We start from the raw sequence: 71,421 nt of genomic DNA on the forward strand, positions 1-71,421 counted from the left end.
CAACAAGCTTCAAATTCCAACAATATTTGATCTTGTGGGTGTGAAATGTCATGCCAGTCATGGGTTTAGCTTTAAAACCTTGTCAGAATGGATAGAACCATCAGTTCTCTCATGGATTGGTGAATTTACTCTGTATCAGCAGGCAGATTACAACTGTTCTACTCTAGTTGGCTGAGGGAGGATTTCAGGCTCCAGTACATGCTGCCCAAATCTCATACAGATAACAAATACCTGATAACAGGTAAATTTAAAAAATAAAGTGAAGAAACAGATCACAAAAAGCTCATTCTGTGCTGACTGTTTGGGGTGATTCTTTGTGAGCTCCTCTGGAAACGGAGTTGTGTTTTGCAAAGACCTAGCATCTCTTTAAAGCTATCTTCCCCTGCTGGCCCAGTCTGTGAACCTTCACTCTTGTACATGCATGACGCGAATAAATCTGAATGACAGTTGCATGGCCACCCCAGGAAACAGCAAAGAGATAATCAATAGGGCATCCCTAATAGAGAAGTCTTGGCATTTCCCACCCGTATGCCGGCAGCAGCACCTTCACAGCCCACAGGCAGTTAACTCTAGGCTTTGTTACTCTTGGTTTTAATGGACTTTCCCTGCATCTAAGTTGAGTTTTTTAGCTTTGGTGCAGCATCATCTGGGGGTTTGAGTCTAGTGTTAAAATGTAATTTGGAGGTCATTAGGCTGGGTTGAACTCCATGTCTCTAAATTCCTACCAACACAAGCCAAAACCAACACAGAGTACAAGGCAAACTGAAGCCTACAGCTAATCACAAACCGCCCACACCCTGGAGCATAGCTCAGTGATAGAACGCTTGCCCAGCCAGCACGTGCAAGGCCCTGGGAAGACTGAAGCCCTGCGAAAACAAACAAAACTTGCAGAAACTTTGCCTTCTATCTAGAGACTGTCCACCTTAACCCATCAAATACTTTCTCTGTCTTGCTTCTGAAAACAACTTACAAAGCGTTCTCCCTTTTCTCTCTCAACAGAGCCTAAACTCCCTGTGGGTTGACCCAGCCTGGTCCATGAACCAGGGTTGGGGTGGGAGGTGGGGGATTTTTCAATAAAGTATTTAAACTGTTGATATGTCTGTGCTTGCCTTTTAATGGCTGCAATGCCTGGATCTCAGCCAGCGCCCACAGCAAGAGAAAATAAATAAATTAAAGATTCCATGTATAATTTTTTTTGAGATTTCTTTTTATGTATACATATGACTCTATGTGAATTTATTCAATGCTGTTCAGGTGCTACAGTTATTATAGTCAGTTTGGAGCTGCCTGAGGTGTGTGCTAGAAACTGAACTCGACTCCTCTGGAAGAGCAGCCTCTAAGGCGTCCCTGCAGCACCCTGATGGATATAATCCTAGTTCTCAGATGTTTAGCTTTCTGGTGACTCTGTTGTGCAACCATGTTCAGAGACATGCTGCATGGATTAGGAGTCAGCCTAAGCAATAAGAAATAATTATAGACTAAATCTCTAATCAGGATTAGAAGGAGTATAGCAACCAATATTAAACTACAGCTCTTCCAGGAAAACCTAGGAGGTTGGAAATCAGTTCAATAACTAAGAGCAGCGTCTATATGGCTGGTCACAACCACCCATAATTCCTCTTTCAGGGGACCCAACTCCCTCACATGACCACGGAGGGCACCAGCGATTCATGTGGTACAAATACTTACATGCAGAAAACACGCTCACACACATAACAAACCTCCAATCCTTTCTAAAAACTGGCTTGCCAATTTCCTGAAATCAGTAATCAGTTTTTGAAAAACTGTGTTTTGTAGATAGCATGTCATGATGTCTCAAATGGCCTGGCCTCACATTTACCATGCCCCTGCCTTCTCCTCCTAAATGCTGGGTTATAGACATGTTCCCTGAAACCTGTCTCTAGCCGTCAGCCCTTCAGGCCAGTTTGGGCCAGTTCCTAGAAACAGTAATGTCTTAAAAACATAGACCAAGTGTGTCACTCACTATACAACTGACAACAGATAATTTATTCTTTAGGAATATGCATTTATTTAGGTCATATTTAAGTTGGAGTAGCTAATCACTAAGTCCCATTTTAAATATCCCAATTTAAGTGTTCATTTGTTTATATCAATTAACTTGAATATGATTCTTAATTTTTATTTTTGTCTGAATAGTATTCTTGACTTTTTCACTTGGAGTACAAGTTACTTAAAACATAGATCTGTGCTTCTGTTTATTTTAAACAGAATGTTCTATTTGAACATCATATACCTCATTAGATAAATAATAGCAGAACAGCCAAGAATCGTGTCTGTGGTAATCTCAGCACGCTAGAGGAAAGACACAAAGATCATGAGTTGAGACCAGACTGAACTATCATATGGAAGCTCGTCTCAAGACAAAAAAATCAATAAATAAATAATAAAATAAACAGCAATAATAGAAGATACTTCTGTAATGTCTTTGGTCTAAACACCTGGCAAGCATTAGCTTATTTATTTATTTAGTTATTTTTCACAGCTCTTCAAAGTGTGTTCTCTACTATTCTTATTCTCTCTCTCTCTCTCTCTCTCTCTCTCTCTCTCTCTCTCTCTCTCTCTCTCTCTCCGTGTGTGTGTGTGTGTGTGTGTGTGTGTGTGTTGAGGAATGTGTCCAGGATCAGAGCTGATAAGGAGGGATCTGAAGCTTCAACTAATCAGTCTGACTGCTCTTCATGACAATGTCACAATGTCAAATGAAAAACACTAGGCAATCAAAACTGTATGTTGAGCCAATTCTTAAATATTATGGACCCTAATTGCTAGTCTGATGATGTTTGTATCAGGGCTCAATCTCTAAATCAAATACCTAAAGCTAACTTCAAAGAAGAAAGTGCTCATTTTCCTGTATAGTTTGGATATCTGGGTCCATTGATGTCTGTCCCACTGGCCAGGCAGAACACTGTGACAAGTGGAGTATGGCAGACCAAAGAGGCTTAACTCATGGAGGCTGGGTAGCAAAGAAATTGAGGAAGGCCCAGGATCCCAATATACTCTTCAGTGAGACACTTCAATGACCTTGTTGTTTCCCAGCAGACCCTACCTACCCCCTAAAGGTTTTATCACCTCCGAATGGCATCATGTGCTGAGAACCCAGACTTCAGGGTGTGGGCCTTTGGAGGACAGTTGACAACCCAAACCTACTCCCCATATTCATGCGTTGAAATCCTAATTCCCAGGTTCAGTAGTTTTAGGAAGTAATTAGCTCCCATGAAAAGTAGAACCCCTGTGGAATCTGACTATACCTTATAAAAGAGGCCCTTGGGAAGTCATTCTGCAGTCTCACCTGTCAGTGGGGAAGCATCCCTACACAGAGAGCAGAAGTGCCAGCATCTAGACTGTGAGCTATCCAGCCTCCGCAAGAGTGAGGGTTCTATTGTTATGATGTGTGACATAGGGTGTTTTGCTACAATACCTGAAATAGGTTCGGATACTAGGTTTTTCTCATGGTCTCCTTTATGGCTGCTAAGAAATCGTTATTTAAATTTAGCAACATTACCACCTGCTGAAATGATTATCTTCTCTTCCTCATTAGTAACGTAATACTTTTCCTGTTATGAGAGTGAAAAGTACCCACAGCTTTTGTATAAAAGAGTACTTACGTTTATTGACGGATACATTTTATGACTAGTCATATTACCATCAACCTCTAAGACTAGGAGGGCAGTTTTAATGTTCCTTTTTTTTAATGGGTTGGCCTGGGAGAAGAAAAAGGCAAAACCAAAAGCAAGGCTAACAATGCCCAGCAGAAACATGTCAACTGAAGCCCTTGGGGCAGAGGAAGCCTGGCACAGTGCACCTTCTTTGCAAAGAATTTCAAAATACAAGGAAGTTAGAAGTATATTAATTTATAGAAAACAAACATAAGAAGCAAAGTAATTCATAGACAACAAACACATCTTTCACAGATAATGCTGTTGTTCAATTTTACACCATGTGCTTTGCCATTCTTTCTGTGGGTGTGTATGTATGCACACGCAAACACACTCACACGTTGTTCTGAACATGTGAGGCTGAATCACATTCACATGCCCAATACCCAAAATATCATATATTTTCCAAGACTAGAGAGAGTCTTTCCTACAATGACAGTTCACTCTAATGTAACCCCTGTGTGTACTCTAATCCACAGGCTGACCTCATGTTCTTTGAACCATATGCAAGACACAACCAGGATCCTTCCCTGCGTGTGGCTGCCGTGTATTTTCAGTATAATATAATCTGGAAAATTTCCACGACATTTTTTCTTTTTTTATTTATATTTTATGACATTGACATTTTTGTTCTTTATTTTCTTCTTATTTATTGATTTTTATTGAGCTCTATCTATATTTTTCTCTGCTCCCCTCCTCCCTTCAACCCTCCCACAAAGTCCCCATGCTCCCAATTTACTCAGGAGATCTTGTCTTTTTCTACTTTCTACTTCCCATGGTGATTAGATCTATGTAAGTCTCTCTTAATGTCCTCATTGTTGTCTAAGTTCTCTGGGATTGTGGTTTGTAGGCTGGCTTTCTTTGCTTTGTATTTAAAAAATACCTATGAGTGAGTGCATGTGATAACTGTCTTTCTGTGTCTGGGTTACCTCACTCAATATGATGTTTTCTAGCTCCATCCATTTTCCTGCAAAATTTAAGATGTCAGTGTTTTTTTTTCTGCTGTGTAGTACTCCATTGTGTAAATGTACCACATTTTCATTAGCCATTCTTCGGTCGAGGGGCATTTAGGTTGTTTCCAGGTTCTGGCTATGACAAACAATGCTGCTATGAACATAGCTGAGCACATGTCCTTGTGATATGATTCAGCATCCTTTGGATATATACCCAAAAGTGGTATTGCTGGGTCTTGAGGAAGGTTGTTTTCTAATTTTCTGAGAAATCGCCACACTGACATTCAGAGGGGCTGTACCAGTTTGCATTCCCACCAGCCATGCAGAAGTGTTCCCTTTTCCCCACAACCTCTCCAGCATAAGTTGTCATCAGCGTTTTTGATCTTGGCCATTCTTACAGGTATAAGATGGAATCTCGGAGTTGTTTTGATTTGCATTTCTCTGATGACTAAGGATGTTGGACATTTCCTTAAGTGTCTTTCAGCCATTTTAGATTCCTCTGTTGAGAGTTCTCTGTTTAGGTCTGTACTCCATTTTTTCTATTGGATTATGTGTTCTTTTGATAACCAATTTCTTGAGTTCTTTGTACATTTTGGAGATCAACCCTCTGTCTAATGTGGGGTTAGTGAAGATCTTTTCCCATTCTGTAGGCTGTCATTTTGTTTTGTTGACTGTGTCCTTTGCTTTACAGAAGCTTTTCAGTTTCAGGAAGTCCCATTTATTAATTGTTTTTCTCAGTGTACATGCAGTCTGCGGTACATGCACTCTGCAGTTCATGCATTCTGTGGTTCTTTCCCATCTTCTATCTACCATCTATCATCTAGCCACAATATCAGCACAGAGTCTTGAATTATTCTTTTTCCCAGTGGTTTAAAATTCATGATGATAATTTATAAATTTATGATTTCTTAATAATTCTTAAACTTGTGATTTTATCAAGTATTTTGCACCCAAATTGTCCCAAGTTTGGGGAAGTTTCTTTGGGTTCAGGTAATACACCTCTCTCATTTCTTTGATTATTTTTGATTTTAGTGTATAAAAATGTTTAAATCTTAGCTGGGTGGTGGTGGCCCAGCACTCGGGAGGCAGAGAAACCCTGTCTCGAAAAACAAAACACAAATAGTTAAAATCTCACTGAGTACTACTCTGTCTTTATGTGGAATCAGCCATTCCTTTTAGTGAGAAATGACATCAAACAAGCTCGGAGTGCTAAGCGTACTTATGTGTCTGGGGTATCTGTGCTTCTCGCTCTTTGGGGAAACAAAACCAGAAGACCCAAGCATGCAAACATACATCAGGTATATGCTTATATCATACACATACAAGTGTAGTTGTGTTTGTACAATTGTACCTATTTATAAACACACACACAGCTTGGAGATTGTATTAGTCCCTGTGACAAAACACCCAGTCTAAACAACAGGAGGGAGGGTTGCTGTGGCTGGTAGCTTCGGAGATCAGAATTCCAAAGGCTCGGTTAGTTACCTGCATTGGTTCTGGGCCTGTGGTCCACGAAGCATGATCACACCCAATCTATATAGCAGAGGAAAACTTGTTGAAGGTAGGGGGCATAAAAAGAGGGAGGGTCCTGGGGCAACCTTCAAAAGCATGCCCGTAGTGATCTACTTCCTCCATGTAGACCCCACCTGCTAACGTTTTTAACAGCACCAAAATAGTCCCACCAGTTAGGGGGTCAAGACTTTAACATGTGTGACTGTAAGGGACATCTCTATTCACAGCATGATGGAAACCATGGGTTTACACTGATCGCTTTGCATTTATTCATGGATTTTCCTGCCTTTCCTCATTTGTGTGTGTGTGTGTGTGGATAGATGGATGGATGGATAGATAGATAGATAGATAGATAGATAGATAGATAGATAGATAGATAGATAGATAGATAGAAGATAGATAGATGATAGATAGATATATGATAGATAGATAGATAGATGATAGATAGATAGATGATAGATAGATATATGATAGATAGATAGATAGATAGATGATAGATAGGTAGATAGATAGATGATTGATAGATAGATCTTCCACCTTGAACATTTGATTGCCATGAACATTCGCATAATTCTCATTTACTCAATTATACATTAATTTCATTCTTATATAAGCACAGTGGCTTCTCATTCTTGAATATCAAGAATTACTGAATTCATTAATTTTACGACTACCAAACACAAAAGAGGCCATATGCTCATCAAATCTTGTATGAGAATGTAGCAGCTTTTATTTACCATATACAAACATGGGTTAAAACCCAATTGTCTCAATAGAAGGATGGATTACCAAAATGATACAGTTATACAATGAAATAATACTCATCAATAAAAAGGAACAAATTACTACTACATATAACAATCTGGATGAACATGAAAAACATCGTGCTAGGTTTTAAAATGGAAACAGAATGAATGCATGAGGTCTGGTTCTATTTTAGGCAAAGCTAATCCAGCACCACATCAGCACCATCGTGCTTCTGGTGGGTGAGACAAAACAAGATTTGGAGGAGGACGAGGATGCTTTTTAAGATTAAGGACATGTGTTTATCTTGGTCAGGATGTGAGTTATGTAGGTGCCTACACTTGTCATCGTACGTTCGATTGCTGTGGTAGCCGTGCATCCCATTGCCTGTACATTGTAAAACTTTGGCCGAAATGGAATGGAGGTGGCTCCTATTGGCTGAAAGTAGAGCCCCCCAGTTTAAAACAGCTCATCCCCTTGTTTTGTTTTCTTTGTGGTTCCCCTGCCTCATACCTTTCCAGGCCCCTGGAGACATTTATCACTGCCCAGATCAATATTCTTACTTTGCTTTAGTATTGATTACTTCTTTTCAAACAGTATGAACGCAGCCTAGGCTGTCACTTAGCAGGCAGTGATTTTCATGGGCTATTTGTGCCTGGTCAATACAGAAGGATTAACATAGTAAGACACGGATGAAACGGAAAATGTCTAAATTAACAAAGTTAGGTTAATTCTCAACTGAAACATTTACCTATAGAACATATCAGGACAAATGCAAAACCAGACAAGTCAGCTGCAGGGTCCTCGGGTATCACTGAATGATTCCCAGTCTTAGGTGGGGAAGCACCAGTTGAATGATGCAGCAATTTTCTCAGACCTTCTCATAAATTCTGGTGCAGACCACGCCCTTCATCATGCATTCCTTAAGAGAGGGAGATTGACTGTGTAAAATACAAGTTAGAGAACAGGACATCTGGAATAAAACAGCAGTCTAAATGAACTCATACTATCACATTTAGACAGGTTAAAACATTCACACGCCTGTTCTCTAGCAGTTCACAATTATGGCCACTGGCATTTGAGGACAACTTTTAAGGTTGATCTGTGTTACTATCCATGATATATCCAGTAATAATGCTTAATGTTGGTAGCCAGCTTTGTGGGAGCTGGAGTCCTCACAAAGATAAAATAAAACTTTATGTGTGAAGGAGTGTCTGTGTTGGGTAACTGAGGTGAGAAGACCTGAAGACTGGGCACAGGCCACATTAGCGAAGTGCTGTTCCATGGACCATGGCCTAGACTAAGGCAGAAGAGGTGAGCTGGATTCTAGTGTTCGTCTGTCCTTGCTTCCTGATATCCAGGATAAACTTCCTCAAGTGCCTGGTCTCCTGTCTCCCGGACATGATAGACGGTATCTCCTCTCACCACAGGTCAAAATCCTGCTGGTCTTTGGCATCTGGCTTCAGTGTGGACAGGACTTACCTTGGGTATTGCAAACCCCTTAGCAGAGAAAGACTAAGAGCTGGGCGAGAAGGAGGACATATACTGGAGTCATGTGTCGTAAAGAGTTTGGAGAAAGAAGACTTTTATTGACATTGTGTAGTGCTCGTAAGAAAAAAGGAATTAAGGTTGCTTCTTCTGGACTAACAGCTTTCTTACAATTTGTACAATGATGTAGTCCTTGGCTCCTTAGACTTGGGGACACGGGATAAGGTGAGTAGAGACAGTCAACACTGCACCACGTTTAAAGAGTCTGAGAGCATGCCAGTGGAAACTTGTTCTCTCTGCAATGTCACACCAGGCCCTTGACGCTAAATTGTAAACTGCACCCGGCGATGACCCACCTCTGCCTCTGGCTCCTCCACCGTGTGAAGAGATGGATGCTTTCGTTAAAATGTTATGGGTCAAAGCAAAATATCTTTTATGTTTCCCAGGCTCATGTTGTCTCTATAGTTTAAAGCTTAAAAAAGTGATACGAAAGTGATTTAAGGTATATTTTTTTAAAAAAACCTGCAATGTTGCTTATGGTTTAAAATGTATATAATTTGCAACAAAATTTGGCTTTAACATATAACAAAAAAACTTATAATTAAAATTCCAAACATGGGTGTATATATACATGTGTGTATGTACACGTGTGTATATGTGCGTTTGTGTGTGTGAGTTTGTGTGCGTGTGTGATATTCAGTTCTTTTTTAGGGTGTGTGTGTGTGTGTGTGTGTATAACTTAGATTATCATAGTCTGGTTCTGTTTTGTGAGACCCCTATCTGGGACATGGGGGGGTATTCAACAGTACCCCAATAGTCTCCGTCTAGGGCAAATAGTGAGACATTGCCCACCACTTGCTTCTAGTTTGTTGTTGGAAGTTTTCGTCTGTATTTTGTGTATGTGGATTGGTCTATGTTTTCTGGCATGTCTGTAAGTTTTGTTGTAAGCATGGAGCTGAGACAGAAGTATCTCTGCTGCCACAATCTCTGAGATCAATGGTCACTGGATTCAGCTTGGCAGGGGTTCAGACATCTTTTTCGTGTGGATAACATTACTTAAAGTTTCCTCTGTGACCTGTGTCAGATTGATCCACCTGACATTGATGGGGAAAAGGAAGCAAAGTAGAACAGCCAAAAAATTAGACTTGGTTTATGTAAACATTCTGTTCCTCAAGACTTATAAGTTTATTGAATATGGTTTAAAAATTGTAAAATCTAGTTTTTTTAAAGATTAAAACTAGTAACACTGAGGGGTTGATAGTCTAAAATCTATGTATAGGAATCTTAAAAGAACCGTGTGGCCTGATCCCATCTTTAGGCAGCCATTTGACTGGTCACCATCACTGCTAGGGTTAGAGAAGATGGATGTCATGTGACTTCACTGCCATCGTAATGAAAGGTGTCCCTGTGGAGTGCGACTACCAAAAAGACACCAGCAGGTCTCCGAGATATTTTCGATTAGGATAGATTTTTGTGTGATAATTCCTTTCCTGCAAACAAGGTTTACAAAAGGTGGGATTTAAAAAACAAGGTTTAATAAGGCATCATACTACACCTCCATGCATTTATATGCAAGACTGTACAAAGCCAGAGTTGGTAACACTAAGTGTCCCCCAGGTAAAGTTGGTTTTAAGACATGAGGGGTCATAGGGAAGCAGCTGCAAGCGTGAACCTTACCAGTTTCAGAGATGCTGGATCCATGATTGGCACCAGAAGCCCCAGCCACAGTTAAATAGAGCGGGCTGGGACCTGGAAGGTAGGCTATGAAATGTGGCCCAGGTTGAGTCCAGAGAGGAGACCCAAACCCCTGGAAAAGATTGTTCCCTCTGTTGGAGCTCGGTTCTGCCTTGGGTGGGTTACCTCTTGGAATAAAAATAGAGTACTTTATTTCTGAGAGATTGTACACTTTTTAAAGAAAAAAGTGGAGTTTTACAGACATTTAAATTATAAAAACACACTGGGAAACATTTAGATTTTGAACAGTTTTAGTTTAGAAAACCTTTTATCACAATGTCTTTATGCAATCTTGGGAGATAGTTTGCTTTTTGAAGCAGCAAGCGCTCCGCTCCTTTCTCCCAAGGTGTCAGCTGCCTTCCCATTTCCCTGCACTCAAAGACCTCCCTTTCCTAGAGCTACTCCTAGGTCTAAACAGTTTACCTGGCTACCATACTCAAAAAAGAGATAAACTCACAAAACAGATTTCAACAAAACTTTTTACTATTCCTTTATTTACAGAAACTCACTTTACCATGAATGCTCTGTGTCTTGAAGTGAGTGATTGAAAGAGTAAGGTGTGAAGTGTATGTAAGGTCTCAGGACAGGAAAGCTTAAGTTATGAGGCTCTAAAATAATTGTTCTAGGGTTCTAATATGGTGTTTTACAGTGTGTATAAAGGTTTGAGGACATAAAAAAAATAAAGATGTGTTTTCAGGTACGTGGATACAATTTGTGAAGGTATGAGAAAGACGATGGCTTTAAGGTTTATGGAAAACGGCTCAGAATTCTTTCACTCTCTATGCTGTTGTTACATTAAGACTTAAAATCCAGAGTTTTAGCATTAACCAACGGCATTCTGATAAAATCCAGAGTTTTAGCATTAACCAACGGAATTCTGATAAGCTGTTACTCTAGCTCCAGTAAAGCATAGCTCCTATTCAGTCACAAGCTCAAGATTTCACATTTCTTTTGGTGGTTTTCTAAATGTAGACTTAAAAGTGCTTTTTGTTGTGCTAAAGGCATCTGTCTAATCTACATACTCAGTCTTCTAACAGGTTCTTATAGGCTTCAGGAAACTGACTTGGATCTACCTCACAGGTCATATGAACTACAGATTAGGTACTGTCAATCAGTGGCCTATTTCCCCACCTGCCTATTCCTGAGGGAGTGGGAATTCCCCCCTTCCCTGGTCCTGGGGCTTCCTTCCCCCAGCTACCATGACCATGGAGCTAGAAGTTTCCATTGTACACCTACCTCTAGACGGTGGAGCAGAGCCTGGAGAAAAAGGGATTTGGTCAACATCCCACCTATGCCCCAACATCATCAGGAAGTAGTCACAGATGAATTCTTTGTTCCTTATCATTCATTTATTATGATGAATAATAAATGAACAAAAAGGCTGGACTTGCTAAATTTCAAACCTGGGACAGAGGTGCCTGTTTAACATTTCAAATCAAAGCTGGACCTGGCTGCCAGGTTATCCCAGCACCCTTCAGTCCCTTGCTGTTTGTTATAGGGTGTGACCACATACCCTACCTTCTTCCCTGGACTCTCCAGCCCAAGGCTGGGTTGCCTTCCCTGCAGAGGCTTTCCCCTATATAATCCAGACATTTTGGTTGCAGACCTTACATGGCCAAATTACTGTAATTATTCATGGTATTACAATCTCCCTTGGCTTCCGCATGGAAAGATTTTTAAATTCCTTAAATTCCTTTGTCGCAGGAGGAACCTTTTCGTCATTTATTATAAATTTGAGCATTGTTCTAGACTTTGTGCTCATTCTTATCCTTCTTCTTCCTGTCATTCTCTGGTGACTGACAAGCCTATTTGATCTCTTCATCATAGTTTCTAGATATCTAAATTACAAAATTAAAAAAAAAAGAGGAGATGCCATGGGCCACATAATGACCATTACTGCTTGACAAAGTGCCAGCATTTCAACATTAGCCCACACTTGATGGAGGAAGGTCATTGGCTAATAAAGGAACTGCCTTGGCCCATTTTATTGGTTAGGACATAGGTAGGTGGAGTAAACAGAACAGAATGCCGGGAGGAAGAGGAAGTGAGCTCAGACTCCACAGCGCTCCTCTCGGGAGCAGATGCCTCAGAAGAGAGGCCATGCTCCGCTCTCCCAGGCAGTCGCACATGATGAAGCAAGCCGCCAGGTCAGACATGCTGAATCTTTCCTGGTAAGACCGGAGCTACACAGATTATTAGAGATGGGTTGCTCGGGATATCAGAATTAGCCAGTAAGGGCTAGAGCAGAATGTGCCAAGCAGTGATTAAATGAATACAGTTTGTGTGTTGTTATTTCGGGCATAAGCTAGCCGAGCAGGCGGCTGGGGTGTTGGGGACACAGCCCCGCCGCTCCTTATTACTACACACTTCCCCAGTACTTTTTAACTTTTATTTTTAAAGATTCTCACTAGTAATGTCTTCCCCCTTTGGAAAAATTTGTGCAGATTTTGAAGGATGAAAATGTATACAATGGTAGCCTCTCTCTAAACAAAATAATTCTCTGGAGAGAATTCCCTGCCACTATGGAACCAGGAATCCCATTGTGCCCTCCTAATTACACCAAGTGCAGGAAGGTTAGAGATTTACTAGACATGTTTGATCTAGGATGAGATGCCTACAATTCAGATCCAGAGTCTGAGGCCACTGAGGGCCAGGGTTCAGTTAAGAAGTGTAGAGAAACCAGAATGGAATGTTATAATGGGAAAAGAGTAAGACACCAGGACCTTCTCTTTCAGGAATGTGGTGAGGGGACAGGCCCGTGTGGTATGATTAAGACACAGACACATTTAGGGAACAGCTCAGGGCTTATCCCTGCGAGGAACGAAAGTTGTTCTTAAGTTATAGTATAATATCTGCTCCCTAGAAGTCCTTTTCCAAGGTCAGGCATTTAGATAAGGATCTCCATTCCTTTGGGGCTTGAGGAAAGTTCCTGCTTACTAAAGCAGTCAGTCTCTGGCAAGAAAAATTTAATTTCCCTTCATTAACATATGACTGTTGTCAAAGTCAATGCTAGATTCCTCAATCCCTGATCTTGTCACACCCCAGCTCAGTGCTCCCGTTCTCCCACCCAATCCTATGTGCAAATCTAAAATATAAAAGACATATTCCTTTTTCAATAAACACAGCTGGCAACCATCCTGATTCACCTGAGATTGTGTCCAGTCCCTGGTTCCTGTCATCCCCCCTCCCACTCCGCAGTCCTCTTTGGGACTTGAGCCCCCGCCTAAGCAGGTCTCTGGCATAGTTCTTTTTTCTGAAGATACTTTTTAGTATTTTGCTCACAAGGAGAATAGCGACAAATAAAAAATGATTTTTTACATTTGCCTTATCCAGTGAGTGGTTAAATAAACTGTTTAAGAGGTTCTGATCTATAATGGGCCCTCATGTTGGAACTATCTGCCCAGGTAAATTTAGTGCATAGTGAGAACTAAGAACCACACACTAGCCTGGTGTTGGTGGTGGCGCACGCCTTTAATCCCAGCACTTGGGAGGCGGAGGCAGGCGGATCTCTGTGAGTTCGAGACCAGCCTGGTCTACAAGAGCTAGTTCCAGGACAGGCTCCAAAACCACAGAGAAACCCTGTCTCGAAAAAAAAAAAAAGAACCACACACTGAGAGAGATAGCAGAAACATTGGAGGATTGTGTGTGCCAGTTAGTGAGCACAGAGACACAGGCTTCAGTTCTTCCAGTCCATCTTGACTCTTTTTCCTCGGATCTGCTAACTGAAGAAGGTCTTCGCTTAGATTGCATTTTTTACATTGTTTAGGTAAGTTCCTATGGACTATTGGAAGCAAAGTACTTTTACTGCAAATATTCTATAATTGAGCCTCTCAGGGTTATATTTTACTTTTGAAGTATACTTTTTTTTGCTTGTAAGCCCAAACAAGTGACATTTATCCATATTTTCAATATTGTTTAAACGTTATTGTTTTGATATGGCTGCTTGGAAATCTTGAACTAACACTTAATGGACTTAAATATGAATCCTTTACTGTTTTCCAGTTAAGCATTAACTCTGGCTTTATTCTTAGCATTATGGTCCATTTGTAATCTAAAGAACAAGGGACATTTTGAGACAAGCATAGTCAATGTATTTATGTAGCTTTATTTCTGTCCCGAGAATTGGGGATGTTCTTACTAATCATCTCAACTCCCTGATGCCCACAAAATCAGCAACGACGCCAATAAAATCAGCATGAAGCAGTCACGCAAATGACACAGATGACCGGCTCACACATGCGCGCAAGGGCTTAGCTGAGTTGTAAGTGGACGTAACCATGCATGCACGCACATGGGTCACACAGGACTCTAACATTCAGGCACTTCTGCCTGAGGACTTGTCCCCACGTGCATAGCTCTAGAACCTGGAAGTATCGGCCTATGTGGCTGAGATCTTACACTTACCACGACCATTTTCCCGTCCAGCAGCTTCCTCTTTATGGTTGTCTTTTTACCGTTCCATCTCTGCACTTGTTGCAGGGCTCCCCTCTCCAGCGTCACTATGCTCTGCAAAGACAAGTTCAAGGTTAGCTCGCCTCAGTTTGCATGTCAGATGTCTCAATACATCATGTTCATCCCCCACTGCCTATAATCCTAGAAAAAATAATCCTGTCTCTCAATAGTTGACTGGACCAAGTTTCAGGACAAATATTACACATTACCTTGGTTTTTCTCTTGTCAGCTGTGGTTTCTTCAAACTCCTGGCCCAGCTTGAAGGAGATCTCTGTGTTTTTAAAGGCACTTTCTGTTCTTATCGTCATATAATCCCCCTTCTTGCTGATGACCACAGTGGGCTTGGCCAAATTTCCCAGTTTTCTGTTGGCTAACCCCACACCTGGAAAGCAAGGCAATATTAGATTGTGGGCGTCAAGGCAACATATGTAAGGGACAATGGTGGTCACATTCTGTATTTAGTAGTACCTTCAATGAGTAGATGGCAGGGTTTCCTACCAAGGACTTCCTCCATGTTTCAACAGTGAGCAGAGAAACATGTTGGTGACGCAAGCATTTTAGAGTAGTGCTCCAGCAGTGGTGTCTACAGAGTTTACGGCGCAAACGCTGTTCAGTTTTGCTCACTTTGCTATGCCCAATGCTACCCTCACCACAGAATAAATCACTTCTGTTCCATATAAGCTTAAAAGCAGCTTAGTTTGTAATTACAAACATAGCTGTTTTCAATGAGACGATCTCTCTTCTCCTCCAGCCCCCCACCCCCACTGGTCTATATTTTCTGTCAATAAGGAGCTATGGCCATAGTGAAACCCTCCTTTTTATATTCTTGATTGAATCTTATTTCTGACATTTTGTAGTTCCTAAATCTTCCTGGTGAAAAAACAAAATAAAAGAAACTGTCCATCACCCTTTTCTGTCTGTGGACACTGTTCCAACACAGCATTAGTGTGACTGAATTTGAACTCACTGCCGCCAACCAGTTCTTTTGATCTCAGCCATTTTTAAATGTTACACACGTCCTCACCTAGGGGCTGCTTCATTTCTCAAGCTTCACCCACATGATTATTTAATAATGGACAAACTCAAAGCAAATAAAAAAAGAATCTTTAGTTTGTATAAAGATTGAAATTTAAAATTGCGGTTTCTAGTATTCAACTCTTTATCTTATGAGCCTACTCATTTCTGATAAACCAGCTTTCACAAAATCCCAGAATATGGATGGACTAAAATTCTAATATTTTCCCCAAGTCTCCAAAGACAAGCCTGTGAAACTGCCTTCCGGTCCCATGCATTTAAATAGCTTCATTTAAGTTAAGTTCTGATAATTTACTGCCAATGAGGTGGAAGTAAATTTCATGAACGACACAGAAGATCGCACTTCATCCCACACGACATTCCCCAGACACCCGGAAAAAAGCGTTAGAAGAAAACCTCTTGCATCTTTCTTTTAAGGGGTGTTTGCCATGGAGGGTTTCTCACCCAGAGCTTTCATGTAGTCATCAAAATGCTCACTGGAGACAAGTTTCCAGGTGCCCAGAAATTTGTTGCTCATTGCGATGGATGAGAATTCAGCGCAGTTCCTGATGGGATGCAGCAGATGCCCCTGGGATGCTGAGACCTTGCACAGTACTTTTCAAAGACACCCAAAGCATGTGACTTATGCTGAGACCCAATGGGGAAAGGCGGTGATAGGACTGGGCAATGAACGGCTCTTAAGTCATAAACTGCCTACCCATGGGAAAAGAAACCCCTACATAATGTCCCTGTGTTTCCACAACCGTGAAAATAACTGAAAGTATTGTTCAAACCTTCAGAATATTCTTTTGGTTGATCTTACATTGATATGAGTGCTTAAGTCCTTCTATGCATTATATGCTTGTGTATCTGTGTGTGTGTGTGTGTGCATGCGTGCCCATACATGAGTACATTTGAGTGCACTTGCATATGTGTAGGCATCTTGGTGACTCTTAATTCTGCACAATTAAGATTTCTTAAAAGAAAGAAAAAGTCTGTGAACATTGTCATAAAAGGCTCAAATATGCTGTGGGAGAGAAATGGAGGGCCGCACTGTGAGGACAAATTCAGAGGTGAGAGAGGCTTGGCATAGTTTTCATATTCTGGCAGGCTGAGTAGGCAGACAAGAAGGTCAGTCTGTCACAGCCGAGCACAGAAGATGCATTCATACATCAGGATGAGAAGCAGCCCTGTAGCTCCTTTAAAAAAGCCAACCTGGAGACAATAAGTTCTTAGTTTCTATAACAACTTTGGATTTAAGACATTTAACAAAAATCTAGAGATATATAAAGAGATGATTTCCCACAAAATAATGTCAATGGATGCTGAGAGGTTAGTATTGAATGGCCCCCATGGAATGTGCTTAGTTCAGATAGCCTCATTTCATCCTCTCAGCACCACAAGAGACACACACTGCTGTTAATGACCAGCTTGACAGTAAGGAAAACTGCATCTTGAAGCAAGGAAATTCATTCCCAAAAGTAAACTGTAAGTCTGGATTTAAGTTAGCATTGTTCCCCAGTGCTAAACTCAGATTCTGAACTAGTATCTCCCCATTCTACAAAACAACAACAACATGCGCACACACATACATACACATATACACACATATACACATATGCGCATACGTGCACAGATCCTGACTAACATTCAGAGATCTTAATATGCCATGGCTGTTTAGCAGTGCTCTCTATTGCGCGCTCCCCCCCCCCTTCAATATCAGACAATCAAGTGAACCAAGTGACATATCAGAACCCAAGTCGTTGACCAGTGGGAGAAAATGTCAATCTAGTTCATATGTAAGTCTTGTTCCCAGTAATGGCTGCATGGCTCCCATGCCTTGCTACCAGGTTTTCTATACTAACATTAATTCTGGTTGAGTAACAACTATTAGCACTGGATTTTACATTTTCAGCACACAAGTCAGCAGTGCTCACAACTCTGGAACTAAATACTCCACAACCATTTCACTTCTAACAGATAGAATCCTTGGCTTTGAAGGCTCGGTACTATAGCTGAATTGTCTATTGCAACCACGTGGCTCGGCATCAAGCTGACTGAGAAACGAGGTATCACATACAGTAAGCCAGGCCGCATCTTCCATGGCCAGTGTCTGGTAAATTCAGCAGGGAAACAACAGTGAAAAGGAAATTTCCTTAGCCTACCCACTTCCAAACCCAAGGCAGTGTAAGTGGAGAAAGTTTGCTGTGTTGGGATAGAAACAAACCAGGATGAAAAGAGGCATTGTGGAAGGCTAAGTCAGGAAATTCAAGGCCATTAGGATACACAGTGAGACTCTGTCTTAAACAGCAACAGTGAAGGGCACTCATATAACGAATATGAAATTTCTTTTATCACCTCAGAGTAAAGGGTTGGGAAAATTTTTCTGATTAAATGAACCTAAGAAGCAAGCGGGTGTAGTTATCCTAATATCTAACAAAATAGACTTCAAATGAAAATCAATCAAAAGACACAAAGAAGGGCATTTCATATTAGTCACAAGAAAAATCCATCAAGAGAAAATCTCAATACTGAACATCTATGCTCCAAAAACAAGGGTACCCTCATATGTAAAAGAAACACTTCTAAAGCTTAAATCATACATTAAACCCCACACACTAATAGTGGGAAACTTCATCACTCCCCTCGCACCACTGGACAGGTCAGTCAGACAACAAATGAACAGAGAAATAAGGGAACTAACAGATGTTATGACTCAAATGGACTTAACAGACATCTATAGAATATTCCATCCAAACAGAAAAGAAAATACCTTCTTCTCAGCAACTCATAGAACCTTCTCAAAAATTGACCACATACTAGGTCACAAAGCAAACCTCAACAGATACAAAAAAATTGGAATAACCTCATGTATCTTACTAGATCATCATGACTTAAAATTAGAATTTAACAGCAACACTAATTTCAGAAAGCCCATAGACACATGGAAATTGAACAATGCTCAACTGGATCACCAATGGGTCAAGGAAGAAATAAAGGAAGAAATAAAGACTTCCTAAAATTCAATGAAAATAACCACAAAATGTACCTAAATTTATGGGGCACAATGAAAGCAGTGTTAAGAGGAAAATTCATTGCACTAAATGTCTACATAAAGAAGCTGGAAAAATCCCATACCAGTGAGTTAACAGAACACCTGAAAATTCTAGAACAAAAAGAAGCTAACTCACTGAGGAAAACTAGACAGCAGGAAACAATCAAATCGAGAGTGGAATTCAGCAAAATGGAAACAAAGAAAGCAATACAAAGAATCAATGAGACAAATATTTGGTTCTTTGAAAAAAATCAACAAAATAGATAAACCCTTATCCAAACTAACCAAAAGGCAGAGACAGAATATCTAAATGAACAATATCAGAAATGAAAATGGGGACATAACAACAAACATGGTGGAAATTCAGAGAATCATCAGGTCATATTTCAAAAACCTATACTCCACAAACATGGAAAACTTAACGGAAGTGGATAGTTTTCTAAAATTAAATGAAGACCAGATAAGCAAATTAAATATATGAATAACTGCCAAAGAAATAGAAACAGATATCAAAAGCTCAAGACCAGATGGTTTCAGTACAGAATTCTTCAAGATTTTCAAAGAAGAACTAATACCAATACTCCTCTAATTGTTCCACACAAAAGAAACAGAATGAACATTGCCAAACCCTTTTTACGAAGCTACAATTACACTGATACCTAAACCACACAAAAATATTGCTAAGAAAGAGAATTACAAACAAACCTCACACATGAATATTAATTCAAAAATATTCAATGAAATACTAGCAAACCAAATCCAAGATCACATCAGAAAAATCACCCACTATGATCAAGTCGGCTTCATCTCAGAGATGCAGGGATGATTCAACATACCAAAATCTGTCAATGGAATCCACCATATAAACAAACTGAAAAAAAACAACACATGATCATCTCATTGGATGCTGAAAAAGTCTTTGACAAAATACAACATCCCTTCATGATAAAGGTCTTGGAGAGAGCAGGGATACAAGGAACATACCTAAACATAGTAAAGGAAATATACAACAACCCAACAGCCAATATCAAACAAAATGGAGAGAAACTCAAAGCAATCCCATTGAAGTCAGGAATAAGACAAGGTTGTCCACTCTCTCCATATCTCTTCAATATAGTACTTAAGTTTTAGTTATAGCAATGAGATAACAAAAGGAGATGAAGGGGATATAAATCAAAAAAGAAGTCAAACTTCACTATTTGCTGATGACATGATAGTTTACCTTATGACACCAAAAATTCTACCAAGGAACTTGTACAACTCATAAACACCTTCAGTAATGTAGCAGGATACAAGATTAACTCAGAAAAAATCAGTAGCCCTCCTTTACACAGATGATAAATAGACTGAGAAAGAAATCAGAGAATCATCGCCCTTCACAACAGCCACAAATAAAATAAAATATCTTAGAGTAACTCTAATAAAACAAGTGGAAGACCTGTATTACAGTAAGTTCAAATCTTTGAAGAAAGATATTGAAGAAGACACTAGAAAATGGAAAGATCTCCCAAGCTCTTGGATAGGTAGAATTAACATAGTAAAAATGTCAAACTTAACAAAAGCAATCTACAGATTCAATGCAATGCCCATCAAAATCTCAGCAAAATTCTTCACAGACCTCAAAAGAACAATACTTAACTTCATATTGAAAAGTAAAAACACCAAGGATAGCCAAAACAAACCCTGTATAATAAAGGATCTTCTGAAGGCATCATAATCTCTGACTCAAACTCTACTACAGAGCTACAGTACTGAAAACAGCCTGGCATTGGCATAAAAACAAACAGGAGGATCAATGAAACCCAATCAAAGACCTGGATACCAATCCACACACCCACCAAACCTGATTTTTGACAAAGAAGCAAAAAGTATAAAATGGTAAAAGAAAGCATATTCAACATATGGTGCTGGCATAACTGGATATCAACATGTAGAATAATGAAAATCGATCCACAAAAACTCAAGTCCAAATGGATCAAAGACCTCAACATAAAGCCAACCATACTGAACCTCATAGAAGAGAAAGTGGGAAGTACACTTGAATACATTGGCACAGGAGACCATTTTTTAAATATAACACCAGTAGCACAGACACTGAGAGAAACAATTAATAAATAGGACTTCCTGAAACTGAAAAGCAAAGGACATGGTCAAAAAGACAAAACAGTAGCCTACAGAATGGAAAAAAATCTTCACTAACCCCACACTGGACAGAGGGCTGATCTCCAAAATATACAAAGAACTCAAGAAATTGATCATCAAAAGAACAAATAATCCAATAAAAAATGGAGTGCATTCCTAAACAGAGAACTCTCAACAGATGAATCTACAATGGCTGAAAGACACTTAAGGAAATGCTCAACATCCTTAGCCATCAGAGAAATGCAAATCAAAACAGCTCCGAGATTCCATCTGACACCTGTAAGAATGGCCAAGATCAAAAACACTGATGACAATTTATGCTGGAGAGGAAATCATTCCTGCATTGCTGGTGGGAGTGCAAACTGGTACAGTCACTTTGGATATCAGTATGGTGATTTCTCAGAAAATTAAAAAACAACCTTCCTCAAGACCCAGTCATACCACTGGTATATACCCAAAAGATGCTCAATTATACCACAAGGACGTGTGCTCAGCTATATTCACAGCAGCATTGTTTGTCATAGCCAGAACCTGAAAACAACCCAAATGCGCCTGGATTGAAGAATGGATAAAGAAGATATCTTGCATTTAATCAATGGAGTGCTACACAGCAGGGAAAAAATAATGGCATCTTGAAATTTTCAGGCAAATGGATAGGTCTAGAAAATATCATATTGAGTGAGGTAACCCAAATCAAGAAAGACAAATATAATATGTACTCACTCATAATTGGCTTTTAGACATAAAGCAAAGGAAAAATCAGCCCATAATTCACAATCTCAGAGAACCTAGACAACAAAAAGGACCCTAAGGAAAGCATCCATGGATCTTATCTACATGGGAAGTAGAAAAGGACAAGATCTCCTGAGTAAATTGGGAGCATGGAGACCTTGGGATAGAATAGAAGAGGAGGAAAGAGGGGAGTGCAATAAAAACAATAAAAAAAGATATGATCTCTACGTTGTTTGAAATTCTCAGAGAATTCATTAGTAAAAAAAGGTATTAAAAAAGAAAGTACAAGAGTCAGCGTGAAGGTTTTCACACCACCTGTCAGAGGTAAGCCCTGTATTCAGGCAGGACACGAGAGAAGAGCTCTTTGGATTTCAATGGTCTCCGAGTTAAGCACAAGAATAACGATGGAGTTCAAGATTCACAACCAGACATATATTCTGCCATGACAGAACACTTAAAACAGTGATACCATTTTATAACAAGAAAATCATCTCTTCTAGGCAAATCATCAGTTGTATTTGACTGCCAACGTTGACCGGATGTGCTTGAATCAAAATGAGATTCTGAGGCCAATGTATGGATCAAAGTTACAAATAAAACCAATGAGAGAAACCTGAACTGAAGCAAGTTCAAGGCATTAAGAGACTCATTACAAAATGCCCATAGAGAAGGTGAAGAACAGGCAACAGAAACACATTTAAGTGGATGCATACATTCCGACGAATTAAATTTTAGGAGAGTAAATAAAGTTTTGCTATTGCCAGGGACTTTATTCTTTTCCTCTCAACAATTGATTACTCATGTTAATTCTTGACACAGGTAACGTTTTAGAATCATACACTGAAAATACCACCAAAAGACCCAAAGAAAATAATTGAGGGAGGCCTGTTTGTAAAACTTGCAGTGGAAATGTCTCTTGCAAACTGGTTTTCAGCTGCGTTACAGTCACTCATTTTGAAAAAGAAATAGAATAAACGTTGAGTGGTAAATGAGCAGACAGAAGTGTTTATAATTTTCCACTGGAGGGCATATTTTACAACCGTGATACTGCTTGTATATTTAAGGGACTATTAAATGCAAAGCCTTGTTGGAAGTGTTAGTGAGACACTCTAATTAAGTGGACACTCTAATTAAGTAGACACTCTAATTAAGAGGACAGCTATAAACACTCAGGTCATGTGATAGACAGTCACTGTCCAAGGCGGTCAGCAGAGAGGAGGCTATGAGAACCGCACTGAGGAGTAAGGCGAGCATGGCCACATAAGCAGGTGCTTGATACAGTTCCATTTAAAAGTCTTTGAGGATGCGTGAAGGGTGTATGTCTGGGGGGGATGCTATGGAGCATTTGCTGAGTTTAGAGGACCGTCTTGGGTGTCACTTTTTACTTCCTGCCTTCTTTGAGCCCCTGACCAGGGAGCTTCCTGGCATTTTCTTGTCTCTACTTAGTACCTTGCTGCAGCAATTCTGGGGTTACAAATGTATGTTATAGTGTCCAGCTTTCCTGTGGGTTCCAGAGATTTAAACTCAAGTCCTCAAACTCATGGCACACTGTCCCCACTGAATCGTCTCCACGGTCCTAAGCATTTAACTTCTCTGATGTGTTATGAGCTCTCTAGGTCCCTTCAGAGAGCAGTCAATCTGAGGCATCACCTTGGGGCCAAATAGTCCAATCTTCCTCTTTCATGCTTCAAATAAATACCTTTATAAGTCTAAGAATGCGGAGATTAAAATTGCTTTCTTAATCAAAATGACACCTTATAGCTTCCTCAGATACCAGTGCCTAGTCTTTTGGTTACCATGGTAATAACTGAATTTATTTTATCGCAATGGTAACTAATAATTTTCCTTAATGGAGTGGTAATAAAAATAGGGGAGAAGAAGCTATGAACCCTCCAAATGATGCAATTAGCTTGTTCTTTTTCAGAATCTAATGCACTCTGGATCTCCTCCAAAGGCAAGTGTAAGATCTCATTTCATTATTTCTACTAGAAGAGCTGAGAACTGAAGGCTCTTGCTGGAGAGGAGTAAAACTCAAGGCTTCTACATTCCAACCTCTTCCCTGGTCATTCCAGCATCCACTGGGCTTCCCACAGCTCTGCTGCCTCCTCTGTCTTTGCTCTTAGAGAAAAAGTTATGTTAGCATTTTCAAATACATTCAAGTAGCTTGACCTTTCTGGGATCAACACAGAATGCTGCAGAAGACATTTTTAGGATGCAGCCCTTCACAGTGCTGATAGAAGAAAAGAATTTGTTTAACACAATTCACTGAAAAAGCATACTGGGGAGTGTGTGTGTGTGTGTGTGTGTGTGTGTGTGTGTGTAGAGAGAGAGAGAGAGAGAGAGAGAGAGAGAGAGAGAGAGAGAGAGAGAGAGAGAGATATGATTTTATTACCTAGTCATGTCCCATGCTTTCTCCTTTATTTCCTTGATCACAACTTAGAATTTTTTTTCAGAAACTTAGGTAGTTCAAGGCTGCTAAAGTGTAATTTGCATATGACCTTCAAGTGTAAATAGTTGAAATTAGATCTGAGGAGGTTTTTTTTTTCAGCCAGCCCTGTCTTATTCTTTCAGAGGGCTGAAAACTAGTCAATCTAGACTAGTGAGCAGAACACGCACGTGACCGTTGACTTCAGGGCCCTCCATGTCCAAAGACAGATACCCAATTTCTGGGGGATGGCAAACCATCTCTGCCATAGTGGCTTCAAACTTTTGGACAGAGAGAGTCCTCACATAATATTCCCCCCCCCTCCCCCTGTCTCTTTCTCTCTCGTGTGTGTGTGCACATACTCTCTCTCTCTCTCTCTGTGACTGTGGAGGCCCAAGGACAACTTGAGGTGTTGTTCCTCAGGAGTTCTCCATATTTCTTGTTGTTTAAGGAAGGCCTCTCACTGACCTGGAACTCACTGAGTAAGTTAAGATGGCTAGCCAGTGAACCCCAGGTACCCACCCACCTGTCTCTGCCTTCCCAGTGCCGGCATTACAAGGGAACCCAGTGTACCGAGTATTTTTATGTAGGTTCTAAAGATTGAACTCAAATTTTTATGCCTGAAAAGCAAACACTTTTACCCACTGAGTCATACATATATATATACACACACATATATACATATAAATATGTGTGTGTACATAAATACATACCTAGGTCCTGATATCATTTTTTAAATTTTATTATTATTATTATTGTATCTTTATGTGCATGATGTTTTGCCTGTAAGTGTGTCTGTGTACCACGTGCATGCCTGGTGCCCCACGGATGCCAGAAGAAGGCAACAAATCCCCTTGGAATTGTAGTTACAGATGGTTGTGAGCCACTATGTGGTGTTGGGAATAGAATACAGGTCATCTGGAAGCTCCGTCCAACCCTTCTCCCCCCCCCCCCCCCACTCTTTTTCCATTTTCTTTCTTTCATTTGATTACAACACACGGTCTTACTATGTAGCTCTGGCTGGTATGTAACTCAGTATGTAAGCCAGGCTGGCCTCAAGATCTCAGAGATCCACCTACCTCTGCCTCTGAGTGTTGGGATTAAAGACATGGAAGACCACTACTGGCAAGTGATATCACTTCCCAATGTCAAATGTACAATGGGGTCCTGAATGTAGATGGAACATTCATCTGTGTTTATGACTTACTAAATGGGTGGGAGCTGGGTTCAGTTCCATCATTTGTGAAATATTTATTGATTTGAAGAGCAAGAAAGATTACTTTGATGTTGTTACTTTGTGACATACATGTTGAACAGTTATTTTAATAGACAGTGTCCGAAGTCTGTTCTTTTTTACAGAGTAAGCCAGATCTTCATTTTCTTCACAGGAAACTTCTTTTGGGTTACCTCCGGCCAGTGCTCTAAGCACTGTCTGCTGAGTTGGCCACCACTGGTCCCCTGAGGCATCCTCCTGCTCTTCGTAGATGTGCCTTGTCACGGGGAATGAGACGCAGGAGAGATGACTGCTTGGGCTGGCCGAGTTTTGTCCTTCTTTATGCTGACCAAAACCCTGAGGAGGAGAAACGTTTCCCTTTGGCGTAGAATGAAGTGATGAGGCACCTATCAAAGGCTCCCACGTAGCCATTAATGACCGGAGATGACAATGCAAGACTGGCTCTGACAGGTCCTTAACCCACAACCACTTCTCTGTACATCTCGGTGGCAATATCTGATCTGTCCCCTGCTGAGGCTGGTCCAGGTCAGATGGTCGCTCCACACCACCGCCATGGGAGGAGGGCACAGGGACTGGGTAAGAATTACAAAAGCAATGAACTTTATTTTCTCCCTAGATGGTCTCCCTGGATTGTAAGCACATGTAAAGGAGCATGTGTAAGTGTGACCTGCTATTTTATCCCAATGTTCCATCTACTTTTGATTACTGTCTTGAGGATAGTCCATTGTCTTTGTGCATCAAGTGGAAAATATGCCTTTTATGATTATTGTAGGTATGTGCATGTGAAAAAACCTGTTACAAATGTTGGAAACATCATCCTTGATTTATGAAATACTGATGTACAACAGGAAGAAATGTGATGAGCTCTCCTTGGGTGGTAGCACTAACAGTAGCATCAGTATGGTTGCTATCCAGAAGATTCGTTTTCCTGTAAATTTTAGCATGTCTTTCATGTAATGGTTCATTACTGCTATTCTGTGTAAAAAGACATTTCAAAATAAAACTTGTTTTTTGTATGGGTTATAAAGTCTGGTCTCATTCCTGTTTCAACTTCTCTTGGCATGAGAATAAACAATGGCTTGTATATCACTCACTGGGGTGAATATTGCTTTTTTTTCTGTACACAGTGCAAGGTGACGTGCAAGATTTATTTGATTATTATGCACATGTATGCATGTGTGCCTGTGTGTGTTTAGTGTGTTCAAGTGCATCACATGTGTGCACTTGCCTGTAGAGGCCAAAAGGGTGTTATAAGAATCATTTGTGAGCCACTCATTGTGGGTACCGGGAATTGAACCTGAGCCCTTGGCAAGAGAAGTAAGTGCTTTCACCTTTTCTTCTCTTCTCTTCTCTTCTCTTCTCTTCTCTTCTCTTCTCTTCTCTTCTCTTCTCTTCTCTTCTCTCTCTCTCTCTCTCTCTCTCTCTCTCTCTCTCTCTCTCTCTCTTTCTTTTTATTAAATGAAGGAAGTTTTTCTCCCTGCTTACAGTTCATCATGACAGGAAGTCACGAAGGCTGGGCTTGAGGTGGCCAATCCTACTGTGTCACAGTCTAGAGGAGTGGGCTGGTGCTCAACCTGCTTTCTCCTTTTCATTCAGCCCAGGACCCCAGCCACAGAGAGGGGTCTCCACATTTAGGATGGGTCTTCCTACCTCAGCAAATCCAATCTAGAAATTCCCTCACCAAGAAGCTCAGAGATTTGTCTCCTGGGTGGTTTTAGATCTAGCCATGTTAACAGGAACTTCCTGTCTTACTAATTCTGCAGATTTCCTGTGGTAGTGTGAGTCTTAAAGAGTCACATGTCTGAGCACTTGGTTTCCAGATAATGATACAATTTGGGAAGGTTATGGAAGCTGTGGGAAGGAGCTTTTTGGAGGAAGTATATCATGATGGACAAGTTTTGAGGTTTATAGTCTGGCTCCACTTCCTGTCCTGACCCTTCCTTCCTGTGTAGGGATGAAAGGTGATCTCTCCACTTTCTGACTACCTTCTGACCTCACACCTCTGCTACCATGCCTTTCCTGCTGAGACAAAGAACAGTATCCCCACTGGAACTGTGAGCTAATGTCAGCCCTTCCCGCTCTATGTGGCTTTCTGTTAGAGTGTTCTCCACAGCAACAGTAAAGAAACTCACGCTGTCCATAACCTTCATTATCAAACAGTTGGAAAACTGCATTTCAGTTAGTGCTTTTATTGGGGGAAATTTATCCTGAAAATGTTTTGAAGTCACTGTCCCTAAGGCTGATTTTCTTCAGCAACAAGTTTTCTGCAGTGGCCAAGTTCTTGCCGATGTCATCTCTTCCTTCATGCTTTCTCATAGGTCCTAGTACAGACAACGTTGTTCATGGTGCACTCCTAGAAGCAGAGAGATGTGTTAGTGATGACTGTTGACAGGTCAGACCCAACCTTTCCTCTTTCCGCGGACCAAGCCCTCAATTCAGGCTACAAAGGAGGTTAAGTAGCTTGATTGACATGCATTCAAAACAGTATTGTAAAAATGTAAACTTGGGGAACACTCACCACTACCATTTTCCCCTCCACGATTTTTCTTTTGATTGTTGTCTCCTTGCCCAGCCATTTTTGGACCTGGATCATTGACCCACCTTCTAATGTTACGATGCTCTATAAATGCATAGGAAGTGATTAGGAGTTGTTCACTACTTTCCACCTATCCCAGCAGTAGATATCTACAGTTTAACTTCATGTCTGAAATTCTGTTCTGCATAATGCTCACCTTGGTTCCTGTTAGGATTTATAAGTCAATGTAGAAGTTTCAACTTTAGATAACTAAATTCATGTTCTCATAGACTAGAATTTCCAAGCTATTTGACCTTTTGATCTTAATAATTGTTCTAGTCTATATGACCTTTCATACAATAACAAACAAGTCGGGGGAAGAGGAGGAGTGAGTGCAGATTGCAGTACAAAGTGGTACACATCTGTAACCCTAACACTCAAGGGCCAAGAGCAGGAGAATTCTAAGTTGCAGTCAGCTTAGGCTATATAATAAGACCTTATCTCAAACCACAGCATCAGAAAGACTAATAGGAACATTTTACTCCATTAAGCAGTCTGAATAACTAGCAAAGGGTTGACTTTTCGTATGCACAGATTCAAACCAGCCCAACCAGACTTAGCAATAAGTCAGCCTGTTGAATGAACCCTACCAACCACATGTTTCCACAGAGGTTGAGCACAGGAAGACTTAACTCCAACTCACCTTCACTTGCCGAATGTCTGCAGTGGTTTCATCAAACTGTTCCCCCAGTTTGAAGGAGATCTCCGTGTTCTGGAAAGAGCTTTCTGTTCGGATGTTAATCTTTTCCCCATTGAGACTTATATTAACAGTTGGCTTTACTAAACCTGCCACATTCCGGGCTGCAAAATCCACTCCTGAGAGACAAAGAAAGATAGACAAAGAAACATTCACACATTCAGGAAGATGTACGACCACCATCATGAACACCCGCTCTTAAAGAACGCATCCTCCCTCACTGAAAGCTTGACTGGTGTACAGCCTTATTTCTTTTTTTTTTTTTTTTCTTTTTTTTTTTTTTTGGTTTTTTCGAGACAAGGTTTCTCTGTGGTTTTGGAGCCTGTCCTGGAATTAGCTCTTGTAGACCAGGCTGGTCTCGAACTCACAGAGATCCGCCTGCCTCTGCCTCCCTAGTGCTGGGATTACAGGCGTGCGCCACCACCGCCCGGCCCAGCCTTATTTCTTTTGAAATTGAGTCTCATTACATAGCACTGGCTGGCCTTCACCTCAAGATCCTGCTGTTCTTGCTTTGAGTCCTGGACTTGTAGGTGTGTGCCACCATTTCCAACCACAGTGTCTTATTTGATGTTGTCACTAGTCTCTAGATTAAGCCAGGTCCTTCCGTGGTGCTGCTAGTCATTCTGCCATTTTGAAAAGCTAAACTCATTTTCTCAAACATTGGTGCTTAATATGAAATGCATGTTTGCTGGATGACTTTTAGGGGAGCAAATGCTTGTATTTTACCTTGTGGAAACTTGCAAAGACAGTATGGGAAGGACATGGCGCAAATCCTGGCCCTGCTGCTCAGATTGGGGACTTTAAATTGTCAAATATGACTTTTGCAGTAGGCAGACAGAAACTGACTCATCTCTCTGAACACATATTGAAATCTACTGCCTGTTCAGACTACTGACGTGTGCCTCGGTGTAGGAGAACAGATGTGTGTTCAGACTATTGATGTGTGCCTCGGTGTAGGAGAACAGATGTGTGTTCAGACTATTGATGTGTGCCTCGGTGTAGGAGAACAGATGTGTGTTCAGACTATTGACGTGTGCCTTGGTGTAGGAGAACAGATGCGTGTTCAGACTATTGACGTGTGCCTTGGTGTAGGAGAACAGATGTGTGTTCAGACTATTGACGTGTGCCTCGGTGTAGGAGAACAGATGTGTGTTCAGACTATTGACGTGTGCCTCGGTGTAGGAGAACAGATGTGTGGGCTGTGAGAAGGTGGCCAAAGCCTGGGCTTCCACCTCAACATTCCACAGCTTTCTCCATAGTAAGCTGAGGGTGCCTCAAGCCCTCCTCACGCTTGCATTGGAAGAGAACTTGAGAGGTCTTAGAAGGGCCACAAAACAGAGTAAGACCTTGTTCCAGGCTTAACCTGGCACCAAGTCAATACAAGGGTTATTCTGGTATAAGCCCAAGTTCCCACCCATTACTCTCCCATATCTGTCTATTCTTATGTCTATATTTATGTATAAATAGATGCATGTTACATACAGAAATATGGATATACAAATATAGACAAAAATAGTTATATAATATTACATATAACCCATATTTAGTATGTTAGTATATTAGATTTATATTATATTATATTTTCATACAGGACTTTCTATGTTATCAGACTGGCCTTGGACCTTCTGTCTTCCTGTTATAGCCTGTGACAGCTGGGATTGTAGTTACCCACTGCCATATCCATTTCCAAGTTTCTTATTTGCCTTCAAATTTTTATCCAAAACAAATATGTCTATAAACCCATGAAGAGGTAGGGAAATTTCTTTATTACTTCTGAGAAGTTAATACTGTCTGTGGAAGATGAACAGGTATTATATTTTAAGCATGTTAACTTATTGAGGGGATAAAGCATTGTTTTTTTGGTGCTTAGAAAGAGTACATATGTTATTAATACTGCTAAATATCCATTGGTCATTGTAGGCAAAATGTAAAAAGTGAAGAAATCTTCTGTTTTCTATATGGCTTATTTATAAAAGAGGTTGCTATTAATTATGAAAAATGAATTAACTGTTGTTCTTCCAGAATTCATAGAAAGGTGTAGCTGTGATAGACACAACTCATTATAACTCATGTTTGACTCCAGAGCTTGAAGTACAGACAAAGGTCAGGCAGGCCCCCCTCTGAGAGGCAGAATATGGGAGACAGTCAGCCAGTAAGGAAAAACTGTTCTAGTTCTCCTCTCAAGAAGAAAACCTTCAAAACCATGTATTGAATATCACTCACACATGCATGAACACTCGAGAAAAAACAGACTCTCGATGTTATTTGTTGCTACAATGCTTCTAAATTTATAACTAAAGTAAAGCCCAAACGAATTCAATCTACAGCCATATTACAATGATTCTTTAGCATCAGTTTGGGGTTGAATGAAAGCTGCTCAATGAAACGAGCCAGCCAGAGAGACACTCTGCCCGGAGATCTGCACGATGACTTCATACCGGGGCCTGCTGGGACATATATGGACTATAAACTGAGAGAACTGTGAGCACAGTTAGAATTTTTAAATGCTAATTATTTATTATAAGAAAAACAACTATTAATAATAAATGGAATTTTAAACATCTCATATGAGTATAACCTATAGTCACAAGAAAGAAAATCATAGAAAATATTTTTGTGAGGTACAAAGTAAGCCCCGACACCAAAATCTCTTGTCACAAATCCCTGAATACCATGATGGTGTCTCTCACCCAGTTCTCTCATGTAATCCTCGAAGTTTTCGCTGGAGACCAGCTTCCAGGTTCCCAAGAAGGGCTCAATCATCGTGGGAAGCTTTCTGGGAGGATGAGGCACTCACAACCGGCAGCCAAGGCAGTGTGGGCACCTCTATGTCTCCAGCAGCTTATTTTAAAGAACATCTTCATCACGTGGCCTTCCTGAAGTGACCAATGGGATGCCAGGAGCCGAGATTCCAGGCACCAGCCTTTGACTCATTGTGTTTACCTTCAAATTAAAAGACAGAAACCTAACCAGCAGAACTTAATACAGGTCAACCCCTTTTAACTCCAGCAAAGAGATTTACACTCAGGAGTCACCCAATAGATCTTTCCTGCCGAATGGAGACAACTGTCAATGGAGACCAATCTCTCAACACTAATGCTGACTTACCCTGAGGGAACCTCCGGCAAATGTCTGACGAACACTGATTCCATGTTTTCCTGCCCTAAACAAGGACATCTCCACTTGGTCTGCCTCAGCTGGTTTTTTTTGTTTGTTTGTGCAAGTCATAGTGTCCAAGCCTCCCCTTCATTAGAAGAACATCCTCCCTTCCTTTGCTTGCAGGGTTGATGCATTGATATTGTTAATGTAACTTAACACACCTACAGTTGCTTGGAGTGAAGTCTAAGGTGTCATTAACAGTATCGTTGTTGTCAATCAAGGATAGCTGAGGACCACAAAGAAGATGCCAATTATTGTTGAGCAGAGCTTTGTGATTTAAGCCTTAAAGTCTCCCTCTCTGCCTCTCTCTCTCCCTCTGTCTATCACTCTTTCTGAGACAGGGTCTTCCTAGGTATCCCAGGCTGGCCTTAGCAATGCTCCTGCCTCAGTCTTCCAATGTCTAGGAATGATTACAGACATGCTTCATCATGGCTAGTTTGCAAACTCATTTTTATATTAAAAGATGCCATTTGAGATGGTGCAGGTAAATTTTGGGAAGTTTTTTTGGGGGGTTGGTAGGGTTATGTCTGACATCTACATTCTTTTTTTTTTTAAATTTATTTATTTATTAAGGATTTCTGTCTCCTCTCCGCAACCGCCTCCCATTTCCCTCCCCCTCCCCCGATCAAGTCACCCTCCCTCATCTGCTCGAAGAGCAATCAGGGTTCCCTGACCTGTGGGAAGCTCAAGGACCGCCCACCTCTATCCAGGTCTCCTAAGGTGAGCATCCAAACTGCCTAGGCTCCCCCAAAGCCAGTACGTGCAGTAGGATCAAAAACCCACTGCGATTGTTCTTGAGTTTTGGAGCCTGTCCTGGAACTAGCTCTTGTAGACCAGGCTGGTCTCGAACTCACAGAGATCCGCCTGCCTCTGCCTCCCAAGTACTGGGATTAAAGGCGTGCGCCACCAACGCCCTGACATCTACATTCTAAAAAGTAAAAAGGACACAGGTGAATTAAACCTCTATGTAATTCCTTCTTGTTTCGTGTTCTGCTCTCCAAGCAACTGAAGTAGGTCAGAGACCCAATTCACACATTGGATCAAGTGGATTGATGTTCCTGCTCCGCCCTTCAACTGCATCAGAGAACTGAAAATTTAGATGGCCAGAAACCAGAAAATGAGTACCGATATTTTTATCTGTGCTATGTCAAATAGCTTTTTGACTCTGAGAAATGTATATTTATCTTTGTATGTAAAGCCATCTCTTTTCATACAAAGCAAGCAAGATATTGCTGTTTGAGCACCAGGGAGCAATGACAACTTAGGTGGGAGACAGAACTGCTTTTGAAGAGGAGATATAAAGAAGTGGGGAATGTTATGTTGCTATGACTTGAAGAGTCACTGAGCTGTCTGGAGAGAGCAGAGGCTGGAACCAGAGCACTAGAAGGGGTCAGGAGAGATCATGCTGGTGATAAGGGCCTTAACGGGAGACTGTGTTCTCAGCTTCAGCGTTTAGATACAGAGCGAGCTGCCAGGCCTGCCTCACTGCTTCCAACCATTCTCCCTGCACTGGAAGGGACCAGGGAGTGGTGGGCAACTGTCCTTGTTATTCTGAGGTTGACCCAGAAGTGAATATTGTGGTCCCTTTTAGAACTCAGTTGGCCCATAGAACAAAAGGGAAAGTCAAATTCTACCGCCTGTAGGGTTCCCCACTCATGGAAGGAAGGGGGTGGTAGAATGGTCTCGAGTCTTGCTCTGCACACTTTGATTGCTTCTGTGATATTACACTGCTGTACCCATCGTGATACAAACTCAAAAACAGAGCAACGACCAATCTGTTACACGAGTGTCGTTGTCAGTTATCAGTCTCGTGCCTGATATTTGTCACTTGGTGATTAAGCCTTTTACTATTGACAAATCTTTGTGTCAATAACTTCATTAAATGGTTCATGTGGATGCAGCCAATTACTTGTATGCTGAGTAGGTGATTTCATGCACACTCCACCCACTGTCAGCGACCCAACTCCAGCATGTGACAGTCTGGTTCAGAGCTATTCAGTACCTATTATAGCATACATTTAGATCTTAGAATGAAATGTATTACAGGATGCAGCTTATAGCATTGCATTTCTGCTGGGCATCTGCATGCTGCTGTAAAAGTGAATCAAGAGAGACACTACTTTCTATATTCCTAAAACAGCGCCTGCTGTAAACGACATTGTACACAAATGAGTGACAAAAGAGATAAACAGCTCTCTCTTTTTTTAACTAGCACTTCCGATTAGTGTCAGCAGGAACTAAAGAATGTGGGAACATGGTGTTTCCCTGGAACTATGATAATCCTTTCGCTCTGGTCCTCCCTGCATAGAGTGGTACTTAGTTTGCATTGTTAGGGCCACAATACCACACAGACACAACTTAAGCAAGGAGTGGTTTATTTGGACTTTCAATCACAGAACTTTTAGTCCACGGGGGGTAGGGGAGTGGATCAGCCTGGTAACCTCACAATGGTGGGCGTCCAGAGCAGTGGCCCATCACATATCAGTTGGCCAGGAAGCAAATAATACATGACAAGAACTTGGAAGTTAGGTGAACGGTTCACAGAGCCATACCCAGTTGCCTGCTTCTGCCAGTCAGAAAGTGCTTTCTGAAATTACACAGCCTCTCAAAAAGCTGCGAAGCAAACATTCAAAACATGAGCCTCTGGAGGACATTTAAAAGTCAAATCAAAACTTTTAGCCCTGATTTCCAAAAGCTCATGGCTGTCTCATAATGCAAAATGCATTCAATAACTTCAGTAGATTCTGAAGCTTCAGCATGATTCAGGATTCAGAAATCTAAAATTTCTGCTAAGACTGAAAATGATTTTGCAGTGGCTTATAGCTAAAAAATCATCTTCAGTCTTTAAGTAGACTTTTTCCATTTCTTTGCAAGTCCTGGGATTTTTATTGTGGTTGATGTTGGAAATTGGATATTCAAATCTAGTGTTGTACTAACTATGGTAATCAAGTTGCAGTAAGATCTTAGAAAATGCTGACTCTTCAGTTGTGTCTAATAGATGTCCAATCAACGACTTAACACTGACACTTGGCATCTCCGCCTTTGTGTTTATTTACCTTCTTTACTTTGGGTTAGATTCCTATTCAACTCTACACATAGATGTATTAAAATTTTAATGTGTGTCTGTCAAGATTTGCAGTGATATTCAGCTGTGAATTTTCATAATGTCCATCTCCAGATCTCCTGGTGTAGTGTGTAGAAGTGTCCAGTTATTGTTCTATTCTGTGGAATAATCCTTCTGTACATTATGTGAATATATGTTACTAGGATTGGATTTATAAAAAAGCTGACTGGCCAATAGCTGAACAGGATAAAGTCAGGCAGGAAAGTCAAACTGAGAATGATGGGCTAAAGAAAGGCAGAGTCAGAAGAGTCGCCAGGAGATGAACATGCCATGCTAATAAAGGCACAACCTTGGTTGCAGAGCATATAAGAGGAATATTGCTTAACTTAAAATGTAAGAGCAAGTTGATTGGGGGAGGGGGAGGGAAATGGGAGGCGGTGGCGGGGAAGAGACAGAAATCTTTAATAAATAAATAAATAAAAATAAAATTAAAAAAAGAAAGAAAGGAATGGGATGTGCAGTCGTTTAGATTGTCTGAAACCTTGGTAAAGGAAGCAGAGCGATAATGTACCTGTTTAAAGTCAAATGCACTGAAATAAAAGGATGTATTTAGAACTACAAAAAAAATGTAAGAGCAAGTTAGTAATATGCCTGAGCTATTGGCCAAACATTTACAATTAATGTAAGTCTCTGTGTGGTAATTTGGAAGCAGCTCCTAGGACAGGAAAACTTTGTCTACAGTTATAGCTTAAACTACCTTTGGGTTCTAAGAACGATATTTCCTCTCAGATAGAAGTAAGATCAACAGTTGCCCCAGATCTTATCTGAGCTCTAGGTTTTTAAATCCTTTACTGTGTCTCCCCAATTCCATTCTTCCTTAAGATTTCTTCTGAATGTCTTAGTCTTTCGGACTGGTTCCTGAAGGGGGAGAACAGAAAGATGCAATGGAGAAGAGCTGGCCATGTAAACATCCTGCATTTAATGGAACTTTTAATACCTTGGATTTCTTCAGTCTAAGAAGACAGGGCTACAACAGTGAGGTGTGTGTGTGTCTCTGTGTGTGTGACTGCTGGCCTCTGTGTATGACCTCTGTGATCATTAATCCAAACACACTTCCAGGGGCTGAGAAATGTCTAAGTGGGTAACAGCGATTGTTGCCAAACATGATGACCTGAGTTCAATCCCTGGGGCCCACATGATGAAAATGAAAACTGATTCTTGCAAGTTGTTCTCTGACCTACACACACACTGTGGTATATGTGCTTCAGTAAAAATGTTCACACACACACACACACACACACAGAGAGAGAGAGAGAGAGAGAGAGAGAGAGAGAGAGAGAGAGAGAGAGAGAGAATATGGTTTTAAAAAAAGAAAAATAAGTTCACAGTATTTGCAAAACAAAATACTATGGTTCATCTCAGCTCCTTCAGGATGTGTGCTCCAAAGATTTGGGCCCATTGGACTCCCAAGGCCTGAAGAGTAGTACCTGCCTTGTTTCTCTGACCTCTCTCCATCAAGGTGTTACTTGTGGAGCAGACACCCAGAAGACGAATGGCTGTAGACTGTAAAGAGGGCATCTAACCAGTGATATCAACATCAGAATGCACAATGTTATTAACACACGTTGATTATACATTAATTGTTCTGCTTTTGTGTTAAGAGCTGAAACCTATCAATATTAACCTTAGTTTATCATGTGCTTTCCATTGTGCCTTCTCAAACATTGCAAGGATTGAATTTATCCCCTGGAACTCTGTCTCATTAGGTTCTGGTACCACACATGGCCTCCAGACCTACTTCCTGCCAGGATAACTGCTGAACTTCAGAATCCTACACCCCTTCCCCCTTTGTCTTAGTGCTCTGAGCCTCAGCTTCCAGGTCTCCATGGAAACAAGGGCCCCTCCCATCAGGTCATTCTGGTAATCAGTGCTCTGAGCCTCAGCTTCCATGTCTCCATGGAAACAACGGCTCCTCCGATCAGATCATTCTGGTGATCAGAGCAAGGGGCCGGACACCAGCATTTGCTCTTAACAAATACTGGCAAACTGGTGATTATTATACTTAATGAATAAATACTGATTTGTGTAGAGTGTTTAATAAAAACTCAGAGACAGATATTGGGGTTCAACCTGAAGGTCAAAAAAGCAAAACAGGCAGCCCCTGGCTCTTCCTCTACCTCAGTTCGAAATGCCCATCCTGCTCCCAAGACTCCTCAGCTGAGATTGTGTCTGAAAGCTGTCTGCTTCCATCTTATATTCCTCTCTAGGGCTGGGATTAAAGGTGTGCATCACCACTGCCCAGTTTCTATGGCAAACTAGTGTGGCTACTGGGATTAAAGGTGTGTGTCGTCACTACCTGGTCTGTAAGATTGACCAGTGGGGCTGTTTACTCTCTGATCTTCAGGCAAGCTTTATTTATTAAAATATGAATGAAATCACTACAGGTTTGCCAATATTTATTAAGACTATTCTAAACAACCCTACACAGCTCTAGTGAACCCAAATTGTGGGCCTCACTATTTTTTTGATTAAAAAATATTCTCTGACAATGAACCTAATGTCTTCTGTGGTCCCTCTAACCCACGGTGTTACGCACACAATGGGTGGGAAGAAAACGAACAGCTTTGGAACTATGTTCTAAAGAAGACATCACAATGATAACAGTATAGATTTAATACTTCTCAATTTTTGTTAACATGTATTAAATTATACGTATTGGGTGAGGTCAGTGTGAGGTAGTGTGATACTTGAAGATATTTGTATAGTGTGCTCTGGTTCAATACACACTTCCGCCTTACCCTAAATAATCTCTGTTCCACACCCCAGGATGACTTTCCTTTAACATCTGTAGATGAGACAGAAGGAAGATGCTACACTTGCTTTTTGTGTCTGCCTTGTCACTCAGCATATCCCTCACTATCCCTGAGCTGTACGCTCAAATGGAGTTTTGTTTTGTTAGAATATAAACCTTGTGACTTAGAAGTTTTACTCTATATGTTCAAAACCTCAATGTAGAGGTGCTTCATGCATGCAACACACATAAATACTTGCACACATCTGCACACATACACTTCCTGAGAAACCCGACGGTTGTCTTTGTGTGTACAAAAATGTTTTAAACCCGTTTTATATTTGTATGAGCACTAAGCTTCCCTGCTATTGCATGTGCATATGCATACATTTCAAAGCTCACTGCTGTTATGCCTGTGTGTGCACAAATGTTTTAGATATAGTGACTCCATAGAGGTTTGCATTTGAGTAAAATGGTTGGTGATAATAAGCATAAATGTTTGAAGCCACTGAACATATTGCATATTTGTTTATGAACTAGCATGTCATACTTGCCTAGCATGAACATTATGGGATGCCTGGCATGGCTTCTGCACTGCTGCTAGGCACAGCGTGTTGCTATGACTGGATGTGCTTTGTTCCCTGAAGGCTATAGTACTGGAATCTGCATGCTCAGCACAGTGTGTTAAGATACTGGGAGCATCAAAGGGTAGGGCTTACTGAAAGGTTGTTAGGTCAGTGTGGATGAGAATGTGTGTGGAAAGTCCTCTCATGGGATTAGTGGATCCTGCTAGATCCCACAAGAACAAGTTGTTGTCCATGGCAAGAATGGCTCCTCCCTGCTGTGTATCGGGAGATGCCCCTCTCCCTTATCACTTCCCATGATAACACCTACCGTTCGGTCAGAGCTGACTCTCAGGGCTGCACAAGCTTGACCTTTCAGCCTCCAGCTAAGGAAACTTTTTTTTTCTTTGGTTTTTTGAGACAGTGTTTTTCTGTGTAACAGTCCTGGCTATCCTGGAACTCCCTTTGTAGACCATGCTGGCCTCAAACTCAGAGATTTCTCCTGTCTCTGTCTCTGGAGTACTGGTATTAACGGCATATGTCAACACCACCTGCCAATTTATTCTTTTTAAAGCAAACAGCCTCAAAGTTTTGTTAAAGTAATGAAAGACTGACTGAATCATCTGTTTTAGACTGGGAATTTTACACTAGCTGAGCATGCTGGTCCATACCTATAACTGCAGAACATCAGAGGCTGAGGCAGGAAAACCGCAGTTCAAGACCAGTCTGGGCTACGTAATAAGAACCTCTCTCTCTCTCTCTCTCTCTCTCTCTCTCTCTCTCTCTCTCTCTCTCTCTCTTTCTCCCCCTTATTACACACACACACACACACACACACACACACACACACACACACGGAGACCAAAGTGCTTTTCTACAGCACTGCCGAGTCACATGCCCCAGGACAGGGCGGATATGAATGTGCATGCTTGAATCACACGGATGTGGATAATTGCGCTGTGTTTAAAATTACCCCTGGTCTTGGGCAGATAGCTTCTAACTTAGGTATGTTGAAGCAGGGCTTAATACTCAGTCTTGGTTCCTATATACTTTCTCTTATCTGGGACATTTCATGGACACTGACTTTTCTACCATGCAAAATTATGAAAGATCTTATTACCTTTATCAGAACCAAGATAATAATGCAGCTCTTCTATTTTCTTCACTGAATTATGTGTAGACACACAATAAAATTAGACACACAATAAAAATATCATTGCACCACTTTCTAAATCTAAAAAGGTTTTATTTAATCAAGACAACCATATTCAATAACATTTAGCTTCCGGGAAAATTAGTTGCTTGCTAATTAGTGGGAAATAATCTTTTTAAAAACAATGCATCCAACCAAGTATTGTAGAGCTCGATGCAAATTTCAGTCCAGGGCCACTCCCCTTGGCTCACGCCCTTTCATACGTTCTGGTAGAAGTGACGCCTTTCATGACGCATTCCTAGACACAGGCACAAATCCATGGTCAGAAACTGACAACCATGTGCAAATGTTTTTATTTCTCGGTGTTGGAAAGCAAATAATATTCAACAAAAATACATGTTTTAGAATTCTGTGTTTGTATTGCACATCCATCCCCGAGTAGACTACATTAGGATGATGCAAAGACCAAGATGATGCAGGTCTTTCTCTCAGGGAGCTGGAAAATCCCCATGGTAAGTGGGTACTATCAGCAGAAGCACAGAACACACTCGGGTGAGGGTGTTGCATGAGCAAGCTTGTGACACCAGAGAGAAGCAGGGGAAACCATGCTGGGAGGAGAAGCCCAGAGGGGCAGAGCCCAGATTCCACCCTAAGCTCCAAATAAACAAATACTGCAAATGAACCTTTTGTCCTAATCAATCGGGTGGGTTTGCTAAAGCAGAGTGAGGGTCCTGAGGCCCGGATGCAGGGTACTCACCACCACCAGCTTGTCGTCCTCTCGCTTCCTCTTTATGGTGGTGGACTTCCCGTCCCATTTCTGCACCTGCACCAGGGCCCCGTTCTCTAGGGTGATGAGGCTCTGCAGACACAGGGAAAGGAGAAAGCAGTTTGCGTCTGAATGCCAAAAGTAAGATCGAGAACATAGAATCTTGGCTCAGAGGAATATCCTGAGGCCCTTACTCGAAATGACAAGAATATAGTCCAACAAGAAAAGGAAAAAGAGAGAGAGGGAGGGAGGGAGGCAGGAAGGGAGAGAAGGACAAAGGAAGGAGGGAAAGAAGATGTCTTAAAAACAATAATATAGAACTTACATGTATATGTATATCAACGTACATATTTTGAACAGAAATAGAACACATAGAACATAAAATTATAATTTGAAAAAAGAGACTATCTTGGGAAAGGAGCTAGATGGCAAAGTGTATGTGGACGTGGTGGCGTTAGAGTGGCTTTGATTCTTTTATAAACTTCCTCTAAAGTTTTATTGCTCTAACTTACTTCATAGACACACAAAATGTTAATCATTTTTAACATCAGGAAACTTAGTAACGTGTCATCCTCATTCTGAGGGCAACCGTGTAGGTATGGGAGCTCAGAGGGGAAGCTTTCCGCCTGCCCATTGTCTTGAAATCGCGGTTATAGGTCATAGCATCCAAAGCCAGGTCCTCACCCTGCACCAGCTCCACCGGTCCTCACCTTCACTTTCCTGTCATCTGCGGTGATTTCTTCAAATTCCTGGCCCAGTTTGAAGGAAATCTCGGTGTTTTTGAAAGTGCTCTCTGACCGGATGGTGATCACATCTCCGTTGACGCTGATGATCATGTTGGGCTTGGCCATGCCGGCCACTTTCCTGGTGGCAAAGCCCACGCCTGGAGTTAGGACAGAAAACATGTCAAGCTTACACATTTGTGTCCATGAAGAAACAGACGCCAGATTCCATGAGGCTCCTTTAAAACAAGCTATGCAGCTAAGTGTGCTGCTCCTAGTCAAAAAGGACACTCTCAGGAGTGATCCCTCAGATTTACTCTTAGCTTCTCCCCTTCTCGGCTTCAGGAGACTCATCATTGACTTCAGCATAATCTATAAAGAGATTTAATCTTCATACCTCGAAGTGTACGTGTTTTCTATATATGCCGGCATATCTATAACATACTTGTAAAAATGTGGCAATAATATATGTGTATGTATCTATCTCTATTTGTGTTTATGATTGAGACCGCTTGACTATTTCATACTTTCTTAAATATAAAAAGCTGTAATTAAAATAACTCTTAAAGTCAGAGACCAGGCCTGATGTAGAGGGAGCGGGTTAAAGGTTCATCTATTTTGATGTACAGAATCCAATTTTCTCAGCATGTGTCGCTGAGACTAATTTTCTAGGCTTCCTTCCCACATCACTCCCTCATGAAATGAAGATCTCTGGTTAATTTCTCTAAAAGGAAAAATGGTTCCTACATACCATGCCATTTTAGAGTGCCAATACCACTCCCAAAATGTGGAAGAAAAATTAAAGGGAAGCTCAGTAAATCTTTTGAACTTAAGAAATCAGAATTCCGCCATTCAGAACAGTTTGGGAACTAGCATTTTGCGTCTCAGTCACTCAAACCTTGTTTATTTCAACGAGGGAAATACTTTCCTGCAGAGGGTGAGCGACTTACAGCCTTAGATGAACGCTAATAACTTCCTCTCTCTGCCCGGGCTACACAGAACTCCTACACCACAGCCTGGCTAACTTTTCCAACACAAATGCTTAAGCTAGAAGTGAGCGCAGGGTAGAATTAAGGCTGACCTGAGAGAGTAACGCCCCACAAGTGGTGCAGACAGAGCCTGCAACTTGGTTCTCTGTCTAAAAAGTAGCCATTGTGAGAAAGAGATGTATTTCCCCCTTGAATCCTCACTCTGCCACAGTCAGCCCATGCGGGGAAGGGATGCGGTGAGGATGGCGATTCCAGAGGGGCGGAGCCTGTGAAAAGCTGCCCGCTTCACTTGTTTCTTTTTGATTTTATTTGACGGCAGAAGGCAATACCTGCCCACTGTGCCACAATTACAGCTGCCAATTCCATTCAAGAAATACCTTACTGCCTTTAATTATGAGTCTTTCTCAATTTAAAGTGTTGTTATTATAACTTAGATATGAATATCACAAGTACTAAATATTCGTTTCAAAAAGTCGATAGCTAAAAGTGGTCCAAACCTGGTGTTTCTGGGTCAGTACCTAGTAATTAGCATACTGACTGGTATCTAGCCGACATGCCAAAAGATCAGTCATGCTGAAATTCCTGACATTCTTCTTATCTGCAAACAAGAGAACTGAATTGACAGATAACCTAAAGGTTCCACTGTGTAACTTAGGAAAAGGGTAAGCCTTTGAAAATCTAGGGGGTCCTGTCCTAATGAAGACACTCTGTGGTATGGGATCTGACTTCTGAAGGCCCAGAGAGAAGGGCTCAGGGCAGAAACTCATGGGAAAGTGCATCACCGGCTGCTGGCCACTGTACTGCTGCCTGTGGTGCTGGGTAAGCCTGAACACAGCAGCACATGAGCAGTGGGGACAGAAGACAAATCATTCTGAACCTGTGCTGCTACGGGAAAGGTGCGCTCTGCATGTGTCTCACTTGACAAGCTCCCCTTCCAATTAGTCACTAGCTCTCTGACATCCCGCATCATCCCAAACCAGTGAATGTGTAACCCCCAAGAAAAGTCTTTCTTAAAGTCAAGCTTTTGACTACCTTGACATTGAGACAGAAAAAAATTTCCTAAAATGTATTTTTCAACATGTTTTCTAAGAAGGGCAATATCATGGCCTCCTTTTAAAGCACAAATTACTCCATGCCACACAAAAAGTGTATTTTCGTTTCAAAGCTATTGTGAAATTTTTGTGTAAAAGGAGATGTTAAAAATGGACCAAGAGCCAAGTGAATCAGAGAGACACAAGGGTGGCAATGAAGGCAACACCTTGTCATTCTACGGATCACTAAGAATTCCCTCCCTGCTGGTTCCTCAGCAGGACACCCTAGGCTCAAGCCTCCTTCAGGAGGCTTCCACAACACGCTCTTTCTTGTACCTTCTGCAGACTCCAAGCAGAAACCAGCATTTCCCTCAGCAACTGTTGCCAGCTCAGAGCCAGCTCCCAGCCCTCTCCCCTCCTCAGGGAACCCCCAGACCCCACCGTACTCACCCACTTCTTTCATGTAATCGTCGAAGTTTTCGCTGGAGACCAGCTTCCAGGTTCCCACAAAGGCGTCACACATTCTGTGGACTTTGGAGATCTCTCTTTCAGGTGAGACAGAGGCCGCAGGAGGGGAAGGTGCTGTGATCCTCTTGAGTCCAAATAACTCCCTTTTAAAGATGTCCCGACCATGTGACCGCAGCAGTGACCAATGGGGGTGATCCCAGATCATTTCCTTCGTTACTAGCCCCTGTATTTTTTCCTCTGAGTCATGTTTTTAATAGAAATTTCTCAACTTTGCTTCTCCCTGGCAATGATCACTGGACTTGGAGTACAATTATTTTTAACCAGGAACAGCGTATTTTAAACGTTCCTGTTTTGGCTGTTAAATGCTCAGTGCACTGAACTTCCCCCTATTATTCCATATGTAATTTACCTCATTGAGGAGGACAATTACCTTGGGACACACTTTGACCCTCTTGTGTTGAGTTTCAATTTTACTGATACCACAGTTATGTGCTTAGAGTTCTGAATTTGAGGACAAAAAGCCTGCCTGAGAGATTCTTAATCTTAATGGCTCTTTTGTTGAGACAGTGTTGTTTCAGGGATTATAGCAAAATAAATAGTGAAATAATGTTGAAATAGTCGCGGTACGTTAAGTGACATATATTACTAAAGCGGCTTTTTACTTTGTATTGTGCCCGATAGAAAATTGCAGTTGCTCATGTGGCTTATGTTCTCTTTGTTTCGGGAGGGCGGTATGACGAGCAGCACAGTGACACCCCGTCCAGCTATTTATACACATGTGACTCAGACGCTGTGATGACCACAGGGAATTACAGCGAGCCTCACCAGGCATCGGCCTGCTCTCAAGGGCCTTTCATTCCCCCGCTGGGGAAGATGGTGTGCAAAGGGACAGTTAAGAAAGCCTCTGCTAAGAGCAAGCAGCACACGGTGGGCTGACACCTTGGCTGCTCTGAGAGGTGATACTAGACAGAGCCATCTGGAGGGGTGGCGCAACCGGCTCCCTCAGACATAGCCATGCAGATGGTCTGTAAGTCAGGACAAGTATGGATGGGTGTGCCTCGTAAGAAAAGACCAACTTTAAGACAACGACCTTTGTCCAGATTCACCCACTGTGAGATACAATCAGGTATCCAAAAAATACACTAAGGGAATCTTCACTGACCGTGTGCCTAAGAGTCCATTGTTCTATTGTTAACACAAAACAAAAATTCAAAATAAAATTTCATTGGACCCGCAGCCTGTGTTCTTATGTTATCATGTTTAGCACCTGATCCTTAGCAGAAGATGATACAAATGAGATCTGCTAAAGACAATCATATGTTCCTTTAATTATTTCTAATAAGGAGAGTAGTCTACAGGAATGTGTCTTTTTAACTTAAATAACAGTGACTTGTGCAAGAAGTTTGGAGGCAATACTTGTAGGAAGCGACAGAGCAGCCCAGCTCTTACCTAAAGGGATGCTGGTGTCAGAAGCAGCTCCATATGTATTCCAAACACACGGGGGCTCCTGTGGAAGACGACATTCTTACCATACAGTACATCCTTATTATACATGTACTAATTTATGTCTCCGGAAAGGCAAAGAGCTTTCCAGATAGTGAGGTGCTCAGTGTAATGAGGGGGTTTTTGTCCTACAGCTGCAGCACAAATGGAAGTGCAAGCCGTCTGCTCAATGCTTAGATCCCTCAGAAATTACTTCATCTCTGTCCTTAAAGGGCTTCTATTGCCCACATGATAAGAAAGAGCATCTCTTCATCGTGACCAGCTGGTGGATTGTATAAATAAATAAATAAGAGGGTATAAAATAAGGGAATCTTGTTTAAAAGCTCAGTGTTGAGATGGTATGACGGAACATGCCTATAACCCCAGCACCTACAAAGCTGAGGCTGGAGGATTGTGAGCATAAGGCCACCCTGGGCTACAGAGTGAAACTCTATCTGGAAAAGAAATTAGTATTACACGATTTGGGGTACAATGTTGTTTGAGCCTTGTCACCTTAAGCATTTGTGGTGAGCGCCTACATTAATCAGAGCTGAGGCAGTCATCTCTTCATTAACAGGCAGGCTTTCCAGCAGGGTTTTACTGTGGAAGTCCACGCTGGCAAACAGCCTTCAAGATACTTTTAGTTTTGCAAGTTTGATATGTCCAAGGCACCAGCTATGTGGGAATAAAACATGACCACATGGGCCAGAGCAATAGCTCAGCGATTAAGAGCACCTAACGCTCTTGCAAAGGACTCTAGTTCGGGTCCCAGGACCCATGGAGCAGTTCACTAGTATCTGCAACTCCAGTTCTAGGGGATCTGATGCTCACTCCTAACCTGCCTGACCTCCTGGGTTTCTGCATGTACATGGTGCACAGATACTCAGATACATATACATAAAATAAAATACATAAATTAATCAATATTTTAAATAGCTTCTGATTATTTACAATAACCCCAGTTCCTACTTAGCTTACAGGCAAAGGGAAAATGCAAAGTCAAAACATTTTCTTTTAATAGCTGCCTTTAAATGAGCATTTTTAAAACAAAAGGCACCTATGCTTCCCTGAAATTTTTATACTTTTATCATCAATATAAAATCTGTAGATGTCTCCACCCTATCCTGTCTTTTCTCATCCCTGATATTTCCCCATCCATGACTTAACGTTTCTAGCATTTTGCTCATTTGTTGAGTGTTAATTAATAAAGTAATTCACAAAATGAGGGTGATATGCCACATGGCCGTGCTTTTGTGTAAGTTTTAAGGCAAGAAACCACGAGCTGCAAGAATGTCTCTTTGCAGTGTAGAAACGTGAGCACAGCAGTCTTGGAAGAGTGACTGATGAAGGCCACGGTGATCTCATGCCAAACTATGACAGGGCAAGAGTTCTGGCTGACAAAGTCAGAGCAGGGGAGACAGTGGCAATGCAGCAGGAAACCTAGAAATCTAGATGCTCACCAGGAGCCTAAATGCAGATAAGTTAATGGGAGATGGTTGGCGTTGGCCATGAGAATTCCCGCAGGAGCACCTGTCGTCCGCAACACATACCAGCGGGGTGCTGCACCCCTGGAATGGCAGCAACTCAGGAAACTGAGACAGGAGAATCACCTAAGTTCAAGGCCTGCCTGAGCCACAGAGTGAGTTCAAGGGTGTTCTAGTGATTTTAACAATGAGCAAGTCTCAAAACTTAAAAATTAAAAAAATAGCCAGGATATACAAACAAACAGCAAAAACAAAAATGACGCAGCAGATTAATATTTCCTCAGAGTCGCAGGGAAGGGTCTGCACTGGGGGCAGCCTGGCTTTGCACTGGGGAGGCATCTCGGAATCGCAGGGCCCATGGGCAGACGCCCTGGTCCAGGCTGCTTGCCTTGTGCTTGGCTCCTCTACGGGCTCTTTCTGTGGAATGCATTTTTCTGACCTTTGCCTTTGTTTATTTCTCTTGGAGGAAATGAGCTTATTATTCCTGACGATTTTTAATTAATGAGGAAACAGACCCTCTCTAGATCGTGAAGAGTAATGACCAAGCTGCAATGGGAGGAAAGGTTCTCACAGTTTGCACATGCCAGCGAAGGTGAGGGTTCATGCCCAGGCTCCCGTTTTACTGGAGGCAAAGTTCCTCTGCTAATGCTCAGTCACTACCTGTGGCTTGGGTGTTTACTAGCAAGTTTAAGATGAACCTTTAATTGAGAATGTAGGCACATTTTCTCTTCTTCTTCTTACTGACGGGATGCCGACCATGGGAACTGTTCTGTGTCCCCTATCCAGCTAGACCAGTGTGTCTTCCTTACATGTATAGTTACAGTGACTCTTTGACCTCAAATGGTGACAGCTTGGAAAAGAGTGAGTAAGCCATAGGCTCTGGCTCGGGTAAAGGCAGTGATTAATGACAGACGTGAAGCCTTGGCGGCCCTTTGGTAACTTCTTCATTTGCCTTCTTGCTCACAAAAGGAACTCGACACACAGTTCCGGGTGTGCAAGCAGGCGCCCATGGTGTTGGGGTGGTGGTGACAGAGCACTTTCTGAGTATAAACTGTAACCTACTTAGTCTTCATTTAATAAAGCAAATCCCATTAGGAACTCACTGTAGGCAAAGGTGAACTCTCACCAGAAAATGCAGAGAAGAACTTACCAACAGATCAGCTGCACCACCAGAAGTAACCAAGAAAATAAATATCCATGAGGCCAGCCACCCATACACACACACACACACACACACACACACACACACACACACATTCATTCTCTTCTTTGTGTTTGCATCTTAATACATTTACCAATCTCAACGGCTTGTATTTTATATATTTTTAAAGTTTCACATATATAATATAATTTACTTTATACAAATAGAGCTAAATACAAAGAAGATATCAAATTCCTGATAAGTGGCGGCTGTGCCTGGCACTGCTGGTGTTCTGATACTTGAATAAGGCAGGAAGGTAGGCCTATAGGGATCACTATCAGCTCGTGGAGACCATAAGAACCTCCGTTTACCTAGCTTTTATCAGTGAGTAGCAAAGACAGGGGTGTGTGACATATAAGCACTGATTAAGAATGACTTGAGTAGAATTCTGGGCAACACTGTGTGACGTGTGGTTGTCTAGAGAAAGCCTAGAAGAACCTGTAGGAGCAGCTGTGTCACTAATCCCAGGTATCCTAGTCCCTTGCCCTCCTTTAACCTGAGCTTCCTTTTTCAGAAAGCTGAGGACTTAGTAAGGAAAGTGTATTTTAATCACCAACGTTACAAGTGTGTACCATACGTCTGTGCTTACAGATCATGAAGTTTGGTTCAGTTATCTTGTCTGTTCTGACTGTGGGTGGGTAGTCCTGGCACCAGCCTGAACCTCTAGAAGGAGGAAACCCAGGGGCTTCCTGCAAATAACGGGCTTAGCTCTCAGCAGATGAATAAGATGATACCTGAGAGAGAGAAAACAAGGAGATTTTGGAAGAGAAGGGGCTCGAAATGGAAGACAGGGTAGGGAAGGAAGGGAGCCATGATGTTTGGGTGCCCAACGTTGCAGACAACACGGAAACCACAGAGGATGGCACATGCCATAGTGGACTCCAGCTGTGGCTTGGTCTTGCTAAGGAGGCAGAGCAGGGACAGCTCATCCCGAGTGACCGGATGACAAGGCACGGGACACTGGGCTTTGGGGAGACCGTGAGTGCTGTGACACTTCCACCAGTGAACTCTGGTCCAGTGAGAAAGCACAAATGTCAGGCATCTGGGAACTCAATTGCCATCTGGGTGTGCACTTCCCTCTCGACTACAATCCTCCTCACTGGGTGAAATGTGCATTCCTGCATCTGGTGTGTGGTTTGCCAAGATTCCCCATGGCTCTCTGTGATTTTCCAGTTACATAGTGCTTGCTGGGAATTCTCTGCTCTAAAGATACATCACCTTAGAGCTGTCATTGCGTTCAAATTTATATTTAGGGATGATAATGCGCTATGGGATCTTCGCTGTTGTCTTATAAATCATATTGCAGGCCAGAGCAATGTCTTGAGCATTGGCATTAGCCATGTCGGGACTCTTTCTCTGCTCACCGACCTGTAGCCCTTAGCTGGCTGATTGGTTTCTGCATACTCTGCATTCTCACCTGCAGCTAGAGAGCTGCGTTTGATGGCTGCGATCGCCTGCAACTCAGCAGCCTGAACTGACAAATTCTTTCAGAGGTTGCTAGCTCTGCCTCATGTCACATGTAGCCTGTTGCCTGAGTTATAGAGATCACATCGACTCAGAAGAAAAATCACACCCGTGGGACGCCTGCAATGGGAAGAGTTGGACATTTTTCCTGACCCAAAATATCCTTGCTCAGAAAAGCACTCTGTGGACTTGGAACTTTCAGAGGGCTCAGTTCTCTGCGCTGGTGACTATTGAGTAAGAGCATATTCTTCAGGTTTCGAAATTGACTTCAAGAAATTAGTGAAACACAAGCTGAATTGTCTTGATATGCATGATTCAGAATAAGAGCTATTTTTTCCCTCAGGTTTGGGGATGGTATTCAGCGGTAGTTCACTTGCCTGACCATGGTCAATCTCCAGTATTGCAATAAAGCAAACAATTGTTTTCTCAAGAAGCAATACTGTGCTGGACTTAGGAAACATATAGACATGTAGCTAGACTGACATATTGGTAAGGTTCCATCAGCTGTCAGGATGGAATCCAGGGCCCCGCACAGGCTGGGCAAATACTTTACCACCTATCTACATCTCCAGGCTCTAAATTGGAATGTTTGTAATGCTTAAAAAATAGTGACGTCCCTGGCTATGACTGCACGCATGTAAGCCCTTCAAGGTGCCGGGCTGGGTCCTGCTTCCAGACTACTCTCAAAGGCAGTAATGGCACTTTTCAGCCCCTTGAGATGTAGGTGGCCAACCTCTGCCTTATGGAGATAAAAGCCCAAGGACAGGACAGAAAATCCTGCCAATCCCTGAGCTCAAAATCCTACCAAGTCCTGAACTTGCCCCAAGATCAGGTCATAAAAATCCCACCAATCCCAAGCCATCCTGAAAAGCCCTCCCCCTACACACACACCAAGAAACCCTATATAAAGTCTGCCTCCTGCTCAGCTCTTCGCTGCTTCCCTCTTGTGTCTTTCTCAATAAATCTGTGTGAGGTTTGTTGTGCAATGTCACTTCATGGTCTTCCTCGGCTCCCGACTGCCAGGAAACCTTTACCCTCAGAGCTGTAACACAATGTGTCTGTAATCCCAGGACTCTGGAGGCTGAGGCAAGAGGATTGTGAGTTTGAGGCTAATCTGACCTTATTTTAATATACAAGAAAATTAGCATACAAAATTAAAATTATGTAGATATGGAAGCAAAGGTAATTGTTCTAATCTGATATTTTAATATTTGATATTTAATATTGATAATTTTGATATTTTAATAACTCAATTCATTGATGAGTATGGCAAACTTATTTGACATCCTTTCTGAGGTAAAATGATTCACAATTCAAATTCTTTTAGACTGTTTATTCTCCTGAATTGCAGAATGCCCCATGGGGACTGAAGAAGGTGTTGTGTGAGCAGAAATCTTTAATACATTCATGTGCTAAATATGCTTTTCAACAGTGTAGATCTTCTTTTAATTTGAAAAGAGCCCTACAGAACACTAAATCGGATTTAGCTTCACGACAGGGCTGTGTTTCTCAACACGATGATTTCCTTGCCAAAGCGAGCACAATGGAGTCCACTTGACCATTTCACAACACCCCTGCCCATGCTGCGCATGCCAAGAAGCCTTGTCCCCGTGACCAATAGGTGCATGAAGCAATAAAGTCTACCAAGAAGGTTTGCCATCCTAAAGGTCTCAGTCATTCTCCAAAGACCAATCAAGAAACGCAATCACTATCAAATGTCTTTGGTGATTGTAAAAACTGCTTTTATTCTGCTGAACTTCTCTGTTTTCAAATTTGACAACCAAAATACTACAAATGCAAAGCTTTCTGATGTCCATGTGACTCCACAAGCTGTAATTCCACCTCGTGTCACAGGCTACACAGCCAGAATGGTGACGCCTTCAAATTCTTTTAAAAATCACCTTCGGGTTCTGTGTAGGACATGCACATGGATCATGAATGAATTTTTTTTTTATTATATGTACAGTATTCTGTCTGCTTGTATGCCTGCAGGCCAGAAGAGGGCATCAGATCTCATTACAAATGGTTGTGAGCCACCATGTGGTTGCTGGGAATTGAACTCAGGACCTTTGGAAGAGCAGGCAGTGCTCTTAACCTCTGAGCCATCTCTCCAGCCCTATGAATGAACTTTTGCTTAGACTTGTATCCCACTCTCAAGGAAGTTCATTATTAGCCTGCCAGTAGTGACATATGCCTTTAATCCCAGCACTCAGGAGGCAGAGGCAGGCGAATCTCTGTGAGTTCAAGGCCAGCCTGGTCCACAGAGTGAGTTCCAGGACAGCCAGCATTACACACAAAGAAACTCTGTTTGGAAGAGAGAGACAGAGAGAGAGAGAGAGACAGAGAGAGAGAAGAAGGACGAATATAAAGAAGAAAAGAAAGCTCATTATGCAAATATTCCAAAACTGTAAGAAAATAAAAAAAAAATCAAAATTCTAAAGTACCTCTGGTTCCAGACATTATCTCTTTCTTTCTTCCTTCCTTCCTTTCTTTCTTTCTTTCTTTCTTTCTTTCTTTCTTTCTTTCTTCCTTCCTTCCTTCCTTCCTTCCTTCCTTCCTTCCTTCCTTCCTTCTTCCCTTCCCTTCCATTTCCCTCCCTTTTTCTTCTTCTTCTTCTTCTTCTTTTTTATTTATTTATTTTGAGATAGAGTCTCACTGTATAGCTCTGGCTATCCTAAACCTCATTATGTAGATCAGGCTGGCCTTGAACTCACAGAGATCTACCTGACTCAAGAGCTGGGATTACAGACGTGCTATATGCTGCACTGTCCCAGACACTATACATGAGAGGTGGTAAGTCTCTAATGCTACATATTGATAACAGAAATCTCCAGGATATGTAGTGTCATCTATGGAAAAAGCAGTCAACTTCTTTATTACCTCTCAGTCAATCAACCATCTATTGTCCGGTGTGTGTCAAGAACCAGGCATTGCAGGGTGGTGTTGTGGCACACCTTTAATCCCAGCACTGGGGAGGCAGAGACAGGAGAATCTCTGTGAGTTCGAAGCCAGCCTGGTCTACAAGAACTAGTTCCAGGGGCTGGAGAGATGGCTCAGCCGTTAAGAACACTGACTGCTCTTCCAGAGGCCCTGGGTTCAATTCCCAGCACCCACATGGCAGCTCACAGCTGTCTGAAAATGCAGTTCCATGAGATCTGACACCTTCACACCAATGCACATAAAATAAAGTTAAATAAATCATTTAAAAAAAAAAAGAACTAGTTCCAGGACAGGCACCAAAGCTATACAGAGAAATCCTGTCTCAAAAGACAAAACAAACAAACAAACAATTTGCACTCTATATATTGAAGCCTGCATTTTCCAAATGTTCATTGGTGTTTAACTGTATTTTGAAATTTGTATTTTTTAAAAATATTCTTTAGAGTATACTCACATTGGACTGGGGTGGGGGCTAGAACATGCATGATCTTGTTGTACTGCCCTTCTAAGCAACGTTTCTCAAATTCTCCAAGGGAACAATACTGATCACAGAAAATGTCCTCTGTGCGGTGTCTCTTCCTTGCTACAATGTGTAAGTGTTTTTATAAAATGGCTTCCTCCCTCGAGTGAGTCAAAGGAAGGAATCAGATCCTTTCACAGCCTTATCAGACCAGCCTAGGAGCCCAGCATTGTCGGTGGTGCCTGAGCCATTTCCCTGCATGCAGGCAGCTCCCCGGGCTTCTGATTGCTGATTTCCTTAGCGCAAAAGCCACAGTCCAGCTCCTGCTCTTTCCCCTACTTGTCTGGCCAAGCTATGCAATTGGCATCCTTGCTTTCTCGCAAATCATTCCCAGGGACATTGTCTTCACTCTGTGATATTTGGCTGGGTTTTTTTTCGGTGTCCTTTGACATACTTCTGAGTTCCTCTTAAGTGCAGAACAGGGACTATTTTAAATAAAGTAAGCAAGACACCCCCTCGGTTCACATCTTCATGTTTTTATCCAAGGATTATTTATTGTTTATAATTTATTCATGGATTGTCTTTATTGAAAAACACATTTATCACAGAATAGTGTGCGATATTGATATTTGATAGCTGCAAAATATACCAGAAAATTAAAACTGTAGTGAGCAGACATTTTTCTTAAATGTACATTATTTTGACTAGTTGCCTAGAACTATGATCTTAGAATAGAAGTTTAAAATGTGTTAGGCAGCCGGGCAATGGTGGGGCACGCCTTTAATCCCAGCACTCGGGAGGCAGAGGCAGGCGGACCTCTGTGAGTTCGAGACCAGCCTGGTCTACAAGAGCTAGTTCCAGGACAGGCTCCAAAACTACAGAGAAACCCTGTCTCGAAAAAACAAAAAAAGAAATGTGTTAGGCATATGAAACTGTACGGATAACATATAAACTGAATTTTATGTCACTTTAATCTGAAAATGTTATTGTTCTTTCATGGAACATAAGGTGTATTGTTGCTAATATCCCTTTAATTACTGCGATTTTACAGTGACGTTCAGAAAATCTTTCGAGAAAGCATAGATGATAATGAGTTTAAAGACTGACACTCTGTCTGTCACATGTGTGTGCTAGTTCAGTGTCTGTTGTGTTTCCCACTGAGGCTTGCAATGGAAGAACTAACCTCAGAGGAAAAAAATAAATGAAGAGTCACTTCAAACCCATCTCCCTTCCCTCTCTCTCCAGCAGGAAACCCTGCCTGGAAACCCCTGAAGATGACTTTATGAGTGGCAGCAGTCAAAATTATTTAATTTTTCAAGGCTCTCTCATTGTCATTACTATTCAGGCATTTAGTCAGCAAGTGTTTAGGAAGTGCCTATGCCTATAAAGCAGCTACTATCAGATGACATCCTCCCCTTCTCACACTGGACAACTGTTGTGCAAGTCAGAGGTGCGTTCATTCATAGACCGTATCTCCGTTAGTTCACAGACGCCATACAGCAGAGCGCCTCGTAGTGGACATGGCATAGTTACTACTGCAATGCTTATTCTTAATGCTGTTAGGGACAATCACAAACTTGTGCCCTGCACTGTGGAGGGTAAACTGCTGGTAGGAGCCTTGCTTCTGTCATTGCTCCGAGACCATCAGTAGAGTCAGGCTTTGGTTTGGAGAGCGGGGTCCACATTCAGCTGGCCAGAGCGGACCATATTGCTTTCTAGCCAACTCAGAAAAGATAGATGGACACACAAGAGGAATAATGGGTCTTGGAGGGGTCAAAGGATGCTCAGTGTCTCCAGCAGGGAAGAGTGGAGAGTAGAGGTCACTGATTGTTTTCTCTGTCTTTCTGTGGACCAATCAGGTTTTACCCAGAATTTGACTGTGGACCATTTTTTATTAATAAAACAATACAAGAAGCCGCTTTAATAAACTTTTAAATAAATATAGAGTAATATTCTATACAAATGTACCCAAGATTTAGATGGATTCATTCATCTACTTGGAAAGGCAGAAAATCCTCCATGGATGAATCACGTTTTAGTGGAAAGTCGAGAGAAAGAGAGTGCACCAAATGGTCATGAGTGGCTGGTGCAGGCGGAGGCGTCTTTTCATGCCACCCTGTGATCATCCGTGAATCAGCATAGGGGAGGAAGCTGGAAATGCTCTAGGGCTACATTACGAGAAGCTTTACATCCTTGCACAGGAACTGAAGTTTAGCATGGGAATATTGCAGTGCAGTCTTGAACAAATAGAAGAACAGGTGGAAAACCAAAAATTCATCACGTAAAATAATTCCAGCAAAAATATAAAAATTGGAGCTGAAACCAATAGTTAGAGCTAAATGGGAAGCAGGGAAGCCAAAGGTCCTTGGAAGGCATGAAGGCTAGGGGGATGTCTGATTAGAGAGCTTAGCAGAAGCTCTCCCTGTCCCTGCAATCCCCTAATAGTCCCTTCTCTGTGTGTGTGTCTTTCTCTCTGTCTCTCTCACTCTCTGTCTCTCTCTGTGTCTCTGTCTGTCTGTCTCTGTCTGTGTCTCTGTCTGTCTGTCTCTCTCTGTGTCTCTGTCTGTCTCTCTCTGTGTCTCTGTCTGTCTGTCTCTCTCTGTGTCTCTCTCTATCTCTCTTTGTCTCTGTCTCTCTCTCTATTGTGTGTGTGTGTGTGTGTGTGTGTGTGTGTGTGTGTGTGTGTGTGTCTGGCTTCTTAGACTCCTGTAGGTGCAGCATCAGAGAACACCTGCAGCTGGCCAAGACAGGTGATTGCTGAACTCTACAAATGGGCCACGTTCCCTTCTCCTTCTGCTCTTTCCTACCAAACAGAACAATGTGGCCTTCTGGTCACTTGCCAAGAAGCACCTTGCAGGCTGTTTGGGATATCCACTCTTGGACCTTAAACCAGCAATAAGATTCACCTGGGGGCTAAGCTTTTAAACGCCTACCACCACTAACTAAGTGGCTCTTACTCAGAACCCATCCTTTAACTGGCTTTGGAACTTTTAAAACTATTCTTGGCGGCTCCATCTTTCTGCAGATGTGAAGGCCAGGGGTAAGCAGACGCCTGACACAGCAAGGACCTTCCCAGAGGCTGGGTGCTTAGTCAGATTTAGAAACCATTGCCTAAGACTGTCTTCCTGGTGAATTATACTTCTGATGCTTGAACAGATGAAATAATTAGTCATCTGACCTTTCCAGTATAATTACAAAGGAATAGCTGGGCTGCAATTTTATGGAATTAGCCACAGAAAGATCTTGGAAAACAAGCTGAGATGAAAGATGATCCTTCTGACACCTTGTTGCTAGTAACTGATGGCCTTGAGACAGAACAGCCCGGATGAGCACAGTACTTAGCACCTTGATGTCTACCAAGGTACACATTATTCAGAAAACCTCCTGACATGGGACAAAGAATTCCCTTTGATCTAATCAATCACATCAGAGCCCTTTTCTCTCTCCACCCTCACTGGTCCCAGAAATCCAGGGAACTCCCTTTGCCCAGGCAATGTCTGTGTTTCCAGTTTGGAAAACAAAGATCATCTTTTCTTACGGCTCATCTGGCAGGGTGTGTGAGGTTGGTTAAATCTGAAAAAAAAGATCCAATCTTAAGAACTGTTGGGGGTAGGATGAGTTAGGGTAGAAGAAAATTTTTCAAGAAAGCAGTTTAAACAGACAAAGCTTTCATTTTTCAGGCAGTCTTTTGTAACCCTGACTCCACATCAACTTTTTTGGAGAATTTCAAACAAGAGCAAAGGCTGAGCTGTAGCTCCGTTGTATTCACCTCCAATGTGTGAGGCTCCGGGTTTGATCTCCAGTATACACACAGACACGCACACACACCAACACACAGACACGCACACTCACATGTACATACGTGCGAGCATGCACGTCCACACACACATGAAACCACCAACAAAGCAGATTTCTAGTTTATGTCCATGGTATTAAAATCTAACTAAGTCCTGTAGCTCATGGTTTAGACCCTAGTCTTACAAAATCGAATGAGCACAGTATCATAGTTTGTAGGACTTACTGTGAAATGAAAGTTTGAAAGCGGGAAATGTTGCAAAAGCACAACCTCATTCCACTAGCTACCACCCCTTGTAGCAGATCTGGCTCCTCCCTTTGTGGGGGGGAGTGTTAAATGAATTCCGATGGCTGTGCCTATTATGTCTTTTTTCTATAGAATATATTAGAGGGGGATTTGTACTGACTTCTAAATGGAGATGATAAAAGAAAATTTCTTCCTGGAAGTGTTTCAGGGGAGCACTGATTACGGCTCAGTTTTGCTTTAATTCATCCTGGTGGAAGAAGTAAACAGGTTTCTCGGAAGAGAGACCTTTTGAGAGCTTGCAAGGAGGAGGGAAGATGGGCTCTCTCTGCAGTAGAACCTGAGGCTGCCTATAGTGCATCTTTCTTAAACAACCATGGGAAAAGTGGCATGCCAATAGTGGCGAGCTACCAGGAAAAAGGAGAGTTTACCGAGACATGACAGGGCTGCTCCCTCATTTGCCTGCAAAATTCCCTAAAGAACAGACCACTGGAACCTAGAAGTACTTAGTCCAAGATTATTATGGAAGGATCCACTCCATTGGGAGAGCCCTGATGCTGGCTGAGCGCAGTGTTGGGGGATGGGCTGGAGATGGCCAGGTGGAAGAAGAGTGGAGGTCCAGATAGGTTGGTTGAGTCTGAGAAGGATCTAGTGAGTGGGAGAGGGGATGAGGAGCAATAGATTACAGTTTGGTTTGGAGGGTACAAATTAGTCATTGAAATGTCTCTGGGGAAGGATGACCTGCTCATCGTGTGTGTGTGTGTGTGTGTGTGTGTATGTGTGTGTACATGAGTCCTGCATGGTGATGATCAGCAAGAAGAAGCCATCAGGCAGAACTCTGAGGGCAAGTTCATTTCTAAACCAAGTTAGTCCTAACATAATGGTACAAGCAGGGAGCAGTCTATGCTCGGCAGTAGGGGGGCTTGCCCTCAATGTACCCGAGTTCAGTACCACTGGCACACGGCAGAAGGAGAGAAGTGACGCCCACAAATTTTCCTCTGATCTTCACATGTTGCACGCATTGTGACATAACCCCCCCCTAAATAAATAAATGAAAATTTCAAAATTAGACGTGATGGAGAGATTAGAAAAATTCCCTGATGATCCATTTTATCAAAACTACAAAGTGGGCTGTGGTGGCACTCGGGAGGCAGAGGCAGAGGCAGGCGTATCTCTGTGAGTTTGAGGCCATCCTGGTCTACAAGAGCTAGTTCTAGGACAGGCTCCAAAGGCACAGAGAAACCCTGTCTAGAAAAACCAAACCAAACCAAAAGAAAAAACAAAACAAAAGCAACAACAAAAACTACAAATGCCTTTAATCCCAGCACTTGGGAGACAGAGGCAGGCAGATCTCTGAGTCTGAGGGCAGCCTGGTCTACAAAGTGAGTTCCAGGACAGCCAGGACCGTTTCACAGAGAAACCCTGTCTCAAAAAACCAGAGAACAAAACAAAACAGCTGAGAAAGGGTAATGGTGTTGAATGAGGAAGTGCCAGGAGTTTGTGTTCCTTTCATTCTTCTTGCCCTATTTTCTTTACCACGCCTTTTTTTTTTGTCAAGATTCATGTGCTGGCCAGAAGTGGTGGCACACACATATAGTTTCAACATTCAGCAAGAGGATTGTCATGAGTTCAAAGCTATGCTGAGCTACAGAGTTAAGGGGGAAAAAAACTTTCTCTAAACAAAGCAAAACAAAAACCCAAAGCAAACGACAAAAGCCTAAGTCATGGCAGCAGCCAGCCCTACGCCTCCACATCAGCCCACTCACCGCACCTAAACATGGACCGTTGATAAAGATTATTTTTTCCTTAGTTTTCCACTGCTGCTTGGATATTAACTTTGGATGAACTGAAGCTGCTAGGGATCCCCTCCAAACTCAGATCAAACACACAGAACTCAACCAGGGTTTCAAATCAGGGTTTACAATACGCAGTACTGCCAAAGCTTTCCTGAGGTTTGCTGTGCAGGATCCGCGTGAGGAGTTTGGAGCTGGGGGTGGGGGTGGGGGACCTCACAAATTCCAGGATGGCAAAGCTCCGTGTTCTGGCTGGGAAAGAGGTCCGGGAAATTAGAGAGGCGGGTAAGGCATATCAACGATGAGATAAAATAAATATGTGTCTATCTACCCAGACTTCAAGAAAACTTGACAAGATTTTCTTTCCTAACCCAGAAATGTGGTGCTATCTGCTCACAGATGACTTACTTGTTGCGAGTCAGTGCCTCCCAAATGAGATTTCCCGGCGTGAAGACTGTCTAAAGACCCTGTTAAAAATGAGAGCTCCAGGCTTTGTCCCCAGCTGTCCAGCTGGACTTTCTGGAATGTTCTTATTCAGGGCCTAGACAGATGCCTCCTGGGTAAGAAAGCATGCCCTTTTCAGTTCCCAGCGCAGGTCAGGGGGCTGTCAACTCTATATTGACCCCTAGGAGATGTAGCGCCCTCTTCTGACCTCCGTGGCCACTGCTATTGTTCACAATCCACCAATCCACATACAGATTTTTTTTAAAAAAAAATTCTTACACAAAGTCATATACTGATGAATACCTATAATCCTAGCACACGGGAGGCTGAAGCAGGAGGATTGCAAATCTCCCTAGACTACATAGTGAGTGAGACCTTGGATCAAAAAAGTAACAACAAAAAATCGTCTATGTAATGAAAAATAGTCACCTGACTAAGGGCTCGGTCATCTAACTTAACCTCCCCTGGGTGCTTTGATCTTAGTTATTTTAACTACGTAAAGAAAATAATCTCCCTAGAGATATTTTATTTCCAAAAGTGACCTTACCTTCCTAGAGCCCTGAAGTTGGATCTGATTACCTCGTCATTATCCGATAGCAGCAGCTCCAGAACCTACCACCCATATTTCCCTATCAGTCGGTTCCGAAGATTCATCCCTGTCTCCTCATATTTATACACTCTTCTCCAAAATGTAATTTGTCCTCCATCCTCTCTGTGAACTGACCCTCCTCAGACGGCTCCTCCTTTGTCCTCTGAAGTCTTGACACACTAGAACTTCCATCGGGGATTTGTCCTGAGACAGAACAGCTTTGTGGTGGCCAACCTTGCTAACACAGCACTGTGACTCATATTGGCATCAGGGATTGTTTTTGCTGGTGAGATTGATAAAAAAACATCCTGTAAATGATTATTTAAAATAGTTTTATCCCAGTGTGGTAATATACTCCTCTAATCCCAGTTTGGGGGAAGCTGAGGCAGGGGAATTAAAAGTTTGAAGTCGTCTTGGGTAGATAATCAAGTGCTACAGAGGAAAATAAACCATGCTCACAGTCAATTATCATGGAAGAGCCCCCGAAAAATCAACTGTACAGCTACTGCAGGCTTGGCTCTTGATGGATTTAAGTCCCCACGAGTTTAGTTTTTATTAACTAAATGTAGCCAACAGTTCAGTGTCTGTGTCCAAGCTTCTCAATTCAGAAACTATTTGATTTATTTCCAAACCACTCAGTTTCAAGTAAATATTTTTAAAAGTAGGCTTTTTACTAGCTATGGCTTCTGAGGGAAGTGGCTCTGATTGAGACGCAAGGCTGCTGCAGCTGCGCTGGCTTAGCGGCTACTGTGCCTGCTGCCTAAGTGTCACTACTTGAGTTTGGGCTCCCATCACCCACATAAAACCTGGGCATGGAAGAAAGTACTGAGCACTGAGAAGGGTCGAGACAGGACAGGCGGACCTCTGGGGCACACTGACCAGCCAGCCGAGGGAACTTAGCACATTTCAGGCCAGAGAGTGACCCTGCCTCAATAAACAGAGTGGGGGTGCCTAAGGAGGACAAGCACAAACGAACGTGCACACACGGACACACTTCATTCATGTACTTCATTCATGTAAGATTATGATAAGCAGTTACTGTTCTTAACTAATTTGGCAGCAGAAAGTCTTTAAGTATTGTCTAATTATCAGCTTTAACCAGTTGAGTTATTTGAAATATCTATCTTCTCATCTGGAATTCATACTTTTGAAACTTGTAGCCTTCAGGTTTGGAGGAGGACAAAGAACACCCTCCCCACAATGAGCGACTTCATAGAGACAGAAAGTCTAGGATATGCAGAGTGAAGCCCCAGTATCTCTCTGGAAATTCCCTGTGCTGTGCTCATTGAGGGAAACAAATGCAGCAGGCAGAATGAAGCCCTGTGCCTCCTCAAGGACCGTCCCCCATCTTGGTGGTCTTCCATTATCTCAACTTCGTCTTTCTCTGTGATCGTTTAAGAGACTGGACACTGAGAAAATCTACAACTACGGCGTTATCTATCCTATAATTAGGCTTCTTGACCACCTATTTGACATTGTTTGAGTGTTCCAGAATGTGCTCTATGAAAAAGGGAAGCAGGAAGGGTGGAGACTGGGGATAGGGAGCTAAGAAAGCAAGGGACATGAAAAATATTCTCATAGCCATGATTGAGCAAGTAACGAGAAAACAATCCAAAGATTACATCTGGCAGCACTGTTCTTCTGAAGAGTTTATTAAGACAAAATATCTTAAAAATATTAGAAAAATAATTAGAAAAAAGATAATTAGTTTTCTATTTTTAAAAAATGATTAAAAAAGTGAAAAAAATCAGAACCAAAGGTTTAGTGATAGGTGAATCAAATAGCAATATATTGGAAGTTACTGAGTCAAAAAAAAACAAAAAGAATTGTGATGGGCCTTAGCAACTTCTGCCTTCATAAGTCCCTTCTACCATGATATATCAACATTAAACATGATTTTGAAAAAACTTTTAAACATTTTTTTCTATTCGGTACAAAAATTAATGGATTTTTTTTAAAGTCCCAAAATTTCACATTTTCCTAGAATGGGAGAACAGGGGAAACATTCTTCACTGAGTTCAGTCTTTTCTTGTTATTTTAAGACATTAAGATCATTACAGGTTTCAGAAAGTAGCACGAGCCATCTGCACTGTTCCTGTATCTGGTGGAGACATATGTTCTGCATCTGTGAGATGGAGGCCATCCTGGTGTGAGGTGAGAAGTCTTTCTGAGCCATTGGCAGCTTCACCCAATAATGGACCCTCTATGTGGCAGGTAGTAGCCCAGTTCCAGTCAGAAGGCTGGGACAGATCTCCTCTTTAACCTTCCTTCCCTCACAGCAGCAGACTTCTTTACTGGTAGAGCACCTCAGAGCCATTTACTTACTAACTTACTTGACATCTGCTTAACTAAACTACAGCCTAATGTGAGGAGCTGTGTGTGAGGAGCTCTGTGTGAGGAGCTGTGTGTGAGGAGCTGTGTGAGGAGCTGTGTGAGGAGCTGTGTGTGAGGAGCTGTGAGGAGCTGTGTGTGAGGAGCTGTGAGGAGCTGTGTGTGAGGAGCTGTGAGGAGCTGTGTGTGAGGAGCTGTGAGGAGCTGTGTGTGAGGAGCTGTGTGTGAGGAGCTGTGTGAGGAGCTGTGTGAGGAGCTGTGTGTGAGGAGCTGTGAGGAGCTGTGTGTGAGGAGCTGTGTGAGGAGCTGTGTGTGAGGAGCTGTGTGTGAGGAGCTGTGTGTGAGGAGCTGTGTGAGGAGCTGTGTGAGGAGCTGTGTGTGAGGAGCTGTGTGTGAGGAGCTGTGTGTGAGGAGCTGTGTGTGAGGAGCTGTGTGTGAGGAGCCGTGTGAGGAGCTGTGTGTGAGGAGCTGTGTGTGAGGAGCTGTGTGTGAGGAGCCGTGTGAGGAGCTGTGTGAGGAGCTGTGTGTGAGGAGCTGTGTGTGAGGAGCTGTGTGTGAGGAGCTGTGTGTGAGGAGCTGTGAGGAGCTGTGTGTGAGGAGCCATGTGAGGAGCTGTGTGTGAGGAGCTGTGTGTGAGGAGCCGTGTGAGGAGCTGTGTGTGAGGAGCTGTGTGTGAGGAGCTGTGTGTGAGGAGCCGTGTGAGGAGCTGTGTGAGGAGCTGTGTGTGAGGAGCTGTGTGTGAGGAGCTGTGTGTGAGGAGCTGTGAGGAGCTGTGTGTGAGGAGCCATGTGAGGAGCTGTGTGTGAGGAGCTGTGTGTGAGGAGCTGTGTGTGAGGAGCTGTGTGTGAGGAGCTGTGTGTGAGGAGCTGTGTGTGAGGAGCTGTGAGGAGCTGTGTGTGAGGAGCCGTGTGAGGAGCTGTGTGTGAGGAGCTGTGTGAGGAGCTGTGTGTGAGGAGCTGTGTGTGAGGAGCTGTGTGTGAGGAGCTGTGTGTGAGGAGCTGTGTGAGGAGCTGTGTGTGAGGAGCTGTGTGTGAGGAGCTGTGTGTGAGGAGCCGTGTGAGGAGCTGTGTGTGAGGAGCTGTGTGTGAGGAGCTGTGTGTGAGGAGCCGTGTGAGGAGCTGTGTGTGAGGAGCTGTGTGTGAGGAGCTGTGTGTGAGGAGCCGTGTGAGGAGCTGTGTGAGGAGCTGTGTGTGAGGAGCTGTGTGTGAGGAGCTGTGTGTGAGGAGCTGTGTGTGAGGAGCTGTGTGTGAGGAGCTGTGTGTGAGGAGCCGTGTGAGGAGCTGTGTGAGGAGCTGTGTGTGAGGAGCCGTGTGAGGAGCTGTGTGTGAGGAGCTGTGTGAGGAGCTGTGTGTGAGGAGCTGTGTGTGAGGAGCTGTGTGTGAGGAGCTGTGTGTGAGGAGCTGTGTGAGGAGCTGTGTGTGAGGAGCTGTGTGTGAGGAGCTGTGTGTGAGGAGCTGTGTGTGAGGAGTTGTGTGTGAGGAGCTGTGTGTGAGGAGCTGTGTGTGAGGAGCTGTGAGGAGCTGTGTGTGAGGAGCCGTGTGTGAGGAGCCGTGTGTGAGGAGCTGTGTGAGGAGCTGTGTGTGAGGAGCTGTGTGTGAGGAGCTGTGTGTGAGGAGCTGTGTGTGAGGAGCTGTGTGTGAGGGGCTGTGTGTGAGGAGCTGTGTGAGGAGCTGTGTGAGGAGCTGTGTGTGAGGAGCTGTGTGAGGAGCTGTGTGTGAGGAGCTGTGTGTGAGGAGCTGTGTGTGAGGAGCTGTGTGTGAGGAGCTGTGTGTGAGGAGCTCTGTGAGGAGCTGTGTGAGGAGCTGTGTGTGAGGAGCTGTGTGTGAGGAGCTGTGTGTGAGGAGCTGTGAGGAGCTGTGTGTGAGGAGCCCTGTGAGGAGCCGTGTGAGGAGCTGTGTGTGAGGAGCTGTGTGTGAGGAGCTGTGTGTGAGGAGCTGTGTGAGGAGCTGTGTGTGAGGAGCTGTGTGTGAGGAGCTGTGTGAGGAGCTGTGTGTGAGGAGCTGTGTGTGAGGAGCTGTGTGTGAGGAGCCGTGTGAGGAGCTGTGTGTGAGGAGCTGTGTGTGAGGAGCTGTGAGGAGCTGTGTGTGAGGAGCCGTGTGAGGAGCTGTGTGTGAGGAGCTGTGTGTGAGGAGCTGTGTGTGAGGAGCTGTGTGTGAGGAGCTGTGTGTGAGGAGCTGTGTGTGAGGAGCTGTGTGTGAGGAGCTGTGAGGAGCTGTGTGTGAGGAGCCGTGTGAGGAGCTGTGTGTGAGGAGCTGTGTGAGGAGCTGTGTGTGAGGAGCTGTGTGTGAGGAGCTGTGTGTGAGGAGCTGTGTGTGAGGAGCTGTGTGAGGAGCTGTGTGAGGAGCTGTGTGTGAGGAGCTGTGTGTGAGGAGCTGTGTGTGAGGAGCCGTGTGAGGAGCTGTGTGTGAGGAGCTGTGTGTGAGGAGCTGTGTGTGAGGAGCTGTGTGTGAGGAGCCGTGTGAGGAGCTGTGTGTGAGGAGCTGTGTGTGAGGAGCTGTGTGTGAGGAGCCGTGTGAGGAGCTGTGTGAGGAGCTGTGTGTGAGGAGCTGTGTGTGAGGAGCTGTGAGGAGCTGTGTGTGAGGAGCCGTGTGAGGAGCTGTGTGTGAGGAGCTGTGTGTGAGGAGCTGTGTGTGAGGAGCTGTGTGAGGAGCTGTGTGTGAGGAGCTGTGTGTGAGGAGCTGTGTGAGGAGCTGTGTGTGAGGAGCCGTGTGAGGAGCTGTGTGTGAGGAGCCGTGTGAGGAGCTGTGTGTGAGGAGCTGTGTGTGAGGAGCTGTGTGTGAGGAGCTGTGTGAGGAGCTGTGTGTGAGGAGCTGTGTGTGAGGAGCTGTGTGTGAGGAGCTGTGTGTGAGGAGCTGTGTGTGAGGAGCTGTGTGTGAGGAGCTGTGTGAGGAGCTGTGTGTGAGGAGCTGTGTGTGAGGAGCTGTGTGTGAGGAGCTGTGTGTGAGGAGCTGTGTGAGGAGCTGTGTGTGAGGAGCTGTGTGTGAGGAGCTGTGTGTGAGGAGCTGTGTGTGAGGAGCTGTGTGTGAGGAGCCGTGTGTGAGGAGCTGTGTGTGAGGAGCTGTGTGTGAGGAGCTGTGTGAGGAGCTGTGTGTGAGGAGCTGTGTGTGAGGAGCTGTGTGTGAGGAGCTGTGTGTGAGGAGCCGTGTGAGGAGCTGTGTGAGGAGCTGTGTGTGAGGAGCTGTGTGTGAGGAGCTGTGTGTGAGGAGCTGTGTGTGAGGAGCTGTGTGTGAGGAGCTGTGAGGAGCTGTGTGAGGAGCTGTGTGTGAGTAGCTGTGTGTGAGGAGCTGTGTGAGGAGCTGTGTGTGAGGAGCTGTGTGTGAGGAGCTGTGTGTGAGGAGCTGTGTGTGAGGAGCTGTGTGTGAGGAGCTGTGTGAGGAGCTGTGTGAGAAGCTGTGTGTGAGGAGCTGTGTGAGGAGCTGTGTGTGAGGAGCTGTGTGAGGAGCTGTGTGTGAGGAGCTGTGTGTGAGGAGCTGTGTGTGGGAGCTGTGTGTGAGGAGCTGTGTGTGAGGAGCTGTGTGTGAGGAGCTGTGTGTGAGGAGCTGTGTGAGGAGCTGTGTGAGGAGCTGTGTGTGAGGAGCTGTGTGTGAGGAGCTGTGTGTGAGGAGCTGTGTGAGGAGCTGTGTGAGAAGCTGTGTGTGAGGAGCTGTGTGAGGAGCTGTGTGTGAGGAGCTGTGTGAGGAGCTGTGTGTGAGGAGCTGTGTGTGAGGAGCTGTGTGTGGGAGCTGTGTGTGAGGAGCTGTGTGTGAGGAGCTTTGTGGTTTACTGCACTGCACTTTGACTTTCCAGCATTCTCTTATTCAGCTTTTTTCTGGGAAGTTCTTCGCACATTCTGCTTTAGAGGAACATAAAGACAACTACCATGGATTAAGATGAATTAATAAACTGAATGACTTAATAAGCATTAGTGATCAAGATGACGACAAAGATGATAATGACAATGGTCACTATGTTTTTCTTATTCTTGTTTATTCATTAAAAAGGAATACATGTACATAAATTTTTATCTACCCTCGATCAAATATACTTAATATTATCTATGTGTTATTTAACAATATTATTCCTATACCAAAAGGAAAATAACAACAAATTATAAATGTTTTATAATTTCATAAAATAATGTAAGTGAGTTTTTAACCCAGAACTTATTAGACTAGAATTAAGTAAAAACGGAAAAGGAAGCACAGCATGAAGTCAGTGGTGACCCAGGGCTTTCAGCTTCTCTTCTGCTGCTGCTGTAGCAAACCAGGAAGCTGGTGAAAGATGAGGACCAGCCAAAGCCTCCCCTAATGCTACCCAATGATAGCATAATGCTCTCATGCAAAAGTACCAAGCATGTGATCTCTCATCAATAAAAGTATTCCTTTTGACAGTGTACTTTGGCACATCTGTCAAAATGGCAGACTCTTTTGAAAATCATGGTTTATAAGCCCCAGTTGTTGCCCTAACTCACCCCTACTTCAGTACTTCTGACTTTAGTAGGCATCGCAGAATTGGAAACATGAATTAAATAACAGAAAAGTTATATTTCCATTTTGTGAAACGTTAAACTGTGCCCTTATTAGCAAAGACCATATTGAAAGAATTAATTGTATTGAGCCTGGGATTATGTTTGCTTAGCATGCACTGGGCTCAATCCTCAGAATCCTAGTGGTCAGACATGGTGGCCATGCCTTAACACCATGATCTTAACACGCAGGAGATAAAGCAGAAGATTGGAGTTTAAGGTCATCCTAGATTATATAGTGGTTTTGAAGCCAGCCTGGAATACATGAGAACCTATCAGAAGAGGAAGGAAGGGAAAGAAAGAGAAAGGACTGAAGAAGAGAGGAAAAGGTAGGGAGAGCAATGTGTGTAACTAGCAATGGGCTAAGGACATGAGCAAGTGAAGCAAAGTCACAGGACAGAGGCAGAACAATGCTCATGATAAATAAGTTAGGCACACCAACAGTTAAGGATACACAGAAGTAGAAATAAGGAACCAAAGTTGGGAGTTGTAAATCATTCCCAGCTCAAAAGTATGTATCTAAGGTAATTTTAAGGTAGGAGAGACGTAAGTTTCATCAGCTCGAGTTTGGAATATACTGTGATTCAGCAATTATACTTCTGTGTTTTCTTTAGAGCTGAGAGGTCGTGTGTTTTACTTGCCTGTCCACTAAGAGCTTGTCTTAGAAACATTCCAAGTGTGTTCATGTGGACTAGACATCTTAACCATCACAGCATCCCTACGATGTGAGCATAGCTGCCATTGCACGGTTACAGTTGGGGAGAGCGAGACTTGGAGATTTGGATCAGGTCACACAGAGGCATAGTCACACAGTCTCTGTATTTAACCTCAAGTGTCAGTGGCACACACTCCTGTGGTTGTAAGGAGCACACTGGTCCCCCAAAGCCTACCCAAAACACCCTGGAACTCTGAAAGAGTCGCTGTCAATGCTTTTCGTCCTTCTCGCTCCACACACCCACTCCAGGTTAGAAGGCTACACAGTGCTCTCTGTGAGAGCCCCACCCACAGCCCTGCTGGAGCTGCTGCAAAATGACTTCCCCAGAGACAGGAAGAAAATGGTAAAAGGCTCCCTTCTTCTGCTTGCCTTATGCCTCCAATGGTACCCTAATATGGACCACCTTTGATCGATAAGGCCACTAATGTCACCCTACTTCTTAGTAGCATTTGTTCACATCCCATATTTTATCTAAGCACCTCCTGAATCTAAATTCACGTTATCTCCTGAATCTAAATGCCACCCAAAAGAAAATAGAATACTGTTTCTCAACCTGTGGGCCACGACCCCTTTGGGGGTCACACATCAGATTTCCTTTATACCAGATATTTACTTTTTGATTTATAACAGTATCAAAATTACAGTTATGAAGTAGCAACAAAATAATTATATGGTTGGGGGTAACTGCAGCACGAGGAATGGTATAGGGTCACAGCATGCAGAAGGCTGAGACCCACTGAAGTAGAAGGTTACAGTATTTACAACCTGCAGGGTGGGGTTGTCTCAGAAATAAATTGAAGATAGATATTTTTTCCTTTACAAAAAAAAAGGTACTACCTCTGTGCTCAGAGTTGACAAATACTGGCTTACATTTGTCATAATCCATATAATTATTTTATATTTGTACTAATTTCTTTTTGGATTGGACAATTGTGTGGACGAAGGAATTTGGAAAATACAAAGGCCTGTGCCTGGCTGTGCGTCTTCAGAGCTGGAGCAGGGCTGCTCCTTTCCGATCTTCCCAGTTCAGCCAACTGTTGGAATTCAAGAATAAGCTGACTTCGGCACAGCTTGGCAAGAGGACAGTGAGAAGAGAAAATCCTCCCAGCCGCACCCAGCCCATCCTACCACAGTTGTCCGCACTCTGTCTCCCAAGATCGTGGAGCCGGAGCTCATCCAGTACTGGAAAATTACTGAGGTTAATCTGCTACTTTCCCCAACAATAGACATTGTTTCAGACACTTTGAAAGAGACCTCGAAGATAGAAAAGCATTTGAAGACCCAAAGAAAACAGCGTCACTCAAGGACTCCTGATAGGAGATGTCAGGGAGGTGGAGGAATTAGAAAATGACTTAACACTAAATACATGGTCTGATATTGGGAATAAGCGTTTGGACAAGTAACTATGATTTCACTCCTACATTCTGTAGAAAACCTATATTTTTTTCACATGTGTTTCCTTTATATCTCAACCTCATAGGTTTTGGGTAATTTGCGAAACACTGAAAATGTATCAAAAGTAAGAAGTGAATGGTTCAGAAACGGCTGGTGTGCCCAGGCACCTATTAGAATGGATCGAAGCTAAGGGAATGCCATCCATCGGCACGGAGGTGACAACATGGACTTGACACACAGTGCTGTGGGAGTGTCTTGTTCTTTAGCCTCCAGTCTGTGTTTACCGCTCCCAGCCATTCCCCTGTCTACTCACCTGAGGGAAATGAGGTGGAGAATGTGTGCAGCACAGCCAAGAATCAGGGCTCAGTTCTAGCACGGGAGGGGGCACAGCCAACAATCAGGACTCAGCCCTAGCACAGTAGGGGGCACAGCCAACAATCAGAGCTCAGTTCTAGCACGGGAGGGGGCACAGCCAACAATCAGGACTCTGCCCTAGCACAGGAGGGGGCACAGCCAACAATCAGGACTCAGCCCTAGCACGGAGCGGGGCAAAAACATGATACTCAGGTTTTAAAAAGAGAGAAAAGAAAGTTTTAAAAGACTTAAATGATAAAAGAAAAGTGGATCAGATATCAAGGCTTTGTTAGTAATGACAGTGTAGACTCTTACTACTGGACATAGCTCCACCTTGAGGAAACCATGGGAAATAATATCTCATGCCTGAGATATTGACCTTCTTGCCCAGTATTTACATAGCACTTCTAGGTATGTAAAACCGTGTTGTGCCTTCTGGAAACAGAACCCAAACCCAAACCAAACATTGTTCTTCTTCTTGGAATTTATCAAAAAGGAATGTCAACTTTGTTTTCAAATAATGTATGGTCATGTGCAAATTAATTCTTAAAATATCTATAAATGTAGGGAAACATTTATGTATCACAAATAGTTAAATCAGACCGCATTTTTTCTTCCCTAATGAATTTTATGAGAGATTTGTATAAATCGGTGTTTATCTGTACCATTCCATTAAGATTCCAAGGGTCTTAGTGGGTGGTGTGGTGCGCTACCATTTCAGGACTGAAGCACGTGCCCTGCCCACCTGCCTGAAGAGTGGGCTTTGGAGGACTCAGCTGCAGTCCCACCTGGAATGATGGCACCTTCAAATTGGCATTGGTTGTGTCTTCCAGGAAAGTGTTTACATCTGGATAAGGGGCTGTCTTTATCCCAAACCCTTCCTCAGTCTCCACTTCAATCTGCCTGTCGACCTGGAGAGATTCTTTTGTTGGTGTCTTCAGATGTACTGATTTCTTCCTTAGGGTTCTAACTGGCCATAAGTGCAGCAAATGCTCGCGTCTGATGTTTTATTGCCTTTATTTCTAGCTGTTTTGTCATCTTCCATCAACCACATGCAGCTCGGCTTCAATAAATCCACCAGCATGTGAGCATATTTATAACTTACAGTCCATATCTGCTAACTCCATTAGCCCTGTCATTTCTGGATCTGTTTCAGAGTCAGGTGTCTTTCCATTTATAGACTCTGCCTTCCTGTTCCGTGTCTTGTGTAACCGTTGTGGAGTGGTGCGGAGACAATAGAAACATGGTCTACTGAGTGCCTGCCATGCTTCTTGTCTTCATTGAAGGAGATTGGGCATTGGTCTTTTCTTCTTTAAAAGTTGTGTTAATATAATATTTTTCCTCATTGTTTGAGACTTTCATAAGAGTACACGATGTATTTAGATCATATTTAACTCCTCTACTGCAGCTCACATTACTCTATCCAGGCCATAAATTGAATTCAGCTGAGTCTGGCATAGTTTTTACTCTAGGAGCAGGTTAACGCTACGGCCAAGACAGTCACTTCGGGTCATTGCTAGGTGCTGGGTGCTAGACTGGCTGTTCTATCTAGCTTCAGCTCCACACCCTGCCCTCTTTGATGTCTGCTGAGGGCTCATTCCACAGCAGTTTGACCAATCACAGAAGTTTTCACTGTGTGCAAGCGCAGGGTACCCTTATCACTGACATGGATTTCCATTTTCCTTTTTCTCCCTCCAGAACTCTGCCCACCCTTTCCAGTGCCTTATAAGCTTGTTCAGACTGCCGTGAGGCCACTGTTCTTATTACCGAGTCTCAGCACAGCCATTAAAGCTGGGCCTCAGAAAATGCTGTGTTGGTTTTCTTTTGAAATATTTCCCTTTCCTAAGACATCATGGTCTTGGATTTCCTAGGTTCTAATCTTTGAAAACATCTGCTTCTGATAGGTTAGCCAGTAATCTAGCGATTTATGACGTGGGGGCAACAATGACAGACCCAAGAGCCTCACGTCCCGTAGCTCTCATCTGCGCACGCAGTGCAGCACTGATACGGCTCGGCCGGAATGCAAAACTTCCACTTTATGACCCCTTAGGATGTTTTGTTTACTTGTGCTAGGGGTCAAACCCAAGGCCTTGCACATGCTAGTCAAATGCTCTTCCCCTGAGCTACGTTTCCATCCTAAATCTTGTTCATTAAGATGTATTTGAGAGTTATGGTGGGATGTGAGTAAGGAGCGCAACTTCTAACTATCTAGGAAGTGAACACAGCGCACAGCGACGTGGTATTGGGAGAGAGGTGCCAGGGTCTAGACTTAAGTAATTCTGACTAGGCCCTTCTGGATACACCGCGTGTTTATAATTCAGGATAAACCAGAACCTTGTTATTCTGAAACATATGTTGGTCTCTCCTTAAAGGAGTAGGCAAAGACTGTCAAGCATAATATAGCATCTTTCATATGTGTCCCCCCACACTTGATAAATGGGTGCTTGGTATTCAAGGACCACAAAATCCATTACTCAACATCAAGAAAAACAACATACCCTAGTATTCCAGGTTTTTGTGGGGGGGGGGAGTGAGATGATGAAATTTTTATAATTAGATTATGGTTGACAATTTTATTAACATCCTAAATATACAATTGAGCTGTGAACTTTAGCAAGTGAACTTTGTAGTGTGTGAACTGTATCTTGATAAAGCTTAGAAAAGAACAACCCCTTATTTGAAACAATCGATGTGAATTTTATCTCATTGCGCCATCACAACTTTATGCAATAACTGTCTTTTTCCGTGCCCATCTGCCATCAACTTCAGAGCGACAGGACACAAAATACTTAATTCCTGGCAGCGATTGCCGCAGATAAATTTTTAGTATGGAAAAGCTGGGTGTAACAAGAGAAAGTGGGGACTACTGGACAGGAAGAGAATAGGTCTTTTCAAGGTGTTCTCTGGAGCCTTCCGGGGCAATACAAGGAGCGCAAGACAAGCAGCGTGAAGCTCTGCTTGGCTTTTTGTTAGTGGGCTTGTTTTGTTTGTCTTGCTTTTGCTTTTTGGCATCCGGCATCTCCAGAGGAGAAGCTCATGCTAAAAAAGGTGAAAATTGCTAGTAATTAAAATTAAGTCATACATTTTGT

General features: G+C 42.8%; 3 protein-coding genes across 3 annotated transcripts; all 3 read right to left on the reverse strand.

Annotated features, from left to right (window-relative positions):
- Positions 1-6,912: 6,912 nt before the first annotated feature.
- Positions 6,913-16,147, reverse strand: LOC142850743 (myelin P2 protein). Its single transcript, XM_075974658.1, has 4 exons — positions 16,037-16,147; positions 14,767-14,939; positions 14,510-14,611; positions 6,913-7,805 (listed from the first exon to the last, which is right to left on the reverse strand). Exons 1-4 carry the CDS (start codon positions 16,107-16,109, stop codon positions 7,755-7,757), a joined length of 399 nt encoding a protein of 132 aa, XP_075830773.1. The 5' UTR covers positions 16,110-16,147; the 3' UTR covers positions 6,913-7,754.
- An 11,314-nt stretch (positions 16,148-27,461) lies between these two features.
- Fabp9 (fatty acid binding protein 9) lies at positions 27,462-31,194 on the reverse strand. Its single transcript, XM_075971497.1, has 4 exons — positions 31,122-31,194; positions 28,378-28,550; positions 27,678-27,779; positions 27,462-27,512 (listed from the first exon to the last, which is right to left on the reverse strand). Exons 1-4 carry the CDS (start codon positions 31,192-31,194, stop codon positions 27,462-27,464), a joined length of 399 nt encoding a protein of 132 aa, XP_075827612.1.
- An 8,039-nt stretch (positions 31,195-39,233) lies between these two features.
- Positions 39,234-43,278, reverse strand: Fabp4 (fatty acid binding protein 4). Its single transcript, XM_075971496.1, has 4 exons — positions 43,120-43,278; positions 40,638-40,810; positions 39,919-40,020; positions 39,234-39,459 (listed from the first exon to the last, which is right to left on the reverse strand). Exons 1-4 carry the CDS (start codon positions 43,190-43,192, stop codon positions 39,409-39,411), a joined length of 399 nt encoding a protein of 132 aa, XP_075827611.1. The 5' UTR covers positions 43,193-43,278; the 3' UTR covers positions 39,234-39,408.
- Positions 43,279-71,421: the final 28,143 nt, after the last annotated feature.

The sequence above is a fragment of the Microtus pennsylvanicus genome, chromosome 5, assembly GCF_037038515.1.
Source record: "Microtus pennsylvanicus isolate mMicPen1 chromosome 5, mMicPen1.hap1, whole genome shotgun sequence".
Classification (NCBI taxonomy): domain Eukaryota; kingdom Metazoa; phylum Chordata; class Mammalia; order Rodentia; family Cricetidae; genus Microtus; species Microtus pennsylvanicus.

Bases quoted from the DNA above. Each gene is read 5' to 3' on its own strand.
- LOC142850743 (XM_075974658.1), bottom strand. From the start codon at position 16,109: ATGAGCAACAAATTTCTGGGCACCTGGAAACTTGTCTCCAGTGAGCAT. The intron at 14,940-16,036 runs GTGAGAAACCCT...CTTGCTTTCCAG, and splicing joins TGACTACATGAAAGCTCTGG to GTGTGGGGTTAGCCAACAGA. The intron at 14,612-14,766 runs GTAATGTGTAAT...TTGTCTTTGCAG, and splicing joins CTGACAAGAGAAAAACCAAG to AGCATAGTGACGCTGGAGAG.
- Fabp9 (XM_075971497.1), bottom strand. From the start codon at position 31,194: ATGATTGAGCCCTTCTTGGGAACCTGGAAGCTGGTCTCCAGCGAAAAC. The intron at 28,551-31,121 runs GTGAGAGACACC...TTTGTCTCTCAG, and splicing joins GGATTACATGAGAGAACTGG to GAGTGGATTTTGCAGCCCGG. The intron at 27,780-28,377 runs GTGAGTTGGAGT...ATGCATTTATAG, and splicing joins CAGACATTCGGCAAGTGAAG to AGCATCGTAACATTAGAAGG.
- Fabp4 (XM_075971496.1), bottom strand. From the start codon at position 43,192: ATGTGTGACGCCTTTGTGGGAACCTGGAAGCTGGTCTCCAGCGAAAAC. The intron at 40,811-43,119 runs GTGAGTACGGTG...TCCTAACTCCAG, and splicing joins CGATTACATGAAAGAAGTGG to GCGTGGGCTTTGCCACCAGG. The intron at 40,021-40,637 runs GTGAGGACCGGT...CTGTGTCTGCAG, and splicing joins CAGATGACAGGAAAGTGAAG to AGCCTCATCACCCTAGAGAA.